The sequence below is a fragment of the Pipistrellus kuhlii genome, unplaced genomic scaffold, assembly GCF_014108245.1.
Source record: "Pipistrellus kuhlii isolate mPipKuh1 unplaced genomic scaffold, mPipKuh1.p scaffold_m20_p_57, whole genome shotgun sequence".
Lineage (NCBI taxonomy): Eukaryota > Metazoa > Chordata > Mammalia > Chiroptera > Vespertilionidae > Pipistrellus > Pipistrellus kuhlii.
Window position 1 is genome coordinate 643,825 of NW_023425559.1, and position 62,256 is coordinate 706,080.

General features: G+C 71.8%; 7 protein-coding genes and 1 non-coding gene across 21 annotated transcripts in view; 6 read left to right on the top strand and 2 right to left on the bottom strand.

Annotated features, from left to right (window-relative positions):
- Positions 1-4,227, bottom strand: part of PMPCA (peptidase, mitochondrial processing subunit alpha) — a 6,645-nt gene extending 2,418 nt beyond the window's left edge. Inside the window, exons 1-11 of one of the 2 annotated variants that reach the window (XM_036416863.2) lie at positions 4,076-4,227; positions 3,012-3,214; positions 2,649-2,728; positions 2,364-2,446; positions 1,897-1,991; positions 1,277-1,377; positions 816-1,079; positions 525-617; positions 325-443; positions 134-224; positions 1-34 (exon numbers count right to left, since the gene is read on the bottom strand). The exon at positions 1-34 is cut by the window's left edge and continues 29 nt beyond it. In XM_036416863.2, coding sequence (XP_036272756.1) covers positions 1-34; positions 134-224; positions 325-443; positions 525-617; positions 816-1,079; positions 1,277-1,377; positions 1,897-1,991; positions 2,364-2,446; positions 2,649-2,728; positions 3,012-3,214; positions 4,076-4,146 — 1,234 coding nt within the window. In that variant the 5' untranslated portion in view covers positions 4,147-4,227. The remainder of the gene's footprint in view (positions 35-133; positions 225-324; positions 444-524; positions 618-815; positions 1,080-1,276; positions 1,378-1,896; positions 1,992-2,363; positions 2,447-2,648; positions 2,729-3,011; positions 3,215-4,075) is intronic. The other variant, XM_036416864.2, reaches the window with a different exon arrangement.
- INPP5E (inositol polyphosphate-5-phosphatase E) overlaps positions 1-10,255 on the top strand; it is a 19,544-nt gene extending 9,289 nt beyond the window's left edge. Inside the window, exon 11 of the transcript XR_006740200.1 lies at positions 10,234-10,255. The gene's annotated coding sequence lies outside the window, so the exon portion shown is untranslated. The remainder of the gene's footprint in view (positions 1-10,233) is intronic.
- ENTR1 (endosome associated trafficking regulator 1) lies at positions 4,260-9,627 on the top strand. Of its 8 annotated transcripts, none has more exons than XM_036416906.2 (10): positions 4,260-4,469; positions 4,602-4,751; positions 5,212-5,280; positions 5,960-6,075; positions 6,261-6,662; positions 7,099-7,172; positions 7,450-7,571; positions 7,737-7,799; positions 8,086-8,225; positions 8,690-9,627. In XM_036416906.2, the coding sequence occupies exons 1-10, from the start codon at positions 4,400-4,402 to the stop codon at positions 8,729-8,731; spliced, it is 1,248 nt and encodes a 415-aa protein (XP_036272799.1). In that variant the 5' UTR covers positions 4,260-4,399; the 3' UTR covers positions 8,732-9,627. The 8 variants fall into 8 exon arrangements, with proteins under 8 accessions (XP_036272799.1, XP_036272798.1, XP_045429855.1 ...); XM_036416905.2 differs by having other exon boundaries at positions 7,450-7,561; XM_036416914.2 differs by having other exon boundaries at positions 4,329-4,469; positions 5,212-5,293; positions 7,450-7,561.
- Positions 10,256-10,363: 108 nt separating the features above from the next.
- On the top strand, positions 10,364-10,469 carry LOC118707114. Its single transcript, XR_004984189.1, has one exon. It is a non-coding gene; the product is annotated as a U6 spliceosomal RNA (small nuclear RNA).
- A 422-nt stretch (positions 10,470-10,891) lies between these two features.
- SNAPC4 (small nuclear RNA activating complex polypeptide 4) lies at positions 10,892-23,912 on the top strand. Of its 2 annotated transcripts, XM_045573859.1 has the most exons (24): positions 10,892-10,938; positions 11,394-11,519; positions 12,127-12,179; positions 12,748-12,888; positions 12,966-13,091; positions 13,532-13,610; positions 13,832-13,913; positions 14,453-14,557; positions 14,626-14,698; positions 14,932-15,096; positions 15,384-15,531; positions 15,787-15,893; positions 16,003-16,097; positions 17,204-17,298; positions 17,625-17,704; positions 17,882-18,337; positions 18,958-19,041; positions 19,256-19,469; positions 19,793-19,863; positions 20,136-20,222; positions 20,914-20,938; positions 21,237-22,615; positions 23,081-23,200; positions 23,397-23,912. In XM_045573859.1, the coding sequence occupies exons 2-23, from the start codon at positions 11,399-11,401 to the stop codon at positions 23,195-23,197; spliced, it is 3,903 nt and encodes a 1,300-aa protein (XP_045429815.1). In that variant the 5' UTR covers positions 10,892-10,938; positions 11,394-11,398; the 3' UTR covers positions 23,198-23,200; positions 23,397-23,912. The 2 variants fall into 2 exon arrangements, with proteins under 2 accessions (XP_045429815.1, XP_045429816.1); XM_045573860.1 differs by lacking the exon at positions 10,892-10,938 and having other exon boundaries at positions 11,274-11,519; positions 19,259-19,469.
- A 2,845-nt stretch (positions 23,913-26,757) lies between these two features.
- CARD9 (caspase recruitment domain family member 9) lies at positions 26,758-33,303 on the top strand. Of its 2 annotated transcripts, XM_036416892.2 has the most exons (12): positions 26,758-27,046; positions 27,228-27,365; positions 28,047-28,351; positions 28,546-28,722; positions 28,771-28,917; positions 29,064-29,189; positions 30,332-30,523; positions 30,862-30,903; positions 31,228-31,276; positions 32,236-32,312; positions 32,657-32,733; positions 33,035-33,303. In XM_036416892.2, exons 1-12 carry the CDS (start codon positions 26,863-26,865, stop codon positions 33,132-33,134), a joined length of 1,614 nt encoding a protein of 537 aa, XP_036272785.1. In that variant the 5' UTR covers positions 26,758-26,862; the 3' UTR covers positions 33,135-33,303. The 2 variants fall into 2 exon arrangements, with proteins under 2 accessions (XP_036272785.1, XP_036272784.1); XM_036416891.2 differs by having other exon boundaries at positions 28,546-28,917.
- A 77-nt stretch (positions 33,304-33,380) lies between these two features.
- On the top strand, positions 33,381-35,228 carry DNLZ (DNL-type zinc finger). Its single transcript, XM_036416962.2, has 3 exons — positions 33,381-33,645; positions 34,177-34,316; positions 34,959-35,228. The coding sequence occupies exons 1-3, from the start codon at positions 33,445-33,447 to the stop codon at positions 35,125-35,127; spliced, it is 510 nt and encodes a 169-aa protein (XP_036272855.1). The 5' UTR covers positions 33,381-33,444; the 3' UTR covers positions 35,128-35,228.
- GPSM1 (G protein signaling modulator 1) lies at positions 33,572-58,556 on the bottom strand. Of its 4 annotated transcripts, XM_036416843.2 has the most exons (16): positions 58,406-58,556; positions 52,689-52,910; positions 51,703-51,838; positions 51,386-51,528; positions 50,612-50,735; positions 50,275-50,390; positions 49,518-49,673; positions 48,856-48,964; positions 47,935-48,058; positions 44,412-44,482; positions 43,735-43,914; positions 39,822-39,978; positions 39,275-39,483; positions 37,497-38,538; positions 36,420-36,422; positions 33,572-33,587 (listed from the first exon to the last, which is right to left on the bottom strand). In XM_036416843.2, exons 1-14 carry the CDS (start codon positions 58,468-58,470, stop codon positions 38,332-38,334), a joined length of 2,019 nt encoding a protein of 672 aa, XP_036272736.1. In that variant the 5' UTR covers positions 58,471-58,556; the 3' UTR covers positions 33,572-33,587; positions 36,420-36,422; positions 37,497-38,331. The 4 variants fall into 4 exon arrangements, with proteins under 4 accessions (XP_036272736.1, XP_036272737.1, XP_045429838.1 ...); XM_036416844.2 differs by lacking the exon at positions 43,735-43,914; XM_045573882.1 differs by lacking the exons at positions 47,935-48,058; positions 48,856-48,964; positions 49,518-49,673; ... (4 more) ...; positions 52,689-52,910; positions 58,406-58,556 and adding an exon at positions 45,210-45,228.
- Positions 58,557-62,256: the final 3,700 nt, after the last annotated feature.

Consider the following 62,256-nt stretch of genomic DNA (forward strand, 5'->3'; position numbering starts at 1 on the left):
ACTCCTTGGTGATGATCTCCACCATTTCTCTAACCTGCGCGGGAGGCGGGAGGCTCTGAGCGCTGTTCACAGCTAGCCTGGGACGCCCCGCAGCCCCGCCTCACCGGCCCGGCTCACCTGTCGGGGGGCTCACCTGTCTGGGGTCGGCGCTGGCGTGGATGCACAGGAGCCCCGTGTCCTCATAGCTGTGGTGGTAGGCGGTGGCGTTGTACATCCAGTGGTGCCTGGCGGACGGAGAGGCCCGAAGGTGGCAGGTGGCCCGCGGCCGCTTAGCGGGCCTGGGGCCGGGGAGGCGGGGGCAGGGGCAGGGGCAGGGGCACTCACCGGTTGAGCACGTTGAGGTAGAGCCGCGTGAACATGCCCTTGCCGGGCCCGCCGGCCGAGAAGGAGCCTCCACCGCCCATCATCATGTTGAGCACGGCGAAAGGGATGAAGTCGGCCTCCTGCGGGGAGGGGGCGGAGCTCGCAGGGCGCACTGGGCGTGCCAGGCCAGGGGCGCGGGGCGGCGGGGCCTGCAGACTCACCAGGAAGGAGCAGCTCTCCAGCCCAATCATGATGTGCGTGAGCTCGGGGAACGGGGCGGGGCCCAGGCTGACCTTGGACATGTCTCTCTCCAGCTGTGACCGGAAGAACGAAGTGGCCCAGGCTTCGCCGTCTCCTCGGCCACATCTACCCACAGCCCACCCCCCGCCCCGAAGCTGCCGCCACCCAGGCGCTCTGTGGGCTAGGGGGCGGTGGAGGCACAGCCACGAGGGCGGCTCCCTGAACTCCGGAGGTCACAGACCACAGCCCAGGCCGCGGCCTCCGGCCCGCACCTTGACAACGCCCCCGGTGTACTGCGCGACGGAGCGGTCCACGTCCACGGCGGCCCCGCTCCCCCAGGCCGGCCGGGCGCCCAGGAGGTACTTGCGGGCGCACTCCACCAGGTGCTCGTGCTCGATGCCCACGCCTGCCAGCACCATGCGGTCCGGAGTGTAGTAGTTCCGCAGGTAGGAGTGCAGCACGGCCCGGTCCATCTTCGCGATGTTCTCCGGGGGGCAGAAGCGGTGGAGGCCGACCGTGTTCTCCCTGTAAGCGGCCTGCGGAAGCGGGGAGCACGCGTGACGGAGCGGGCCCCAGGCTCCGAGCCTGGCCCCCGCACCCCCCTCCGCTGGCCCGGCCACAGGACGCCCCCTGTGAGTGAGACCCTCCTCCAGGACAGTCACCCGGACACACAGGCTCCCTCGGTGGAGGGGAGCCTGGTCCTGCGGGGGCGGGCGGCCTGGAGCTCCCTCACCTCGTGGATCATCTCGGTGAGGAGAGGCTCCGGGTCCGGCCGCATGTTGAGGTCCTCCAGCTCAAACTGGACAGCCAGCCGCGCCATCTCTATCTCCTCCTCTGCGGAGGCACGAGACCAGGCTCAGCCCCCAGGCCCGCAGCCTGGGCCAGCGTCCTCCCTCCGCTTCCTCTGGGGCAGGCCCGGGGACATGTGAGCGAGGAGAGCGCCCCAGCTGCCACCTGGCCCTGCTCCGAGCCGGCCCTCCGCGCGAGGCACGGACCCCGCGCCTGCCCCAGCGGGTGAGGAGGTGGGACAGTGGGCGGCGGTGCTGAGGGGACAGGCCAGAGCCCCGAGCGGAATGCAGCTGTCAGACCAGCTGTGACGGCGCTGTGGCTGCCCTGCGCCCGCAGGGAGCCAGTCGGCCACTCTCGGGCTGAGGAAGGGGCCGGGCCAGGCGGTGAAAGGCATCCGCCCGAAGGAACCTGTTTGCGAGCGCGTGAAGGGTGCCGGCCGGTGTCTCGGAGCATCAGCACTTCCAGTAACACTGCGCCAACTCAGGGCAGGTGAGAGACCTCCGAGGACACATGCGTGTCCCATGGGCAGGGCTCCCGCACCCCGTGTCCCGGCTGGACACCCACCTGTGAGCCGGGGGTGCAGGACCACTTCAGCCAGCAAGCCCACCACCGTGTCCAGGCCTTTGGAGTCGGCGGACACCGCGTACATGGTGGTGTCCCTGCGAAACACCAACACCGGCCCTGAGGGCAGGAGGCACCGGCCTCTCCCGTCGCGGGCAGACCGCGGGCAGCGGCAGTGCACAGCCTGCGCCGCGTCGAGCCCCTTTCCGTGTCTGCGTCTCCCGCGTGAACCGACTGGCCAACGTGAGAACCAGCCGTGTCAGGCTTCCTGGCATTCCTTCCCTGAGCCAGACCCGGTCAGCTGCCGGCCCCACACCCCACGCCCTTGGCTCCTGTGCCATGGCCTCGAGCCTCCAGGGACAGGGCTCCCCTGGGGAACCACCTGCCCTCTGAGTGTTTCCCCCCTCTGCCCAGCCGGCGGTCACTCAGCGCAGCCCGCCGGCCTCTCTGAGGCCGTGCGGGAGCCTGACCTGGACGCCTGGCAGTCGCAGATGCCGCCGTGCCTCTCCAGGGTGTGCAGGATGCCGTCCTTGCTGTCGAAGCGGGCTGTGGACTGGGGAGACAGGGAAGGACCAACAACCCTCAAACACAGCTCCTAGCACGTTTACTTCCGCTTTCAAAGCGACACCACGTTAAGTGACGTCTTATTACCGTTAACTCAGCAACTTAACCACTAATGTGTAACCGCTGTAAAAAAGCAAAACTACGTAAGTTCTCCCCAACTACAACTCAAAATTCACAAACTGGACACTGACCGAAAAGGCCAACTTTTCCAAGAAGTGAGCGATTCCACTCAGGTATTTTGCTTCATATCTTGATCCTGAGTTAATAAGAACTGGAAAGGAAGTTGACAGGTCAGATCACTTTTCAAAACGACGGCTCGCACAAAAGACGTTTTCCGTGAAAACTGTGAACGTGACTGGACAGGGGTCACCCGGGTGTGAGGGTCCGCTCTCGGCTAGCCGGTGAGTCTGCGCTTACGAGCCGCTGACTCCGGTTACCGAACGGGAGGAAGGGGGGAGCCGCCCGAAGGGCCCGGCGGGCACTGCGGTGCCTCGGTCTCCTGACTCTCCAGGGCTTTCACTCGGAAGGACCCTGCGCCACCCCAGGGCACTCACTTCCCACCGTGCAGAACTGCCCGAACTTGTTCTGGGAGGCCACGCGCAGCCCGTTCTCCAGCGTGGTGACTTTGGTCTCAAACTTCTCCTGGCTGTCGACGGTGGCAAAAACGGGCGTGGGCACCCCGGGCAAGGGGGCAGAGAGCGGGATGTTGGGGTAGGCGCCCCCACTGCTGAACTGTCTGTACCCAGGGGCCCCAAACCTGAAAAGGAGAGGTCGCCCAGTGAGGGGTGGAACCCGTGGGGCCACGTGGGCAGCGTTGTGTCTGCTCTGACCGGCAGCGCCCCCTGTGGAGAGGGTCTGTGCTGCCCGCCCCGGGGGCCCCGGGGGCGCGGCAGGTCCTCCTCTCTCCCAGGGTCGCCCCGCGCCTCGGTGAGGGTCAGCGCGGGTCACAGCAGCCCCTCGGGAGCGCGGCCGGCCCGGCCTGGCAGGACCTGGGCTCCAGGTCCGTCCGCCGACCCCCTCCCGCCCCAGGCCGGTCACAGTGGCGGGCCGGCCGCTCCACGCACACACGCGGCCACAGCCCCAAAGCTCCCGGGTCGCCAGCCCGTCCGCACGGCCGCCCTGTCCTCGCCCCCTCTCCCCGCTGAAACGTCCCCTCCGAGAGAAGCCGCCTCCGCCCGAGCCAGGCTCCACGCCATCGCGGCTGGCTCCGCACACGCGGGCCGCAGGCGCCCGCCGCGCCGGGAGCGGGACCAGGGCGGCCGCCTGCCGCCGCCGAATGGACGTGCCGGGCGGCCGGGCGGCCGCGGGCGCGGGCTCCGAGGGGCGCGCGCGGCAGGAAGGGGCCGGCGGGGACGACGCGGACCGGGAGCGGACGGCGGGAGCCGACCCCGCCGCCGGGACGGAGCGGCGGATGGAGCTCGGGGCGCGGGTCCGCAGCGCCGGGCAGGGAGGCGCCCCCGGGGCCAGGCCGGGGCCCCGCTACCCGAGCCCGCCCGCCCGGCGCCGCGTCTGGGCGTCCGGGGACCAGAGGCCGCGGGCCCCGAGGGACGCCGGCCACCGCGGGCCCCGGCCGAGCCCCAGGGGCCCCCCGGACCGCCCCGGCCGGCCCTCGCCTCACCGCAGCCGCGAGCGGCCCCAGGCGCGCGAGCCCCGCAGCAGCCGCGTCGCCGCCAGCACCACCGCCGCCATCTTGGGTCTCCGCCCCTCGCTTCTGGCGTCACTTCCGACTCCGCCCTCCGCGCCCCGCCCCCCCGACGCCGGCCGCTGCCGTTCGGGCGCCCGCTTCCGGTGCGCGGAGCGGAAGCCGCGGCGAGAGGCTGGGAGCGGCGGCCGAGCGGCGGGCGACGGGGGCGGGGAACTCGCGCCGCGGCCGGGGCGGAGCCGGAGCCATGGAGCCGCCGCTGCCGGGCTAGGGAGGGCCGGCGCCGCCGGGCCCGCGGCCATGTCGGGCTATGCGCGCCGCCCGGGCCTGTCCCCGCTGTCCCGGGCCCGCAGCCTCGTCATTCCGGACGGTGAGCGGCGGGCGGCCGGCGGCCGGCGGGCGGGCGGGCGGGGAGGGCGGCCGCGCGGACCCCGGGCTCCGGCCCCGCCGAGGTCCCGGGAGCGGGCGCGGCGCGGCCACGTCGCTCTCATTGTTGTTGCAGCGGCGGCGTTCTCCGAGCGCCGGGCCGGGCTCCCCCAGCTAGACTGTGAGCGCCCCCGCGGCGGGGACCCGGACCCCCGCCTCTTCGGCTTTCGGCCGACGTTTATGTGCTATGTGCCCAGCCCGGTGCTCGCCTCCGTGGGAGACACAGGTGAGAGACGGCCCTCCAGGCTGGGGCGGCCCCGCGGAGCCCGCACTCACCCCGGGCCCAGCGGTGAGCACCGGGGAGGCGAAGGTGGAGAGTCCTGCCGCTGGGAGCTCACAGTCTGGTCTTGGGGAGACCCTCCCCCCAAAAAACAGACAGTTCCGATGTAGGATGGCAAGTGCGGGAGCCGGGGGAGGAGGGCGGCACTCGTTCACCCATTGTCCCCCGCAGCTGCCCCGCCTGCGGCGAGCGGGCGGTCACAGGGGCGGAGAGGCTGGGGCACGCCGGGCCTTGGGACAGGGCGCAGGCAGGAGGGCATGTGCACCCCGCTGCTCCAGGACCTCGGGGAGCTTTCGCAGCACCCCGGGCAGGTTCCCCCGGGTGAGAAGCGCCACGCTGAGGCCGTGTGGGGACGCGGGGTCGCCTCGGGTCCCTGTGACCACAGGGTGACGGGGTGTCTCTGCAGATTTTATCTACGGAAAGGGGAAGGGCACTAAGCCAGGCCCACCAGGAGCCCAGCAGATACACTTTGGAGGTAGAGTACTTCGGTAATCCCTCCTTCCTCTCTCTGCCCGAGAGAGAACCTGGAGGTCTAGGTCCACGCCAGGGGCAGGGCTGTCCAGGCAGCAGCCCCACCTGCCTAGTGCACCGTAGCGGCCACAGCAGGCGGGGTGGCACCCCCGGGTTGGATCCTGGCTCTGGGGTAGAAGAAAGCAGGGTACCACCCGAGGCCTGAGGGATGGCAGGCAGGTGGGAGTCACGCCTGGGAGCCTGAGAGGCCCCGGGGCTGGAATCAGGGTGCCAGCGCCACACAGGGTGGCACCGGGGCTTGGGTGGTGGGTAGACTGAAAGGGCCACCGTGTGGCAACAGGTGGTGGGACAGGGAGAAGCAGGGAGAGGAGAAGGAAAAGGAGTGGGTGAGTCGGGGAAGGGCGAAGGGGGCGGGAATTCTCAGCTTGGGGGAGGAGGGTGGCCTTTGGAGCTGGGCACAGCCTCACCCACGCGGTCACTGCGCCAGAGGTGTGCGAACACGGGTGGGGTGGGGTGGGGTGGGGTGGAGAGGAAGCAGAGCCGTGTCTTGGGCCGGCGCTGAGCTCTGGGGCAGCGACTCGAGTGGCTTCTCCACTTCAGGGGCGTGTGTCCGGGAAGAGAAGGGAACGGGGTCCCTCGGACAACCTCAGGGGACTTCACACGGAGGGTTTGTCCTGTTTCAGATGAGAAGCTTGCGGACCTGGAGGAGGCAAACCCATTCTCCTTTAAAGAGTTCCTGAAAACCAAGAACCTCAGCCTGCTGAAGGAGGACACGGCCAACAGCAGGCTCCACACACAGGTACCGCCTCCCGCCTCCCGGCAGCGCGGCCGGCTCCGATCGTGCTCCTGGGAGAGGGCGTGCGGCGGGGGGAGTGGGAGGCGGGGGGCACCTTCCTGGCTGGACGATGCCCCCCCCCCCAGCGCCTGTGGACGGCGGCAGGGCCTGCGCCTGCTCCTGGCTGAGGCCCCCCGCCTGCCCCTCAGGAAGCCACGAGGCACTCGCTGGGCCTGGACTGCGGCTCTCCGCCCTCCCAGGCCATGGGCTTCGGCCTGGAGTTCCAGCAGCCGTTCTTTGAGGACCCGACGGGGGCTGGCGACCTCCTGGACGAGGACGAGGACGAGGACGGCTGGCATGGCGCCTACCTGCCGTCCGCCATGGAGCAGACCCACGCGAGGGGCCCGGCCAGTGCGTCGCCCAGCAGCACGTACATCTCCTTCTTCTCCAGCCCCTCGGAGCTGGCCGGGCCCGAGTCCCTGCCCCCGTGGACGCTGAGCGACTCCGACTCCCGCCTCTCCCCTGCAGCGAGTCCCGGGGCAGACTTCGCCGGCCACGGAGAGTGCCTGGGGGACAGGCACCTTCGGACGCTGCAGATGAGCTACGAAGCAGTAAGTGAGGCTGCGGGCCGGCCCCGGGAGCCGCTGTGTCTGGCTCGGATTCTGGCTCCAGGACAAGACAGCCTGGCGCAGTACCGGCATCTCCAGGGAGCTCGCTGCTGGGCTGCCGGTGCCCGGGGACAGCGGGGTGCGGCTGACAGGATGGGACCGAGCGGAGCTGGGACCTTCGGGGCTGCCCACAGGGGTCGGCTTGAGCGCCTTGCCAAGTGTTCTGAGTCGAGGAAAGTCTTGGAGACTTTAAAACAGCCTAAAAGCCGGCTGTGTGAGTAGAGCAGGAGTCTGACCTTGGCCCTGGTGGTGCCCTTTCTCTGCCAGTGTCTGGGGTCGGCTCCAGGGCATTCCTGATGTCCGAGCAGTTCCCAGGCCACAGCGTGCGCGCCGTGAGGGAGACACGCCGAGGGCCTCATGGGATTCCCTCTCTCCGCAGCTGAAGGACGAGAACGCGAAGCTCAGGAGGAAGCTGACGGAGGTGCAGAGCTTCTCGGAGACGCAAACTGAGATGTAAGCCTTCGGTTAGGGCCGGGCCAGGTGGTGGACGGGAGCCTCGAGGGGCTGGGTTCTGTTCTGTCGGGCCTTGGCAACAGACGTTTCCCCTGCTGTGTCCGTGTATTTCAAACGTCCTGGTGAGGCGGCAGACTGTCAGACCCCTGAGGGCCCATGGCTGGTGCTCACTCTGACCCGCTGAGGGTGTCACCGCCCTGCACCTCGCTGACACGGCTCGTTCCAAACAGCGGGCACGGGTGCCATTGCCGAGTGGCCACGCGGTGCTCTCTGACAGGGTGAGGACGCTGGAGCGGAAGCTGGAAGCCAAAATGATCAAGGAGGAGAGTGACTACCACGACCTGGAGTCTGTGGTCCAGCAGGTGGAGCAGAACCTGGAGCTGATGACCGTACGCACGGGTGGGCAGGCCTTGAGGCGGCGGCGTGTCATTGGTCACCGCAGCCGCAGGGAGCGGGGCGGGCGTCTGGGAGGTCCCCGCATGGCTGCGAGGCATCGGGCGGAGCGCTGGGCGAGGCCGATGCCATCCGCCTGCCGCTGAGGCGCTGCTTGTCTCCTGGTGACAGAAACGGGCGGTGAAGGCAGAGGGTCATGTCATGAAACTGAAACAAGACATAAGCTTGCTTCAGGTAACCGGGGGCCCAGTGTCCATCTGTGGGTTCGAGCGACTCCTCTGGTGGGCTCTTCCCTCCCCACGGACGGGGCAGACTCCCCCGTGCAGATGGAGGCCGCGGCTCGGTCTTCCCGCCCGCCCTGCTCCCTGGGCCGGTGCCAGGACAGACGGAGCAGGGCACGTGGGAGCCAGGAGGAAGGGCCTGTGGGGGCCGGGCCCCCCTCCCGAGGTGCCTGTCGCGTTAGGCGGACAGCGCGGGGCTGCTCCCTGTTCACCGTAAACTTCCCGCCGCTCCCGCCCAGGCGCAGGTCTCCAACTTCCGGAGGGAGAACGAGGCCCTGCGCTCGGGCCAGGGCGCCAGCCTGACGGTGGTGAAGCAGAACACGGACGTGGCCCTGCAGAACCTGCGCATGGTCATGAGCAACGCGCACACCTCCATCAAGTGAGCGGCGGGGGCGGGGCGGGCTCTGCCATCTCAGAGTGAGCACGCCCACCGCGCACAGTGCAGCTCGGGGCTTGGATGGGGTGTGCTTGACGGCCCGTGGACCCAGGTCACAGCGTGTGCGCGCCAGCAGGCTCCCCCGTCCTGCGTGGCGATGGCTGTTCCATGTGAGAGGCGTGGGTGTTAAGGCGAATCCCGCCCCGTGTCTCCCCTCCCCCCGAATTGCTCCGTGAGCTCCTAGGAGACAGCAGCGGGGTCTCTAACAGTCCTCACTTTCCTCCCACTGGCTGAGCTGCTGGCAGCCAGCCGGGTGACAGCGCGGGTGCTCCAGTGGGTGGCGCCTGATGCTCTTGGGGGAGAGCCTCCGCCTCGGGGACCTGCGCTGGTCTCCGCTGTCTGCTGGGTCCCTCGGGTTATGCTGCCGAGTGTAGCCGCAGCCCCTGATGCCGGTGTTCTCCTTGCAGGCAGCTGGTTTCCGGAGCCGAAACGCTGAACCTTGTTGCTGAGATCCTTAAGTCCATAGACAGAATCTCTGAGATCAAGGAGGTCGGGGAGGAGGAGTCTTGAGAAGCTTCTAGTTCACAGCTCTGTTTACATCCTGCAGTCACCGCTCCCTGGATGTGAAACGCCATTGTGTCCTTAAACACGCAGTCTTCCCAGTAAAGCTGTTTATTGCGAGATGCTCCTTTCCTGACTGAGAACAGTATTATTAGCTCCGAGGGAGGAGCGGTGGAGCAGTGAGCGTCCCCGAGGTCTGTCCCTGCGGCCCCTGCTCCGGGGGACCCCTGCAGTGAGACGTGACCCCCTGGAAGACGCGTCTGTAAAAGCCACCGCTGGTTCTCAGGGCTGAGCACGGAGACAGCCACTCTGTGCTACAAGTCTTCCATCCTTGTTCCAGAACACTGTAAGATACGTTCGATCGATTGTCTTTGATTTCACCAGTAAATGAAACACTAAATGAGCCGAAATCAAACGATTGCCATGGACAGGGCCTCGTGCCTTTCCGCCTTCGCTCGGCAGCCTCGGGGGCGGCCCTGTGGCTGGCGGCCCGAGTGTGCGCGCCCCTGGTTGGATGCTGCTTTCCTGTAGGGACCAAGGTTGGCACGGATTCTACACTGTGAAGCCATCGGAGCGCACCTCGGAGGGGGCCTCGGGCTGGAAAACGTGGATGGAGGGTTTTGATACACGATCCAAGCAGCCTTTTGTAATGAAGTCGAATCCCGAGGACGCGCAGAGCCGCCTGGTAGCACAGTCTCCCGCTGCCGTTCCAGGCACTTCTGACTGGGGGAGGCGCGCCCTGCGCTCAGTGCCTTGTGGCTGTTTCCTGCAGATGTTATTTTTTAAAATAAATGTTCCCTCCTGTTCAGATTGACAGCTTTCTTAATAAATTCTAAAATGCACACGCTTCGGCCCCTTTTCCTGCCTCAGTCAGCTCTTCATGCTTGAGAACCGTGCCTCCCGCACCCCAGGGGGCACCTCCCGCACCCCAAGGGGCATCGTGTCCCTGTCCTGGGGGGTCTGCGGCCTGGGGAGCTCGGACTCGTTGGTTCTGGAATTGGAGCCTTCTTGGAGATCATGTAGTTGAATTTTCAAAAGATGATTAAACTGATAGACTTTATGATCTTGGCTGCAGGGAAGAGCCTTCCAGAAGTCAGGGTGAACCACCCTCAGCTCACTGCCCGCCTCGGGCTCCAGCCGGCGGTGCAGAGTGGGTGCTGCCAGCTCAGTGTCCTCTGTACACACAGCAGCGCTGGGAAACCACAAAGGCAGGGCCGCCTCGGGGGGGCCCCCCGCGGGAGAGGCACAGCATTTTATGGGGGCGGGTGATACACAGCAGAACACTAGCCGGGTGCCCCAGCCCAGAGTGCTGCGGTGCAGAGGGCAGGATGAACACAGGCTCTCCTACCCCATCTTCTCTGTATCCTGTGAAGTGTTCCCCAGGAGAAGCCATGAACATACAGGTCACATGACCAAGTTGTTGACCCTCAGCCGCTGGGTCGCTGCCAGGGGGCTGCCTGGGCGGCAGGTCTGCTGCTGTAGGAGCCGCTCTTGGCTCTGCCCTTCCAGGGCTCACCTTGAGCGCAGGCTGATCCACTGCCTCACGGGGAGACCAGCTCCCCTCCCCTCCCAAGACCCTAGTGTTAGCTGCCCCAGCACATACACTAAGATTGGCCCATATAGAGAAGATTAGCGTGGCCTCTGTGTAAGGAAAACCCGAAAGTCCGTGAAGCATTCCTAATTAAAAAGGAGATAAGACTTGTCCCGCCCACGCAGTCCTGCCCTGCCCTGGGCCTGACACCCTCTGACCTCTAGGTGTGCAGACCCAGCTTGGCCTGGGCCACCCCAGACTTGGCAGGTTTCCTCACTGGTCACTGTGGCTCATCCAGAATCCTAGGCCCAACTCAGAGGAACGGAGCCAGGCGGTACCGCCTGGGTCCCGCGCAGCCCCTGTGGGCTGCGGACCAGGTCCCCCTCCACAGCCCGCCCACCCGCCCCGCTGGGCGGCCTGCGCACGCGGGCAGTGCCGGAGGCGGCCGCATGGGGCAGCACCGGCCCGCCGCCGCCCAGGGCCCCTCCCGGCGTCCCGCGCGCCTGGAGCGAGGCCTCGGAGGCGGGACTTCCGGCCCGCGGTGTCCGAGTCGCGCGGCTGCCGGAAGCGCGGCGGCGGCGGGTGCGGGCCGGGCCGCGGAGCGCCGGGTGTCGGCGGGTAACGGTGAGCCGGGCGCCCTGGGCGGCGACGGCTGCCTCCGGCGGGCGGGGCCGACCCCGTTGCTTTCGGCGCTCGGGCTGCCCCGCGCCCTCGGCGTCGCCCCCGCCGGTGCGGGTTCCCCGCCGCCTCCCGCTCCGGCTCCGGGCCGGTGCCTGTCCCCACAGGCGTCCGCTCCGAGCGGCCCCCGCGGGTTCCGGCCGCGGGGACCGGGCCCGGCCGCCTGCTCTCCTCCTCCCCGGCCCCGGCGCCCGCGGCTGCTGTGGGGACCGGCGGGCACTGGGTGCTGTGGTGCCCGCCACGCCCCCGCCACGTGCAGCCGCGGCCCCGGAGCGGCGGGCCCTGCAGGCGGGGCCGGGGAGGGCGCCGGTCCAGCTCCGCCGCCCCTGCAGGCGCGCGGTCCGGAGCAGCGGGGTCCCCACTCCTCGCCTCTGACGTCGGCGCGTGTCCTTTGGAGGCAGGCCCCATGGACATGGACGCCCAGACAGAGAAGATCTCGCAGGAGATCCAGGCGCTGGAACGGATGTTGGGTTTGGACGAGGAGGCCTCCGAGTCCAGCCTCGGGTCCGATCCGGACTCCGACACAGGTGCGCCCCCGGGACGCGCCGCCTCTGCCCGGGCTCCTGTGGGCCTCACGGTGCTGCCGGGGCTAACGGTCCTCACGGTCACCAGACTCTGCTCCCGCCAAGGACAGTCTCTCCCTGTCCCTGTGCTCCAGCCCCTGGCCCTGCCCGGGTGCCCCCCCCCCCCCGCCTGTGTGGGCACCTGCGTCAGGCTGTGCTGGGAGAGCCCCGGGTCTGAACAGCCACCGCAGCTGAGCACCCCGTCCCCTGGCCCCCTATCCCATGGGTGCCCTGGGGCCGGTGCCCTCACGGCTCCTGCCAGAGGCCTGCCTTCCGCAGCCCCAGGGCCTCTGCTCCCTGTGGCCCCGTATCCCTGGCCTCTGTCTCTGCCTCACTGACTGGCCCGGTCCAGTCCCTGCCTCCTGGCCAGCGAATATGGCGCAGCTCCAGGTGCGGGCGGGGAGGGAAGGTCCAGCAGCCCAAGTCTCACCCTGAGGTCCCTCAGCCCTGCCCTGGTCGCCGGCAGCTGGGGGGGGGGGGGCAGTGCCACGCCGGCGGGTGGGCGCCTGTGGGGGCCCCTTGCCAGCCCATCTGTCCACGGTGGCCGCACAGTGTGCTTGTGTCCCCACAGGTTCGCTGACCCGCGAGGACTCCGCCTCCGCCTCCGCCGGTCCCCCGAGCTCGGTAACTCCCCCTGAGCCAGTGCTGGGTGGGCTTCCAGCGACACTGTCCTCCACACGGAACTCGTTACTGGGCTGGCGTGTGTCCCTCTGGCTCTCCTGACGCCGGGCACGGAGGGGGGCCGCGGGCCTCGGTCTCCCCGTCTGTGTGGGGGGGCGCCCACAACAGCATCCGGCAGGGCCTCACTCAGCCTGGCCACTGTTGGCTCTCCTTCGGGAGTTTTCTGTGATTTGGGGAAATTCGCCGTTTGCTTGTTTCTTCACCTCAAGAGCGGCGCTGCCTCCTGTCCGTCCGGCGGGCAGGCCCCTGAGGCCCCGCGTGGGCCCCGCCGCTGGCAGACTCACTGCCTTCCCACCTCCCGGCTCCGCGAGCGCCGCCACCGCCACTGCCGCCCCCGGTGATGGACCTCACACGGGCGTCCCCGGGGCCACATTTAGCAGAAACACTGTAGAACTGACCCCTTCCTCACACCCCCTTCCTAGAGACGGGAACGAGTTGTCGGGGGGCGGGGTCTCGGCCGGAGGGCGGGCGCCGGGGCCCCGCCTCCTCAGCCGGTCTCCGTGGTGACCAGGAGGAAGAGAGGTGGGATGGAGCCAGCGACGACGAGGAGGACCCGGAGACCTGCCTGCAGCTGAACATGGTCTACCAGCTGGTGCTCCAGGAGAAGCTGTCGGAGGTCCGCAAGCTGCTGGCCCAGAACCGGGAGCAGCAGGTAGGGGCGGTCCGGACCGCGCACCCGCCAGGCCTCAGGGAGCGGGCGGTTCTCCCACGGGCCCCTCGTGTCCGCAGGAGGAAGTCATGTGGGACCTGGCAGGGTCCAAAGGCCCCAGGGTGAAGGACGGCAAGAGCCTGCCCATGAACCTGTACATCGGGCACTTCCTGAAGCCCTACTTCAAGGACAAGGTCACCGGAGTGGTGAGTCAGTCCCAGCATCGGCTCTGAGGGGAGGGCATCCCACAGCCTGTCCCGAATTCCCATGTCTTCAGGGTGATGGTCTCCCACGTCCTAGCACCCTCCGGGCCCAGGGCAGAAAGTCGGGGCCTCCTCCTGGGAGGGGGCCGGCTAGCTGCTCCGGGGATCAGCCCAGGGGTGGCGGGGGAACAGCTCGGCAGGGCTGCCCGGTCCTGGCGGTGCGGGGCCCGGCATTGCTCGTGGCAGCCTTCCCCTCTTCGCCGCCCTCAGCAGTCCCTAAGCCCACCCTCTGCCCGTCGGGTGGTGCCTGGTGCCCAGGGAGGCAGCTGCTCCGGGGCCTGGCTGCTGGGGGAGGCGGAGGAGAAGGGTCCGGAGTCCGCACTGGGCCCCGTGGGAGCACACCCGATCGTGACGCCCGCACCTGACGGCCTGCTCTCGGACAGGGGCCCCCTGCCAACGAGGACACGCGGGAGAAGGCCGGCCAGGGCATCAAGACCTTCGAGGAGCTGCTGGTGGCTAAGTGTGAGGCCGTGCTCAGCACTGCGGCCCCCGCCCTCTCCTCACTCCCTCCTGGCCAGACACGGCCGGGCCAGGCTGAGCGGGGTCCTTGTGGGGACACCTCACAGTGGGCCCAGATTGGGGGGGCTGTCCTCGGCTTCCTCTGCCTGTACATGGGAGTCGGAGCTAACGGGTCAGGTCCTGGGAGGCCGCCCCGGCGGCCGCTGAGCTGTGTCTCCCCGCAGGGAAGAGCTGGGAGAAGGCCCTGCTCAGGAAGGCGGTGGTGAGCGACCGCCTGCAGCGCCTGCTCCAGCCCAAGTCACTGAAGTGAGTCTCCGCCTCTGCCAGGCCTCCTGCTGGTCCCCGGCTGCGGGGGACGCCAAGCCCACGGTTCTGGCTGACTCAGGCAGTGTCTCTGGTCTGGGCCTCGGTTTCCCCCTGTGAAAGTGGGGACCGTTCACGAGACCTGCTTTACCTGTGCGCTGATGGGGGGGCGTCACGTGACCATAGCACGGCACCTGTGGTCCGGCCAGGAGGTCCCAGGAGCCTCTGTTGCCTCACGCCTTGACGTGGCTCAGGGTCACCCGTGGTGGCAGTCACGTCCCTCGGCTGCGGGAGGCGGGCTTTCTCCCTGAGCTGTCCTGGCGCGGCTTGTGCGTGCGGGCTGTGACCACCCCAGGGTGCTGGCGAGGGCTCCGGGGGTGGGGCGGCCGCGGTGACCACCCCGCGGCTTCTGTGACAGCCCAGGGTGGCGCCGCGCTCTCCTCGGGCGTTCTCTGCGGCAGGAGCCGTGCCGCTTGGGGAGGGGAGCTAGCCAGCGGTTCGAACGCGGTGCCCTGCCCGGTGACCCCTCTGCCTGCCCGCAGGCTCGAGTACCTGCAGCAGAAGCTGAGCAAGGCCACGAGCGAGGAGGAGCGGCAGGCCCTGGAGAAGCAGAGCAGCAAGGCCGAGAGGGAGATCCACGCCATCCAGTGAGTGAGGTGCCGGGCGGCGTGGGCGGGGCGAGGGGCTGGCCTGACCAGAGCCCTCGCTTCTGCAGACAGCTCCCGGAGGAGGCCCTGCTGGGCAGCAGGCTGGACAGCCACGACTGGGAGAAGATTTCCAACATCAACGTAAGTTGGAGCATGCTCCACGGCCACCATCAGACCCAGCAGGAGCCGTGGCCAGTGCGTGGCCAGCACTGGGGCAGCTCTCGCCCCCACGCCCTCCCGTGCGAGCTCTGCTGAGGGGGGCGGGGCGAGTAGCTGCATTTAGAGCCCAGTCTGCGGTTTGGCTGCACTTGGCCGGCGCCGGATGGAGGCTGCCCCGCACGGCCGCCACCGCTGACGCTCCGCGGCGTCTGCAGTTCGAAGGCAGCCGCAGCGCGGAGGAGATCCGGAAGTTCTGGCAGAACTGGGAGCACCCCAGCATCAACAAGCAGGAGTGGACCCGGCCGGAGCTGGACCAGCTGAAGGCCGTGGCAGCCAAGCACGGCCACCTGCATTGGCAGAAGATCGCCGAGGAGCTGGGGGTGAGGACCTCCCAGGCCCGGGGGCGTGGGGGCCCAGGGGGCCGCGTGGGCACCGAGCTGAGGCGCAGAGCGTGGTTTGGGTGCCACCCCCACAGCGTCACCGTGACTCTCCTGAGGTGTTTTCTCTCCGAGAACGTCTGCTTGCTCTGTCGGCTGCGGGGGGTGGGTGGGGGGCATTGTGGGTTGTTGGTGCCCAGGAGCCCTCACCCATGGGCGCCTCCACTCGGCTGTGCCGGACGCCCGTGCACACGTGAGCCTGTAACCGCCTGCTTGGTGTGGCCGTGCAGACCCGCCGCAGCGCCTTCCAGTGCCTGCAGCAGTTCCAGCAGCACAACAAGGACCTGAAGCGCAGGGCGTGGACAGAGGCGGAGGACCGCGTGCTCACCCAGCTGGTGCAGGAGATGCGCGTGGGCAACCACATCCCCTACCGCCGCAGTGAGCGCGCCCGCCGCCCGCCGCCCGGGGGGGGGGAGGGAGGACCCCTGGAGGGAGGAGGGAGGAGGGAGGACCCCTGGAGGGAGGAGGGAGGAGGGAGGACCCCTGGAGGGAGGAGGGAAGGGGAAGGATGGAGGCCCCCTTGAAGGGAGGAGGGAGGTGCTCGTGGAGGGAGGAGGGTGGGTCCTGCTCCGTGGTGAGGGCTGCTCCCCACGGGTGACCTGGCGGGCAGGCTCAGAGGCCCCTCTCCCCCAGTTGTCTACTACATGGAGGGGAGGGACTCGGTGCAGCTCATCTATCGGTGGACCAAGAACCTGGACCCCCGCCTCAGGAAGGGGCTCTGGACCCCTGAGGAAGACACGGTAGGTGTGGGGCGGGGCCATCTCCTCGGAGGGCCACCCGGACGCTGTGGTGGCCCTGGTGGGCTGGTGGTTGTGATTACAGGCCCGTCTGTCTGTGTCCTTCCTGCAGAAGCTGCTTCAAGCCGTGGCCAAATATGGGGAGCACGACTGGTGTAAAGTCCGGGAGGAGGTGCCGGGGAGGAGTGACACCCAGTGCCGAGAAAGGTGCGGACGACCTGCGGGCGCAGGCATGGTGGGCCTGGCGGGTGAGGAGATGGGCGGCCTGGGGATTTGTAGCCCACAAACCCCCTGCTCACCCGCTGCCACGTGGCCCGCAAACCCCACCCTGCTCGCCTGCTGCCACGTGGCCCACAAACCCCCCCTGCTCACCCGCTGCCACGTGGCCCACAAACCCCACCCTGCTCGCCTGCTGCCACGTGGCCCACAAACTCCCCCTGCTCACCCGCTGCCACGTGGCCCGCAAACCCCCCGGCACGCCCGCTGCCACGTGGCCCGCAAACCCCCCTGCACGCCCGCTGCCACGTGGCCCGCAAACCCCCTGCATGCCCACTGCCATGTGGCCCCAAACCCCCCCCCCCCCCACAACACCCAGAAGATGTGAACACAGACTCAGACACTGGTTGGTACACTGTGCTCACAGCAGCGCCATCCAGTGTCCAGAAGGGGACACGTCATGTGCATGGCATCAGCGGGGACATGTTTCGTTCCTGGCGTCTGGGAGGGCACACAGAGTGCCCTGGACAGAGGATGGGAGGACAGTTGGCAGTGTCTGGGCGTTAGCCGTTGTCAGTCTGAGAAATGGGGGAGGGGGGCGGGTGTGCCTCGTGCCGCGACGTGCCTGAGCCGGGAGGGGACCAGGTGAGCGAGGTGCTGTGCACTCAATGTCCTCGTTTCTCAGACACACCTGGTCCCACGGTGATGCTGGCTTAACCTGGGGACCCGCCAGACAACCCTCCACAGGGGCTGCCCCCACACTCTGTCCCCCTGCTGCCTGCCAAGCCCAGTCTCCACGGCCTGGCCGGCACACACTGCTGTTCTGAGGGCATCTGCCTGGTGCCGCTGTGCCCTGGTGTGGGCCGGCCTGTGCCCCGCCCCACGTTCCCCGGTCCCTGTCTGGGGTCACCGGCGCGGAGAGGCCTGGTAAGCTCCAGGAAGCGCCATGGGGAGGCGTCTCCCTTCTCGAGGGGAAGCCGTGCGTTCCCTCTGACGGAGCCCGTTCCCTGTGGTTCGGGCACAGGCTCCGGTCTGTGGCTCACTCGATGTCCAGGGCAGGCCATCCTGCCCCAACGTGCGTGTTCTCGTCGCCCTAGGTATATACGGAGGCTGCACTTCAGTGTCAAAAAGGGGCGCTGGAGCCCCAAGGAGGAGGAGAAGCTGCTGGAGCTCATAGAGAAGCATGGCGTGGGTGAGACTGGGGCGCGGCCATGGCTGGGCTCCCTCGCTGGGCGGACAAGGCGGGGGCACAGGGCCCGCCACTCAGACCAGGCCACAGTCCTGGGGAAACTGAGGCGGAGGTGAGCTGGAAGGGAAGTGAGGTCCTCCTCGCCGGTTCTAACTCCTGGGCCCTCGAGCAGCTGCTTTCCTGGGAAAGGCCGTCTCCCACCTCATGGCTCCGCCCCTGCCGTGCCAGCTGCTTGGCTGGCGGCGAGGCTTCTGAGCGGGAAGGGCAGCAGGAGCCCATCCGAGGACGGCGGCATCCGAGGGGCCATGTCCTCAGGCGCGTCCTTGCAGGTCGCTGGGAGAAAATTGCCTCGGAGCTGCCCCACCGGACAGGCCCCCAGTGCCTGAGCAAGTGGAAGATCATCGTCCGGGTGAGGGTCCTGCTCCTGCTGCCCGTCTGGGCCGCGCCCTGCGCTGCGGGCTGGCTGCCTGGGCAGGGGGGGCGGAGAGGGCTCTGGTGTGGCCCAGGCACAGGGAGACGGACCTGGTGGGCAGCGCCCTCGCTGGGAGCCGAGGCCGAGGCCTCACACAGCCCTTCCCCACGGAAGCGGAGGAGCCGGGGCAGGCGGCGGCGGCGGCGGCGGCACCTTCCCAGCGTGCGGTGGAGCTCCAGCAGCGAGGCCAGCGGCAGCGGGGACAGCGGCAGCGGGGACAGCAGAGACTCCGAGTCGGAGCCAGAGTCAGAGCCGGAGCCGGAGCCAGCCCGGGGCCCCCAGGGAGGTGGCCAGTCTCGGCCGCCAGCACAGCACACCGTGCCGGACGTGGACCTGTGGGTTCCCGCCAGGCGGAGCGCCCACTCACCGGGGCCCGGGGGCTGCCCAGGAGGCTCAGCCGCCGCCCCCAGCCGGCCCCGGGCCTGCAGTGCCGCTCCTGGAGGCAGCAGGGATGCGGAGGAGGCGGGCGGACGGGCCCCCTCCGGGACACACGGCACCAGCGGGGGAAGCATCGGGTCCCCGCCCTGCGCCGACACTCATCCCAGGAGCTCCGAGGGGCCGGCCGACAAGGTGGGCATGGCCCTGGGTGCCAGCCTCGGGGGACTGGGTGCTGCCACGAGGCTGGTGCTCAGGGCAGTGGGCCAGCCAGATCTCCTGTCAGCCGTGCCCCCAAGTGTGGGCAGCACCCCTCCTTGCTCTGATGAGGTTTACTCCTGCCCCTTGTCAGAACTGGGCCCGGCTCCCTTGCTGTGACAGCCACGCAGGAGGCTTGGGGCACGCAGCCGGAGCCCTTCCTGAAGCGTCAGTGGCGAGGAGGGGCGCCTTCTCCCGGCCCGGGCTCTGGTCCCGTGGCTGCCCGGTCCCGTGGCACAGCCCGGTCCCGTGGCACAGCCCGGTCCTGTGACACAGCCCGGTCCCGTGGCACTGCCCGGTCCCATGGCACTGCCCGGTCCCGTGGCACAGCCCGGTCCCGTGGCACAGCCTGGTCCCGTGGCACAGCCCGGTCCCGTGGCACAGCCCGGTCCTGTGACACAGCCCGGTCCCGTGGCACTGCCCGGTCCCATGGCTGCCTGGCGTGTGCCTGTCTCGGGGGAGGTCTGCCCAGGCGCCCGGGCTTCAGAACATGTTTCTCACCAAAGTGGTGCCGCTTGGGGTCTGGGCGAGGAGTTAGCGTGCTCTCTGTCTGTCAGGGCGCGAGACAGCCGCTGAAGGTGTCTCTGGAGACCCTGAGGTGCATCCTCAAGACCAACATGGCCAACCGGGGCCGGGCTCGGGTAAGGGCCTGCCCACCTCATCCACCACTGCACCCTCTGCCTGCTGAGTGCATGCGTGTGCACGTATTACCACAGCCCGCCCCCACCTGTGTGTACACGTTGCCACAGTCCCGCCCTGCTGTGCACCTGTGTGTACATGTTACCACAGCCCCGCCCCCCTCGGGTGCAGGGCTTTGGAGGGCAGTGAGGGCAGCGCTCAGGTGCCTTCCCCCCACAGGGGCCGTGCCTGTTCCGCTCAGCCCAGGGGACCACGCCGGGCGGCAGCGTGGTGGCCAGGCCCCACGTGGGGCAGCTGTGGCGGCAGCACCGGAGGCACGCCCTGCAGCAGAAGCGCCTCGGGCGCCAGCTGCTGATGGCCGTGAGCCCGTGGGTGGGCGACATCACTGTGCCCTGTGCTCCCAGGAGGCGCACTGCGGCACCCACACGAGGTACTGCCCTGGGGCCCTGGGAGCCTGCGGGGGGGGGGGGGAATAGCCCGTGGAGGGCGCAGGATTTAGCCTCTGTGGTCCTGCCGAGGGCCAGGAAGTGGCTGCCATTCAGGCCTCGGCAGGAGCGTGTGTCTGTGGGCATGGCCTGTGGGCCCAGAGCAGCCTGGGGGTCTGAGTGTCTCTCCTGTGACACTCACACTCGGAGTGCCTGGCCCCTGCCCTCCCTGGTCAGGAGGGGTGGCAGCTGGCTTTGGGGTTCCTCGGGGCTCCTTGCCTGGCACCAGGCTCCGGGGCCACTTTGTACAAGTGCCCGTGTCCCCCAGCCGACGGCATCAGGGCGCAGCTGCAGGACGCCCGCCTGGCCAGCACCCCGGTGTTCACCCTCTTCATGCAGGTGAGCCCCGCAGAGCGCCCCCGTTGTGCCTGGCTGTGGGGGTGCCGTTTCCTAAAGCCGTGGGTCCTGAGAGCAGTGCCAGCCCCTGCCATGTCCTCCAGCCAGTACCAGAGGGGAGGCTGTGCTGGGAGCACTGTCCCCCGGGCTCGGATCAGGCCCCGCTGCAGACCCTCCGTGCCTTGGCCCTTGGGCTGTGGGGCAGCCTCAGGGCAGGCCAGGACCTCCCGCCACACGTGTGACACGTGTGTGCTCTATGTGCCCCGTGTCCTCAGCTGTTCCACATCGACACTGCCGGCTGCATGGAGGTCATTCGAGAGAGGAAGACCCGGCTGCCCGCCCTGCCCCAGGCTGGGGCTCAGGTGAGAAGTGGGGGTGCGGCGTGGCTCCCTGGCTCCTGCCCTCGCCCCCTCGTCCCCAGGCAGTGCTGGGTGGGAACGGCATTGGCCCAGCAGGAAGGAAGGGATGCCACCGTTTTCTAGGGACAAAGGTGTCTGGGGTCCCCCGGGCTGGGCTCGGGGAGGGCCTGGAGCCCCGAAGACTCCCCACCGTCCGGGAGGAGAGACGGGGCTCACACACAGGCCCGCCGGCTCCCAGCTTCACTCTCACCCACTATCCTGCTGGTGGCTCGCCTGGTGCAGGTGGCCAAGCCCCGGGGTCCGTCAGGGAAAGGTTGTGCCCTGAGCCTGGCCACGAGACCACAAAACAGTCCAAGGACAAGTGTGGCCGTGGCCCCATCCTAGCCGCAGGCCCGTGTCCTCCTGTCCCATAGCCGGCCTGCCCCTCCTGCTGCCCAGCCCAGCCGCCTGGATGAGCTCTGCCGAGGCTGGGGTGGAGCTGCATCAGGAGGGAGGCAGGGGCCTGGGGAGGGGCCGGCTGGTGGGGGGGCGGCCGTGTCCCCCTCTACGGGCAAGTGAGCCGTGGGCTTGGTGGGGCGCAACCGGTTAGGGGGAGGAGTCGGGTGAGCAGGGGGGGGCCACGTGAAAAAGGAAAAAGAAGGAAAAGGGGTCCAGCCTGGATTCCGCGCGGGCTGAGTCTCCCCCTCTTTTCCAGGCGCCGAGTGCCCAGAGCGCCCCAGGTACTGCTCTCCCTTTCTCTGGGCTGTTCTGTCCCCGGGAGTTGCCTGGACAAGACCGATGAGGGTTTTGTTTGAAGGGCGTGAGCCTAGCCGGCCCGGGGGGAGGGGAGGGCCTGGGTGCAGCGGGTAAGCCCTGAGGCCGCCCCAGCCGCCCGGGGAGGCAGGAAAGACGTTCCAGATGTGGGGGCGAGCAGCCCCTGGGCTCCTGCTCCCCGCTTCCAGCAGCTGCCAGGAGACCTGCGGGGCGGGTGAGGCGGTCTGCACGGCACCTGGACCCCATGGTGTTCTCTCCTCCCAGGCCACCTCCTGGACCAGCTGACAGCCCGAGGCGCTGCGGTGAGGAGACTCAGGGGCGCCGGGCGCAGGGGGCTGCAGGCCTGCCCTCCCCAGGCAGCCTCCCCGGCACCCCCGCCGGCCGCCGGCCGCCCACCACACAAACTGAAGACCGTGTTCCAGCTGCTGCGAGAGAAGCGGCTGCGGGAGGCCCAGGCCTGCAAGGCCGCCCAGGGCCCTGTGGTCCTCCCGCCCCAGCTGCTGGTCCCCTCGCCCGTGATCCTCCAGCCCCCGCTGGCGCTGGCCTCCCATGGCCCCCCAGCCACAGGGCCCGGCGTCTCCGAGTCCGCACCGGCTGGGCCAGGGGCCCCCGCAGCGGCCGGTCCAAGCACTCCAGGCTCCGGGGCCTCAACCACGAACACGAGGCCTCTGGCCCTGCAGGCCTTGGCCTTGGCTCCCGTCTCCACGGTGGCCTTGCAGGTCCCTGTGAGCTGCCAGCTGGACCGTCTCGGACAGTCTCAGGCCCCAGCCTTTCTCCCTGCGGCCCCCAGCCCCGCTCAGCCGCTCGTCCAGCCCCTCGGGCTGGTGCCAGCTCCAGGCACCCCTCTGCCTGCCAGCAGCGTGCTCACAGCCCCGGGGCTGCTCCCCGTGCCATTGCCGGCCGTGGTGGGCCTCCCCAGGCCAGCTGCGGCCCCTGACCCCCAAGCGCTGGCGGTGACTCTGTTGCCCTCATTGACGGAGACTCCAGTGGGCCAGGGCCTGGCCAATGGGGATGGAGAGCCAGGCCCTGCCCCGCCCCCCCAGATCCCTGCAGAAGTGCTGCCTCTGCCCCCGGGTGCTGGCCCGGGAAGGACACTGCTGTCCCCAACTGAACCTGGGGGGCCGCCCCCGCCCCTGCGGGGGCCTGAGAAGGATGCCCTGGACCTCAGCCTGCTCTCCCAGGAGAGCGAGCCAGCCGTGCAGGAGTGGCTCCGGGGGCAGCGGGGGGTGTGTGTGCCCCCGCTGGGGAGCAGGCTGCCCTACCAGCCCCCTGCCCTGGGCAGCCTGCGGGCGCTGGCGGGCCTCCTGCTCCACAAGGAGGCCTTGGAGCACCGGGCCGCAGCCCTGGCGCCCGGCCGGACCGCAGACGCCCTGCAGGCCGCCCAGCAGCGGGTGCGGGAGCAGCTGCGGGACAGCCCGGCCTACCTGCTGCTGAAGGCCCGCTTCCTGGCCGCCTTCACCCTGCCCGCGCTGCTGGCCACCCTGCCCCCTCCCGGCGTCCGCACCACCTTGTCCGCCACGAGGCCCGCCTCCGGGAGCGAGGACGAGGACCTGGAGGAGCTGGCGCGCTCTGATGGCGGCGGGCAGCCGGGCCAGGCGAGCGGCAGTGCCCAGGCAGGGCCCACAGCCACGACCCCGGCACAGGTGGGTGGTTTCGGGCACAGCCCTGTGCCCCACACTGCCCCGCCCACCCGAGTGGCTGCCCAGGGGTGGTGGGCGGGGGAGGCTGGTGTGGAGGGGGCATGGCTGCGTGCGGACTGTGCAGAGGCACCCCCCTTGGGCCGCTGGCTGTGGGGAGGAAGGAGCCTCTGACCCAGGAGCCCTCGGCCCGCAGCCTCCCTGGGTGCCTGTGGCTGCCGGGCTTCCCCTCCCCGGGCTCCCTCCAGCCTGGGCTGCTGGGACTGCACCTCCCTCCCAGGGCCTTGCCTAGGGGTCCCAGGGCTGATCTGGGCTGATGAGCCCTGGACACCTGGCTGGACCCAGATGTTAAGGGAAGAGCCCCCGCCCCATTGGGTGGGGTGTCCACAGCGCCCTCGGCCCACCCCTCGCTGCTCCTGCTGCCCGTTTCGTCTGTCCTGGCTGACGGGCACTGCTGTCCCCTTGCCTCAGGGAGCCCCAGAGCCTGGCCAGGGCGCTGCCCCCTCCGGCCCGGACGATCTCGATGACTTGGATGTGCTCCGGACCCGGCGTGGCCGGCACGCCCGGAAGAGGAAGCGGCTGCTGTGAGCGGTGAGTCCGGGCGCCATGGCCGCATGTGGCCTAGCGGGGCCTGCCTCGAGCTCTCAGCAGGCGGGTGTGTGGGGCAGGGGTCCGGGGGCTGCAGGGGCCCAGCTGCCACAGCCCAAGTGTAGGCGCTCCTTCCTGCAACCTCCCCCGTCTGCTCAGTGCAGCTCCTCAGAGACTCCCTCTCTGACCGCTCTCCTAGGAGCCGTCTGCCCGTGTCCGTCTGTCCTGAGGCACTCGCTCCCCAGCTGTGGCCGTGGTTTCCCCACCTCTTCCCTGTGAATGTGAGCCGAGGGCAGGCTGCGGCTTCTGTGGCTGGGTCCCCGCGTCCAGACCAGCCCCAGGGGCCTCGTCACAGGCAGGAGCAGCTCCTGGGCAGGGGCCCAGGCTCCGGGGAGCGAGCACCTCGGAGGAGCCAGCCATTGAGCCTCCTCCCCCCTCCCCCCATGGACCCCGCCCTTCCCTTGCCAGGCGCGGTGCCTCCGGGCGCCCCCACCACAGCGTCCTTGTGTTCCAGGACTGCTCCGCCCCATGCCCACGGCCACACCCCCAGGGCTGGGCCCACAAGCCCCCCGGCGGAAGGAGACGGTGGCTGGGCCCTGGGAGGCGCTGCCAGGAGTAACCGCTGGCGGCAGGGGCTCGGCCGCTCCCATGTGCAAACAGAATGTTGAAGGAGTTAATAAAGGTTCTATTTTTTCATTAAAAAGCAGCCAGAGGCTCCTGGGTCAGATACGGGGCGGTGAGTGGCGGGCTGGGCCTCCTGCACCTGCTGGGAGCAGCAGGCTGGGCCCTGGGCGGCAGAGCCTGCCCGGGCCTCTGTGGGCGGGAACAGGGAAGCAGAGGCGGGCAGCCCTCGGTGCCACCTCAGGGACCAGGGCACCCACTTCCCCTGCCGTCCAGACCACACGCCGGCCCAGCGGCCCATGGGCCTCCTTCCTCCGTGCGGCGTTCCCTGCAGGACGGTTCGGTTCATGGCTCCGGCCCCGCCTGTCCAGGGGCCGCCTGCACCTGAGCTGGTGGTGCGGCTCCAACCTGTGGGCGCCGTGCCTGCTGCCACCACTTCCTGGCCCGTGTCCTGGCCCCGGCACCTGCTCCTGCCACACGTCACGCGTCACCCCTGCCAGGGCCACGCCACTCGGGCGCGTGGACGGCGCTGCTTGCACTCCACTGGTTCCCGGTCTCCGACCCCCTGGGCCCACGGCTTCTCGAGTTGATTCCACTCCAGCCTGGCCGGCGGGCTCGGTGGTGGCCAGCTCCATCCCTGTGGGCCGTGCAGGAGGCAGTGATCAGCGATTCTCTCTCATCGTTGATGTTCCTATCGCTCCCTCCCTCTCGGAAATCCATACAAATATATTTTTAAAAAACACATTTTCCAAGTACGCAGAGGTTGCTGGGTATTTTCCGCTCCCGTTCGTAGCTCAGTCCCCATGTACCTATTATCTAACGCCCCCGCACAGCCTCACTCTACAAAGTGGGGAGACAAGGTGGGGACCTCCAGGCTGGCCGCCTGCGGGATGCCAGCCGTACCCCTGGGTGTGAGCCCCAGGTCAGCTCCCCCAAGCGTAACGGCGGGCCCCGTCCCCTGGGTGGACCCTGCCACTGTACTCAGACTGGGCAGCCCCCAGCTGTGCCAGGGCCCCCGAGGTGAGCCCACAGCCGGACCGCCATGGCTGAGCAGACTAGTCAGGGCTGAGGATGGGCCCCCCTGCCCCCGGAAGGGAGCGAGCGGCAGGGGAGGCTGCACCTGGGGGCGGGGCCGGAGCAGGGCAGGGCCCGTCCTGCTCATCCTGCTGGTCCTGTAGCTGTCACCTCCCCAGGCAGCAGCCTGGGGTTCCCACGCCCATGGGGAGGTGTCATGGTTCCAGGTGGAAAGGGGGCGCTCAGGAGGGGGGAGGGGTGCTGGTGCGGTGCTGGCTGGTGGCCACGTGGGGGGGCGTGGCTGGGCCCATGCCTGCAGCTGCCCCAGCCCTGCCCTCAGACACCACGCTGCATCCCTGTGACGGATGTGTGTGCCGGGCTGGCCGTGGGGGGGCCCAGAGTCGGGCCGGTCCCTCAGGCCCCTGGCTGCTGGACGTCGAAGCTGCTGACGGTGGACGGCTGGGCACAGAGCACCCCTGCCCGGAAGCCCCCAGCAGCCTGTGTGGCTCCTGGGGGGCCGGGCCCCAGCAGCTCTCCTAGAGCCCTGACCACTTCCACTTCCCTGGACCGGCCTCCCAGGCCTCCCGGCCGGGCCAATCAGAAGGCAGCCACCTGGGGCTGTCCCCTTCAGGAAGTTCAGGCTCCCTCCCTCCGGGCCCTCTCCCTCCCGGACGGCCGGGCTGCCTGCCTGCAGCACCTCCTGTCCCCCATCAAATCCACGGCGCTGGCTGAGGGCACCGGCTGGCAGGCGCCCCTCCAGGACCCTGAGGTAGGTCCCCCTTCTGAAGGCGCTGGGAGGGCACCAGACTCTGCTCTGGACGCTGCAGGAACAGGTCCCCGAGGCCCGGGACCCTCCCCGCCTGGCCCTGTAGGGCATCTCGGAACCAGCAGCAGCGGCAGGGCGGGGCGGGGCTGCCGCGTGGCGCTGTGTTCCCCTCCGTGCCCCATGCCCGATGCCGGGGCCCGATGCCGGCTGTTGCCAGGCTGGGACACACCCCCAGGCCCAGCAGGCGGCAGGAACGCCACCACTGCCCAGGCCGCCGCCTCCAGGCTCCACCGCCAGGCCTCCAGGTGCGGGCGGGCTCCCAGATGGCGTGGCCTTTCCCACGTGGGCCCACGGCTCTGTCACGGGCTGGGTCCCGGCCTCTGTCCCCACTGGCCAGCGGTCAACCGCACGGCTGCCCCCGCCTGGGCCTGTCCCGGCTGAGGTCCCATGTCCGAGAGCCGAGGTGGCAGCCCTGAGAGGCCTGAGCAGGCGCCCAGGAGGCAGGAGAGGCCTGGGGCGGGCACCAGAGCCACCTTTCGGGCTGCCCTGGCTCCCCTGGGGCGTCCGGCCACCCTCCCAAGCGGCAGGGTTGCCGAGCCTGACCGGAGCCGCCAGCCCGGGCAGCCGCCGGGTGGCAGTTGCATCACCAGCCGGTCGGGTTGGCCCGGAAGGAAAGGAGGGGATGGGACTGGGATGTGCGGTGCTGAGTGGGCGAATGAGGAAGTTGTGGGGCCGGGAAGGTGGGAGGGTCCCTGGCCCACACGCTCTGGCTCCAGCCTGGGCCCCGCCGGGCTGCCTCCCTGCCCGCACCTGCCTCCCCACACCTGCCTGGGCGGCACCAGCACAAGCAGCTCCTGTGCCGCTCGGCTCCATGGCAGAGGCAGCTGTCTGGCTCCGTGGCACGGGGTGCCCAGGTGCAGGGCAGGGACGGGAGCCCGTGTTCCTTAGACTCCCCCTCTGACGGCACCTCCCCCCCCCCCACGTAGAGGGGCCCCGGGAGAGGCCAGGGGGCCAGCAGGCGGGGACAGGGCCCGGGCACAGCTTGGGCGCCCACAGAGCACTGACAGCCGGTCGCCGTGCCGCAGGCACGCCCTCTGTGGTCGCCACGATGGGTGAGGCCGCCCGCTCCCTAGCCAGCCGGGGCCAGGGAGCCCCTGGCCGCCTCTGCCGGGCTCGGGCCGGCTCCGGGCGCGGCCTGGGTCCCGCGGGGACGGCCGGCTCAGCGCCCGGTGTCGCTCCCAGCGCCCGGGCCCCAGCCCCCGCCATGTCGGACTACGAGAACGAGGACGAGTGCTGGAGCGCCCTGGAGGGCTTCCGCGTGAAGCTCATCGCGGTCATCGACCCCGCGCGCATCACGCCGTACCTGCGGCAGTGCAAGGTGCTGAGCCCCGATGACGAGGAGCAGGTGCTCAGCGACCCCAGCCTGGTCACCCGCAAGCGCAGAGCGGGTCAGTGCCCGCGCCCGCCGCCCGCCGCCCACCGGAGGGCCCCGGGAGGGCGCCGTGGCCACGTGGGCGGGGGAGTCCCGGCCTCCACCCTGTCCCTTTCCCGCGCGTGGCCCCTGTGGGCGGGCAGTGGCGCCGCCAGCCGCTGTGTGGCTGCCGACAGGCGCTCCCTGTGTGGCTGCAGGCGTGCTCCTGGACCTCCTGCAGCGCACCGGCCACAAGGGCTACGTGGCCTTCCTGGAGAGCCTGGAGCTGTACTACCCGCAGCTCTACCGGAAGGTCACGGGCAAGGAGCCGGCCCGCGTCTTCTCCATGATCATCGGTGAGCGCGGGGGCCGGGCGGGGGCCGGGCGGGGGCCGGGCGGGGGGGACAGGCGAGGGGGCCGGGCGGGGGCCGGGCGGGGGCCGGGCGGGGGGGACAGGCGAGGGGGCCGGGCGGGGGCCGGGCGGGGGTCGGGCGGGGGGGACAGGCGCGGGGGCCGGGCGGGGCCGGGCGGGGGGACAGGCGGGGGAGCCGGGCGGTGGGGACAGGCGAGGGGGCCGGGCGGTGGGCCGGGCGGGGAGTCGGGCGGAGGGGGCCGGTCGGGGGCCGGGCGGGGGCCGGGCGGGGGCCGGGCGGGGGGGACAGGCGAGGGGGCCGGGCGGGGGGCCGGGGGGGGGGGCCAGGCGGGGGGGCCAGGCGAGGGGGCCGGGCGGGGGGGACAGGCGCGGGGTCCGGGCGGGGGCCGGGCGGGGGGGACAGGCGAGGGGGCCGGGCGGGGGCCGGGCGGGGGGGACAGGCAAGGGGGCCGGGCGGTGGGCCAGTCGGGGGCCGGGGGGCCGGGGGGGGGGACAGGCGAGGGGGCCGGGCAGGGGGCCGGGCAGGGGCCGGGCAGAGGGGACAGGCGAGGGGGCCTGGCAGGGGGCCGGGCGGGGAGTCGGGCGGAGGGGGCCGGTCGGGGGCCGGGGGGCCGGGGGCGGGGGACAGGCTGCGGCCGGAGCGCTGACCCCCGCCGGCCTGCAGACGCGTCCGGGGAGTCGGGCCTGACGCAGCTGCTGATGAGCGAGGTGACGAAGCTGCAGAAGAAGGTGCAGGACCTGACGGCCCTGCTGAGCTCCAAGGATGACTTCATCAAGGAGCTGCGCATCAAGGACAGCCTGCTGCGCAAGCACCAGGAGCGCGTGCAGCGGCTCAAGGAGGAGTGCGAGGCCTGCGGGCGCGAGCTCAAGCGCTGCAAGGACGAGAACTACGACCTGGCCATGCGGCTGGCGCGCCAGAGCGAGGAGAAGGGCAACGCGCTCATGCGCAGCCGCGACCTGCAGCTGGAGGTGCGCGGCCGGCCGGGCGGGCGGGGCGGGCACGGTGGCGGCCTGTCCAGGGAGGGCGGCGGGCGGGGCGAGCACGGTGGCGGCCTGTCCACGGAGGACGGAGGTGGCGGTGGGGGCAGGGGTGGGGAGAGATAGGGCGGGCACGGTGACGGCCCGTCCAGGGGAGGCGGGGGGCTGACGCTGCGGCCGGGCAGGTGGACCGGCTCAAGCACAGCCTGATGAAGGCGGAGGACGACTGCAAGGTGGAGCGCAAGCACACACTGAAGCTGCGGCACGCCATGGAGCAGCGGCCCAGCCAGGAGCTGCTGTGGGAGCTGCAGCAGGAGAAGGCACTGCTGCAGGCGCGGGTGCAGGAGCTGGAGGCCGGCGCCTGCCCCCGCCCGGCCGCCGCCCTGCCGCCCGGCGCCCTGGGCCGCCCGCAGGAGGGGAGGCCGGACAAGGGCAGCCCCTACATCCAGGTGCTGGAGGAGGACTGGCGGCAGGCGCTGCGGGAGCACCAGGAGCAGGCCAGCGCCCTCTTCGCCCTGCGCAAGGACCTGCGCCAGGCCGAGGCGCTGCGTGCCCGGGTACTCGCGGGGCAGGGCGCGGCCGGGGCCGCCAGGGGGTGGGCGGCAGGTCTGCCCGGGCCCTCCCTCTCAGCCCCACGTCCCGGGCCCCCTCCTGGAGGCACAGGGCCCGCTCCTCACCCCACCACTGGCCCGCTCCCCGGCAGTGCATGGAGGAGAAGGAGGTGTTCGAGCTGCAGTGCCAGGCCCTGCGGAAGGACTCCAAGATGTACAAGGACCGCATCGAGGCCATCCTGCAGCAGCTGGAGGAGGTGGCCATCGAGCGGGACCAGGTAGGGGCCGCGGAGGGCGGGCGCCGAGGGCTGTTCTCCCATCTCAGGGGCTGCTCGAGGGGGTGGGAGGTCGTTATCCGAGTGGTTTTTATTTATTCCTTTTTGCTTTTTTAAAAAAAATATTTTTATTGATTTCAGAGAGGAAGGGAGAGGTAGAGGGAGAGAAAAACATTGATGAGAGACGAGAGAGACACATGGATCAGCTGCCTCCTGCACGCCGCCTCCTGGGCAGCGAGCCCGGAACCCGGGCTTGTGCCCCGACTGGGAATCGAACCTGGGACGATGCTCAACCCACTGAGCCACAGCAGCCAGGCTCCACGTGGCTGCAAAAGGACAGGAGCCATGTGAACGGGCGTGAAGTTAGTACCACCGGCCGCCTCCGCCCGCCGGCTGCAGGAAACCCACCTCCCACCGGCCTTCCCAGGCTTTGTCCACTACATACACTGTATGTCATACAGCTTCGTTTCATTTTGCAAAATCAGAAGCATCTGTCTTGTTCTGCAAATAACTTTTAACCTGGGTTGGCTGCCGCCCTGTGCCGGGGCGGTCCCCCAGACAGCACTGCCCTCGGTGGCTGTGGGCCGTGGGCTGAGCTGGACGTGGTCTGGCTGTGGGCATTTGTCCGCTCGGCTCCGTGGGGGTGGGCGTGGCACCGTGTGACGGGCTCATTTTAAAGAAGGTTCCTCGGCTGTTCACAATCACTGTGGTTAAATAGATTTTATTGGTTTCAGAGAGGGAGGGAGAGAGGGAGAGACAGACAGAAACATCCATGATGAGAGAGAATCATGGATCGGTTGCCTCCTGCACGCCCCGCACAGGGGATCGAGCCCACAACCCAGGCCTGTGCCCTGGCTGGGAATCGAACCCAGGACCCTTCGGCCAACACTCTATCCACTGAGCCACACCGGCTAGGGCTGCACCATGGTGGTTTGATGTGAACCACAGCAGATGCCTGAGCCCATGGGGGGCGGAGTGCTCCTGTCCCAGGGCGCCGGCCGGCGGGCTGGGCGGAGACCTCCCTGTCCTTGCTTCTCGGAACTGCCCTCGCCTCCCGCCAGGAGCCTCCATGGACACGGCGCTCCTGGGCGGGCAGAGGCCGCCGGGCGGGCGGCCGCCCGGTGCCCACCAGGGTCTCCCCGCAGGCCATCGCGTCCCGGGAGCAGCTGCACACGCAGTATGCCCGCAGCCTGCAGGACAAGGACGCGCTGCGCAAGCAGGCCCGGGAGCTGGGCGAGAAGGCGGACGAGCTACAACTGCAGCTGTTCCAGCGCGAGGGCCAGCTGCTGGCGGCCGAGGGCCGGCTCAAGCGGCAGCAGCTGGAGATGCTGGTCCTGGTGCGCCTCCTGGGCATGGGGGCGTGGGGGGCGCTAGGGGAGCCCTGGGGGGGGGGGCCCTGGTGCAGGCATGTCCCCAGGGACCCCAGAGCCCAGAGGGAGCACCGCTGGAGAGCCTCAGTGCTGGTCTGGCCCGGCCACTGCCCGCTGGTGGCCTGGCAGGTCCCGGGCCCTCCTCAACCCCCTGGCCGGTGGCTCTGGGTGCGGGGAGGGCAGAGGGGACTCCCTGGAGAACTGGCCTGGGACCCCTCCCCGCTCCCACCCCCACCCGCCCCCGCCCATCCCCCAGACGGCTCAGCTTCCCCGCGGGCTGCTGACCGCCCCTCCTGTGACCGCAGAGCTCCGACCTGGAGGACAGCTCACCCAGGAACTCTCAGGAGGTGAGTGTGCCCCGGCGGCTCCCGCCTCAGCCCGCACCCGTGTGCGGCCCTGGGCGGTCCCAGGAGCTCGCCGCCTGCCAGCCGCTCCGGGAGCTGGGCCAGCCCCTCTCCCCCGACACGCCGCCGGGCAGAGGACGGGCAGCTGGTGCCCGCGGGGCCGCTGCGTGCTCGGCAGGACGGACCGGGCAGCGCCCCGTGCCCTGGCCGGCTGGGCCGCGGAGCCCCCGGGGGCTTGTGCGGGGGTGGGGGCAGGGAGGGGAGCAGCGGGCGGGGAGGTGGGCCGCGGGGCCCTGTCCTGACCGGCCGCCCGTCTCTCCCCGGAAGCTCTCGATCCCCCGGGACCTGGAGGAGGACGGCCGGCTCTCGGACAGAGGTGAGGAGGGCGAGCTGGTGCCAGCCCTGACCCTCCGCCACGCCCCCCACGTGGCTGGCGCCTGGGGTGCTCTCCCGCCTGTCCTGTGCACTTCACACCTGGGGGCACTGGGAGGGAGAAGTGACCCCTGGAGTCCCCCAGGAGCCAACGAGAGCCCCACTTGAACCCGGGGCCGGCCTGCCGGCTGTGTCCAGCTCCAGTTCCAGCCCCGGACTGAGCGGGGAGCAGCGGGGCAGCAGCCGGCTGGCACCCAGGTGTGCCGCGCTGGAAGCGGGGACAGGGGCTGTGGGGTGGTGGGGAGCTGGGGCTTCGGGTAACGGGCAGGGCTGGCTCTGAAGGTGGGGTCCGGCACTGGGCCAGGGCGGGGGTCGGGGTGTTGGGGCCCCCGCAGAGGCTGGTGTGGGAAGCCAGGCAACACTTCCTCCGCATCAGGCCTGCCCCGCTTCCAGAGGGGCAAAAGCGGAAGAAGGGGCACCGAATAGAGAAGTGGGGGGGCTGGTCTGAGCTGGGGCTCGGAGCCCCACAGGGGGCCCTGGCCCGGGGAGGCGGCTCCTGGGGGGAGGGGGGCTCAGGGTTAGAGGCTCAAGGGGAGGGTCAGCTCCAGGCAGGGACCTGGGCTCGCACTGGTGTCCCTGCCACTCGAACCCAGAGCTCCCCCGCACGGCCAGTTTAGGGGAGCCAGCCCCTCAGGGCACCGAGCCCTGGGCCACCCAGGCCCTGGCCCACGGGGACGGGCCCAGCAGTAGGAACCCTCTGGCCCCGAGGAGGGGTGGCCGTGCTGGCAGGGGGAGCGGAGGTGGAGGTGGGAGCGCCCGGGGCGTCTGTACATTGGGCTCCTTGGGGGGGGTCCGCAGCAGACAGAGCAGGCTGGGCGGGCAGCACCAGGGCGAGGAGGGGTGCCGCCGGCCGGACACGCTGGGTCCTGGCAGGGCGGCACCACAGGCACCGGCTCCTTGCAGGCGGCCAGGCTGACGGCGAGAGCCCGGAGCAGTCCTTGGAGGCTCTGCCGAGGCAGCGGCCCTTGCTGACCCCCAACGTAAGGCTGCCGGGGTGGCCTGGGCTGGGAGGGAGGGGGCACAGGGTCTCTGCCCATGGCTCTTGGGTGCAGCGTTTGGAACCTGAAGCCGAGCCCCTCCTTGCACAAAGCGGTGGGCCCCGGCGGGGGTGGGGGGCTGTCTTCTGTGCGGCCACTCGGCCTTAACGGCCTTAACGGAACCGCTGCCCGGGAGCCCCCGCCCCGCCCGGAGGCATCCGGCCCGGAGCCCCGCCCGCGGGGGCGCCCGGTCTGGCTTGTCCTCCAAGAGGGGCCCCCACCCCGCTCCCCGCCCGGAGCTGGTGCCGCCCCCCGGCCCCCAAGCTCAGCCGAGCCCGTTGCTGCAGGACGCGGGGCTGGGCGGCGGGGAGCCCCCCGAGAAGGAGCGGCGGCGCCTCAAGGAGAGCTTCGAGAACTACCGCCGGTGCGGGCGGGGGCGCGGGGCGCGGGGCGCGGGGCGGGGGCCCGGGCTGGAGGGGGCGGGCGGCGGGCGGGGCGGGGGCCCGGGCTGGAGGGGGCGGGCGGGGGGCGCGGGCCGGGGGCGGGCGGGGCGGGGGCCCGGGGGCGGGCGGGGCGCGGGGCGCGGGGCGCGGGGCGGGGGCCCGGGCTGGAGGGGGCGGGCGGCGGGCGGGGGCGGGGGCCGGGGGGCGGGGCCCGGGCTGGAGGGGGCGGGCGGCGGGCGCGGGCGGCCGGCCTCGGACCCCACACCGGCCTCGCTCCCGCAGGAAGCGCGCGCTCCGCAAGATGCAGCCGGGCCCGCGGCAGGGGGAGGTGGACTGGGAGAACACGACGGGCAGCGACAACACGGACACCGAGGGCTCCTAGCGGCGCCGAGCGGCCGGCGGACCCGGGTCCGGAGCACCGGCCACGTCCCGGGCCGATCCCAGTGCGGGAGGCGCCACCCGGGGCGCTCCCATCCCTGGTGTTTCCGCCTCTCCTCGGCCCTCCTCCGGACATCAATAAAAATGGTTTTTAAAAGAGAAAAGCAGCGCAGCTCCTAAGCCGCCGCCGCCGCAGGGAGCAGAGGGCCCGCCCCGCCCCGCCGGCCGCCAGGGGGCAGCCGCGCCCGGCGCCAGGAGGGCCTTCCGCCGCCGCCAAGATGGCGGGAGCGCGGCGGCGCGGGTAGGCGGGAGGGATGTGGCGGGCGGCGCTGGGCCGCGTGTGGTCGCTGCTGAGCCGCGCGCGGCCCCGGGGGCCCGGCGTGAGGCGGCTGTGCGGGCGCGGGGCCCGCCTGGAGGCCGCGGGGGGAGGCCGGCCCTGGCTCTGCGGCCCGCGGCGCTGGAGCTCCGAGCAGGCGCCCCGGGCGGCGCACTACCAGCTCGTCTACACCTGCAAGGTGGGCGCGGGGCGCGGGGCGACCGCCTGGAGGGGGCGTGCTCTTGGGGGAGGCGGGCCATGCGGAAATGGCGCTGTCCCCGGGGGCGGGGCCTTCCGGGAGAGGGGTGGAGCTATTTCATAGGGGCGTGTCCTCGGAGGGGAGGGGCCTTCTGGGACAGGGGTGGGGCTATTCCATAGGGGCATGTTCTTGGAGGGCGGGGCCTTCCGGGAGAGGGGTGGAGCTATGCCTTAGGGGGCGTGTCCTGGGAGGGAGGGAGCTACCATCAGGGGCGTGAGCTAGGAGGGGCGGGCCTTCTGGGAGAGGGGTGGAGCTATGCCTTAGGGGGCGTGTCCTAGGGGAGGGCTTTCTGGGAGAGGGGTGGAGCTACCACCAGGGGCGTGTCCTGGGAGGGGCGGGCCTTCTGAGAGAGGGGTGGTGCTATCCCTTCGGGGGCGTGTCCTCTGGGAGGGCAGGGGCCGCATGGAGGGGTGGAGCTATCCCCAAGGGCGGGCCCATGGCCTCACCTGCCGTGTCTCCATGCTCCACCAGGTGTGTGGGACCCGGTCCTCCAAGCGGATCTCCAAGCTGGCTTATCACCAGGGAGTGGTCATTGTGACCTGCCCTGGCTGCCAGAACCACCACATCATCGCGGACAACCTGGGCTGGTTCTCCGACCTGGATGGGAAGAGGTGAGGAGGCCACCTGGGCAGGGGTGGGGACAGAGTGCGGGTCAGAGCCCCACCCCGCCTCCCTGGGGCACCCTCACCCTAGTGAGGCTCACAAGCCCTCTTCTCTCACTTATCCGCCCGGAGGCGCAGCGAAATACCAATAACTGAACAAATAAGCCCAGGACCACTTGTCAGGGCCACAGGCCTGGCGGACAGGAGGGCCAGGCAGGGCGGGGCTATTTTATAGGGGCGTGTCCTGGGCTCCTTGCATTTCATGGCTCCTTCCTTCCCCTACGAAGATTCTCGAGGGCCTGCGAGGGGCAGGGAGCCGTCCTCCCTCCACGCCGGCGGGTGCGTGTGCAGCGTGTGGACGAGGCCTGGGCCTGCAGTTGTCTGCGCTCGGAGAGCAGGGGCGGCCGCGGTTGGGAGCTTCGAGCCAGTGGCCCTCGCAGTTCAGATTGGCGTCCGAGTCGCATTCTCCCTGGGAATGGGCGCTCATCCCCCCTGGGGCCGTGAAGCAGGCCCCCGAGGGCAGCGTGCAGTGGCCCGGATGCTACCCAGTGCAGGGACCCATGTTCCGGCTCACGCTTGGCCTCGGTGCCCTCGAGGGCCGCGTGCCGGGCCGGTGAGGGCCGGGGTGTCATGGCGCCCCCTCTCTCACAGGAACGTTGAAGAGATCCTGGCGGCCAGAGGGGAGAAGGTGCGCCGAGTGGCCGGTGATGGGGCTCTGGAGCTGGTGCTAGAGGCTGCGGGGGCCCCCGAATCTACCACTGCGACCGAAGGGGGTGCGGACGAGGATCCCACCCCCCCTGGCAAGACAGAACCCCGCTGACCCCGCCCGCCGCCCCGGGGAGGGCTGCCCCGGCAATAAACAGGCATCCTGGGTTCCGCTGCCGTCCCTGGTGCTGAGTCAGGAACTCCCAGCAACCCCGGCCACCACCGGCGCCCGCTCACCGGAGCTGGCCATGTCCTCTCGGGGCCGGACGTGGAGTCTGAGGCCTCCTGCCTGGCAGTGTGGCCTTGGCGGGGGGTTGGGGGGTGGGTCCCTTTGCCCTGAGGAACCTCTGCCTGCCCCTCTGCAGAGGAGGCTGTGTCCCCGTCAGGGAGGGTGGGAAGAGCAGACGGGGTGCAGGCACAGGGGGGCTCAGCCGGGACCGGTGTTTCTGGGGAGAGGCCTGGGAGGGACGGCCGTGAACCACTGTCCTTCCTGAGGCAGGATCAGCACTCAGGGCCAGATGCAGGGAGGCCCCCAGATCCCTCCCTGCCACCTGCCACCCCCTGGACACAGGCTGCTCACCGCAGCTGCCGGGGGGCTGGGCTGCCATGAAGGGGAGGAGGCGGGGGTGCCCCTCATGGTCCGTTCTCCCCCGCCCCCTGGGGCGTGCGGTTTGTCTCGCAGCCGTGTTTGACGGCCTCCCCAGGATGTTCCTGTGTTTATGAAAGTGTGTTTACTTCCCCGAGTGTTCTGGGCTGTGTGACCTTCAGCATGAATCACAGCCGTCAGATCTCGGCAGGATCTGAGCCCCGAGCGTGCGGCCCCCGAGCCTCGGCTTTGTTCTCCGGCGCCGGCAGCTCCTGCTTTGCCTCGATTACCCCCTGTCCTCTCCCTGGCACACCCCCCTCATTATTCCCGCCAGCGCCTCCCTGCCAGCCACAGGGACGTGTCCTCAGCGCCCCCGCCTGCCCTCTACGGAGCGCCGACCACGCGGGGCCTGGCTGCCCTGGGGCAGGAGCGGGGCCGGGCCCTGGGGCAGGATTCGGGGAGGCCTGGGGAGCTGGCTGGACCTGGCAGGGCTTCCCAGGACCCTCCCTTCACTGCTGGGCTTGTGGCTTAGATGTGTGTGTTGACCGTGTCGATTTTTATTTTCTGATGCTTTGACCTATAAGCCCTGCTGACGCTGGAGGGACTGTCCCCCATCCCCCTCACCCCCAGAGAGGTGACAGATGTCTGCGTGCACCGGGGAGGCACTAGACGCCCAGGGCACCCCCAACTGGGTGTTGGTGCCAGCCAGTCCGGGGCCTGCCAGCCTGTGCATGTCCTCTTCCCTGCCTCTGCCACCCGCAACCTTCCCGTGTGGCCCGTGGCCTGGGGGCCCCTCCCGTGGGACCTGCCACAGGATCCACGGCCTCTCCTCTCAGTGGCCCTTTGCAGCCCGGCTTCTCCGCTTTCTGCCCCCGGCCCCTCAGTCCCCCCCCCCCCCCCCCCCCGGCCAGCCCTCTCCGAGAGGCCAGAGGGCGTGTGTCGGGACATTCAGTCCCCCCCCCGCCAGCCCTCTCCGAGAGGCCAGAGGGCGTGTGTCGGGACATTCAGGGGGCTCGGCAGCGCCCACGACTGCCTGCGGCTGCGGGAAGGGACATGGCGCCGGTGTTGCCACGGAGCGCCCGGACCCAGGGTGCCGGAGCATGAAATGTTGAGAGGGGAAGGCCCGGCTCCATCTCAGGAGCGATGCCACTGTGTGCTCCCGCCTGCGGTCCCTGCCGAGCCACCCTCGCCCCTCGGCGGTCCCGGCCCTGAGGTCGGTGTGGGGTGTGGACAGAGCCGTGGGTCACGGGGAGTGAGGAGAAGGGGCCTCCTGGGCACAGTGCCTTTTGGGGGGTCCCTGTCTGCGGGGCGTCGCCCGCAGGCTGCTCTCTCAGCTGCACCTTCACAGGCCGTTGAGACCCGAAAGGCAGGCACTTCCTGGCATGTGAGTCCAGTTAGGACAGCGGCTGCCCCTGGCAGGGCCAGGCCGAGGGGTGAGGGTAGGGGTGGGGGTGGAGCAGGCACTCCAGGTGGGCAGGCATGTGGGAGCCTGGGGCGTCTGCCGCCGCCTAGCTTACCCCCCACCCCCCTAACACCCACACAAACAGCATTCGCTTGGCCGACTTTATTTCTCCGGAAAAACAGAAGGATAACGTACCCTTGGCTCGGAAAGGACCGTGGACAGCGTGGCCGACACGGAGGGCAATAAATACGCACAGACGTTCAAGTTCCGGGCGGCGAGCAGAGGCCGGAGCCCTGGCGCCTGACCGCACTGCCAGCCCGCCCTCGGCCCCACACCCCTCCGCGCCCCTCCCCTCCGCCCAGGGCCCAGGGCGGCTCCGGAGCAGGACCTGGAAGAGGAGGTGCCATCTGTGTCTTGGGGCAGAGAATCCACCCCAGGCTGGGGGTGGGGGAGGGGCTGTAAGTGGGCCCAGGAACGGGTGTGGGTGAGGGCCAACCTGGGCACCGGGAGGGGCAGAACCCCTCCACACCGGGAGGAGGCAGGACGATGTAGCCCTAGCTGGTGGGGGGAGGGCGGGGCGGGCCTCCCCGCTCTGCTGACCCGCTGCCGCCCCATGGCCGTGTGGCAGCCTCCAGGCCATTGCCCGTCCGGCATGGGCAGGGGGAGGCCTGGCTGGCCCCGGTCCCCGCAGGGCCAGGCCCCATCCCCGGCCCCGGCCGGGCTCCCGAGCGCGGAGCCGAGGAACTGGACGCTCACCCCCCCTCCCCTCGGGCTGCCTGCTGGGGCCCCTGGGGCTGGGGCTCAGGGAGCCTGGGGAGGAGGAAGGGGAGGACAGCGGGGGCCCTCCTGGGGGTGAGGCCGGACTGGGACCAGCTCTGGGAGGACGGATGGACGTCCATGTTGTGGTGGCCCCCGAGGAGGCTGCACAGACCTGGGCGGGGGGCAGCAGGGTTTTCACATTTGGCCGCAGGACAGCGGTGGGCAGGGAGAGGCCCGGGCCTGGACAGCACTGGTCTGGGGCTGACATGCCGCAGGTCCGGGGCAGGGGCAGGGCCGAGGAGGGGCTGGCCGGGCAGGCCTGTGGGGAGCCGTGTACCGCGGGGGATGGGCCCAGGACAGAGAAGGCCTCCCCGATACAGGCCGAGCCTGCCGCCCCGGGGAGGGACCCTGGGGTGGGGGGTGCCCAGTCCGGCTCAGTGGGAAGTTCGGGCGCCCAGCCTGCTCCAGCCACGGCCTGGGAGGATCAGCTTCTCAGAGGCTGCAGGCAGCCTGGACGACAGAGCCGCTCCCCAGGCATCCGGGAGGGGGGCGCTGGCTGTGGGTTCGAGGCCTTAGCTGGTGCCGGGCTGGCACTGCTGCCGAGGCTCGGGGGGCCCGCCCGCCTCCTGCTCCGGGCTCCCGGCGAGGTCCACCCGCTGCTCGTCCATGCGCTTGGCCTGCACCCTCTGGATGAGGCTGAAGAAGTCCTCGTCGGGCATGGTGGGCCCGCGGGGCAGCCCGTCGGGCGGCGGGCAGCGCTGGTCGTCGATTCTGGAGGACTGGGCAGAGCGACACACGGTCAGGCCTCGCCCTCCAGGCCGGCGAGGCCCGTGGACAGCCCCGGGCGAGGGCTGCGGCCAGGCCGGGCCGGCGGCCCCTGGGGGACAGCGCTGGGAGGGGGGGGTGAGCCAGGTGGGAGAGGAGCTGCCCGGGGCCCCCGAGCACCGAGTGTGTGGCAGGAGCCCCTGGGACGGGGCGGGAGGCCGAGGTGGGAGCTGCTCAGGGGCCTCTGGCCGAGCTGGAGGCGGGGGCCGAGCGGGCGCGTGGGCTTCTCCGCAGGGTCTGGAGCAGAAGGGCCAGGAGCCTGTGTGCATGTGGACGGGGGGCGCGGGGGGCTCCCCGGGCTCGCCGAGGCCCGTGCTTTCCTGTCTGTGGAACGAGCGTCACGTCTGCACTCTGCCCGCTCTGCCCGCCCCGCCCCACTCCCACCGCCTGTCCGCCCGGCTCTCCTGGCCCTGGGCCCCGTGCGGGGGGCTCCGGGGGCCGTCTGGCTTTTCTCTGTCCAGAGTGGAAGGCTGAGGGGTCCCCGAAGCCACTGCCTTGGGGGCCTGGGGACTCCCAGCTCTGTATGCACAGCCGACCTGAGGACGTCCAGCGTGGCCTCAGGGCATGTGACCACCTGTGGCCGCTGGGTGACACCTGCTGAGCCGCCCTGTCACGACACCCCCCCCTCTGGCTCCCCCAGACCGGCCTGAGAGGAGGGCAGAGCCGGGGCCGGGCAGCCCGCACGCCCACCTGGCACTTGATGAGCATGTTGAAGAACTCGTCGCCGGGCGCTGGGGGGTCCCGGTCGCCCCGCAGGTGGCCCAGGTTGTTGTGGGTGACGCGCAGCCCGGGGAGGCGGCCCAGGCTGGCCCGCTGGTCGTCCAGCCGGCGGCTCTGCGAGCTGGCGATGAGGTCGAAGAGCTCCTCCGTCTGCGGGGAGGCTGTGAGCGGCGGCGGGGCTGGGGGACAGGGTCCGGGCGGGGGTCAGCCCGGAGGAGGGCGGGCGGCGCTCGAGGTGCCAGCCCGGCCCCGCCCACAGCACCCCGAGGGGGCCCACCCCTGCCTCCAGGGAGCGACAGGAGGGGAGCATCCCCGGCCCCGCCCCCAGACGCGCTCCTGGCACCAGCCTGGAGGGCGGGCGGGCGGGGGGCGGGATGACGCGGCCCGGAGGGAGGCAGCTCTGGGCGGCGGGGGCGGGAATGACAGGGGGCACTTTGCAGCTGGCTGCACCGCCCGCGCCCGCGCCTGCCCTGGAGCCGGGGGCTCGGCACCTTCAAGGTCAGGGAGCCGGGCTCACCCGTCCGCTCCTCCAGGGCGGTTGCGGCCATGGCCTCGGCGGCCCCGGGCTGGCCCTCCTCCAGCGGGCAGCGCTGGTCCTCCATGCGGCTGCTCTGGAACTTGCTCAGCAGGTCGAAGAAGCACTCCTCGTCCGCGGACGGGACCCGCGGGAGGCTCTGGGGGCGGGAAGGGGGGCAGTCGGCACCCCCACAAACACGGCCCGGGGGCTGCCGGGCCTGGGCCAGGGCAGGACTCCCCTCGGCCTCTGCTGGTCCCAGCGGCCCCGCCCTGCCCCCAGCACCGCCGTCCAGCCCGCCCGCCCTCGGCCATGACCGTGCCCACCCCTGGGTTGCAGCTGGACCACCTGGGCCCCGGGAGACGCCGTCCGTGCAGCCTGACCCCAGGGTGACCCAGCTGGGCCAGGCAGGTCCCCCCGGCGGGGCCAGGGCAGGGTGAGGGTCCTTGGAGGGAAGGGACAAGATCCTGGGTCCCGGGCCTGGGGAGGCCCTCCTGGCAGGGTGACTTTGGGCCTCGGTTTACACATCCACAGGAGGGTGGCTGGAAGGTGGGGTCTGTGGGGCCACCCCAAAGGGCAGAGCCAGAGCAGGCCAACCCCCCAGCCTCCCGCCCCGGCCTGGCCTGGGCCTGAGGGATGACAATGACGCTGTTGGCCAAACAGCACCCCGTCACCTCCCCTGCCAGCCCACCGCCCTCTCTCAGCCGTGGCCTCCGGCTCACCCTGAGCTGGGCGTGCAGACACCACCACCTCACAGGGGAGACTGAGGCAGAGGTCACCCCCCACACACACACACACAGGTCACACAGCAGCCGGAGCAGCCCAGCCTGGCCTCCCGCTCGGGGGGTGGCAGCTCCAGGTCAGAGACCCAGGCAGGACCTCCTCCCCCCCCCCCCCCCCCCCCCCGCTGGGCAGGCCCGGAGCCAAGGGTACATAGCTTAACCCCACAGGTCCCTGCTCTCCTGTGTCCCCCAACCTCACAGCTGGCATGAGGGGCCCTGACTGGCCGCCTCCACTGTAGGTCGTGGGCTCTGCTCCCGGCTCAGCCAGGAGTGGGTGAGCACAGCAGCACCCACACAGGGCCAGGGGAGGGGAGCCAGGACAGGTGTGACCCCAACCTCTCCAGCCTCCCCCAGACTGACGCTCAGGAGAGGCTTTGTCCAAGGCCTCTGTAGCCTGTCGGGGCCGGGGTCGGGGCCAGGCAGGCCGGCTTGGGCCTGCACCGCTGGCCAGTGGCTCTGAGCCTCCAGCAGAGCCCACGCCGGGCCGGGCGCCCCCACCCTCTGGGGCACCTGGGAAGGGCTGACGCTCCCCGTGTGACGTGGGGGCTGATACCAGGGCACACGGGAGGGTCTGGACAGCCGGGAGCCCCACAGCCTTGTTCAGGCCCCCCCTGCTCCCACCGGGAGGTGACAGGGCTGTCCCATGCCCCAGCCTCTCCTCTGCCCCAAACTCGGGCTCCGTCCCCCGGGTCTCGGAGCCCCTCGGGTCTCAGCCAGCCCCTCATGGGGAGCACAGCCGCCCCCCGGCCTGGCTGCCCCTCCCAGCCTGCCCACCAGCCCCTGGGGTGATGCCACAGCCCAGTGCTGCCCAGAGCCCAGGGCAGGAGGAGGGCAGGGGGGAGGCCGCGGGGCAGGGAGCACCCTAACTCACCGGGCACGGGGCCCTGGGGTGACGGGTCACCCAGTTCCCAGGGCTGGCTGCACGCCCACCTGCCCCCCCCGCCCCATAGCTCTGCTGGGGCCCAGCTTCTCCCGGACCAGAAGGCCCCCCTCCACCTGTCAGGGCCCCACTCACACGGCGCCCGGAGCTCGCTGGGTCCACCAGGTGCTGGCCACGTGGAGCCAGGCAGGACGCCAGGTGCCCGTGCCACCTCGCCGCTGAGACTCGGGGCCCTGTGAGCTGTGAGCTTAAATAGGACCTGGTGGGGGCCCTCCCGTCCCCGCCCACCAGCTGAAGCTCGCTCCCTCTCTCTCCCTCTCCTCTCTCCCTCTCTTCTCTCTCCCTCCCCCTCTCCCCCTCACGCACACGCACAGGCGCTCCGTAAACACTCGGAAATGGATTTCCCTGAGCACAGCACTGAGCCTGCTGGCTGGGCCCGGGGTCACCCCGGAGGGCCGGGGAGATGGGACCCCACTCCCACCCCAGCCCCGCGTCCTTCCCTCGCTGGGCAGCCCGGAGACACCACCCTTTCCCCAGCCGCTTGGGGGCCAGGGCTGCTGCAGCCCCGGGAGCTGGGCCAGGGCCGTCCCCCTTGGGGCTCGGTCACCCTCTGCACCGGCTGTGTAGCCGGACACCCCCACGGCCCCGCCCCCCACAGCAGCCCCCGCCCCCCCCTGCCCTGGGGCCCTGGGGCCTGGCCTCTGGCTGGCTCGGAGCCTGTCCTGTTACAGCGGCCAGCCGGGCGGGACTCACCCAGAAGCACCTGCCGTGGCTGTGCGCCTGCAGGACTGCGGACAGGATGGGGCCTGGGCCTCCTCCCTGCCCCGTTCCTCCCACAGCAAGCACAGAGCCCGGGGGCGGGGGTCCCCCACAGCCCAGGTTCTGCCCCCTGAGGCTGCCTCCCGTCAGGGAGCTGGGCCAGGTGCCTGGCGGGCAGGGGCTCCCCCTGCCATCGGGGTCCGGGCCTCCAGTGGGGCCGGGCTCAGCACTGCCATAGGAGTCCCCCCACAACACCGGCACCCCAAAGCCCGCTGTTCTCACAGGGCCACGCCTCAGGTGCTGGGCTGACACCCCTGCCCTCTGCCTCAGTTTCCCCTCTAGGGTTTCTGTGAATGAGCTGCACAGGGCAGGCCCGAGTGCCGGCTGCTGTCTGCTCAGAAGAAGGGGTTCCAGGTGGTAGCTACCGGGGTGCCGGGAGCAGCGTGGCGGGGCTGACGGACGGGGGCCGGGGGCACGCTGGCCTGGCTGGACCGGGCCGGCCTGGGCCCTGGGCCTGGGCCCACCTCTGGCCGGAGCGAGGCCTCGGCGTGGAGGTGGGCGCACGTGGGCCCGGCTGCCTCTGCGAAACCTCCGAACGGGCCGCCCGTGGGAGGCCGACGTGGGAGAGGCGTGCGGGAGCCAGAACACGGGTCCCCTTTGTTCTCTCAGGCGTGGGGTTCGGGCTCTGCCCCCGTCTCGATCAGCCCGGGTCACATGACAGCGGGGTGCTGCCGCCTGGGAAGCACGGGGTGGGGAGCCCGGGGACGGGGCCACGGGCAAGGCCGGGCGTCACCCCCTCACAGCCCTGTCGGTCCTGCCTGTGCCACGGCCGCGTGGCTCCGGGGCCTGGGTGTGGGGTCCTCCCCGTCCGGTCCCCTCTGGCTGGGCCGCTCCAGGGCTCCCCCGGGCCCCCTGGGCCTGCCCAGCGCTGTCCCCATGCCCGGTCCCAAGGCCAGTTCCCAGGCCCTCGGACCGCACCGCCCTCCCCTGGGCTGAGGCCCTCTGCCCGGTCCCCAACAGCACAGCCAATCACCGGGGACCAGGGTCCCCTCCTCAGCTCCATGCGCACAGGCCCTGGCCGCTGAGCAGCCCGGGGCCAGATGGGGGCGGCAGAGGGGGAGGGGTGGGAAGCAGAATCCTGCACCCATACCCACAGGCGGGGACGGCGGGACAGCTCGGAGGGAACTGTGTTTAGACCGATTCCAGAGGCTTGGACCAGGGGTTCAGGCTGACCTCTGAACCCTGACCTGCTCCCATGAGCCTGGAGGGGCTTCAGGGCACAGTGGGACACCTGCCAGGCTGTAGGCCATCCCGTCCCCAGGTGGGCTGCCCTGTCCTCGCTGGCACTGCGGCTCTGTCCGCGGGGTCGGCCCGGCTGGGTGCGGCTGACAGCCCCCTGCAGGTCCCGGGCAGCCAGGGCCGTGACCTCTGCCCCCGTCTGGTCCTGGTGGGCGGTGAGGCCCCGAGCCCCCTGCTGGGCCGAGAGGCTGCCTACCGTGTGTGGCATCTGCACCCGGACCTCGGCGCTGTCCAGCGGGGAGTGGCCGCCCTCCCGGGGCCTCCTCTCAGCAGCGTCCGGCCCCTCCTGGTACTTCCTGCTCCTCACCGGGAGGGGCAGCAGGTCCCCGCCCGGCCCCCGCCAGTCCCCCGCGTGGTGGCTGTCTCCATTCTGCTCCTGGGGAGGGCGGGAGGCCAGGCGTGGGCGGGCCACCCGCACCCCAGACCCTGATGGGGCTGGGACGTGGCCAGGCAGGGCCGAGGGGCTGCGGGGTGAGGGTCACGCGGGCAGGGCCCTGATGGAGGGAGGGAGTGGGCGGTGGCACCCCGGGCCTGGGGGCCTCGGACCCGACGGCAGGGGTGATGGACAGAGGTGCAGCTCAGCGGACAGGCAGCGAGCGGCCCCATTAGCCCGCGGCCACGCGCTGGCCTCTGACCTCCTCCGCCCCCGCGTGTCCCCAGCCGCCGGCCCGCCCCCCCCCCCGCCCGCCCGCCCGCCGGCCCGCCCGCCCGCCCGCCCGCCCGCCCGCCCGCCCGCCCGCCCGCCCGCCCGCCCGCCCGCCGGCCCGCCCGCCCGCCCGCCGGCCCGCCCGCCCGCCCGCCCGCCCGCCCGCCCGCCCGCCCGCCCGCCCGCCCGCCCGCCCGCCGGCCCGCCGGCCCGCCCTGGCCGCTCACCCGCTCCAGGGGCAGCCGCAGCAGGTCCCAGGTCTCCGCGCTCAGCCGCTGCGTCCTCTTGGGCCTGGCCCCTGCCAGACAGCGGCGTCAGCCCCGCCGGCCGCCAGGGCGCTGGCGGGGGGCGCTGGGGAGCCGGGCTGGGGGCGGGCGGACCCCGGGCCGGCTCGCCCCTCCCGCCAGGGGAGGCGAAGGCGCGTGCGTGGCCGTGGGGAGGGGAGGCGGGTGCGCCCTGCCGCCCCGGTCCAGTCTGACTCGGGTCCCCCGTGAGGGCCCGTTCCCGAGCTCTGGACCCCGCCCTCGCCCGCCAGGCCCCACGCGGGCCCCCCGGCTGCAGGCCACAGCGGGCGCCCTCAGCCCCAGCCACGCCTCCCGCCCGGACGGTCCGAGGGACGGAGCCACCGGGGTCCAGAGGGGGCTGGAGGGCTGGCTGGGCGGCTGGGCCCTCTCCCCGTCCGGCCCCCGGGCTCTGAGGGCCACACCCGCCCGCTCTCCAGAGGCGGGAATGAGCCGGCCGGCCGGCGGGAGCACAGTGGCCCCGGAGCCGGAGCCGCTGCTGCCCTCCCGCCCCCGAGCCCCCTGGAGGGGGCGGCCCGGCCCAGAGCACGGTCAGGGCCCCGCTCCTCCAGCCCGCGAGGAAGAAGCAGGCCTCGCCCCCCGCCCCCCCCACGGCACTGGGCACTGCCCGCCTCTGCCCTCTGCACCGATGGGAGGAGGGACACCTCGGTCCCAGGGCTGAGGGGCCCCAGGGCCGGACACAGTGGCCCCCCGACCCCCTAAGGGCCCCCTCGGGCCCCCCACCTTGTCTTCCGGTCCCCCTCGGCCGCTCCGACAGGCCTGGCCCTCCGCGGCCCCGGCCCCGGCAGCGGCAGCAGCGTCCGGCTCCGGGCGGTCCCGTGGCCAGCCCGGCGGCCTCGGCCCACTAAATGCGTCCTCTGTGTGCGGAGCCCGGCCTCCGCCTGCCCGCCCGGCGCCCACACCTTGGCTGACTGGGGGCATTCAGGCCGGGCACCGCCGGCCCGCCCGGCCCGCCCCTCCCACCCAAGGGCGAGGCCTGGAAACTTCCCGCGTCCCCCCTCCCCCCCTCCTTCCCTGGTGCTCACGTCTGCCCGCCAGCCACCGACATCCTGTCCCAGCCGACCCCTGGCCGCCTCACCAGGACGGACAGAGTCCCATGCCCCTCTGCCCACCTACCCCCCAACCCGCCTGCCCCCCATCCTATGCCCAAATCCCTCTGCTCAGGCCCCATTAGCTCTCCTTCCTCCCGGCCAGCCCTGCTGCTCCCTCCCCTCCTGCTAGGATGACCACGGGCCCACTTCCCAGATGGGAACACTGAGGCACGTAGCCAGCCAGGACACGGCAGAGCGGGGCCAGAGCCCACAGTGAACGGCCGTGGGCGCCTCCACACGGGTCACCTCCATGGAGCTGTGAGCCCTGACAGGAGGCCGCCCGCCCTGGGCCCCTCTGCTCCGCACCCTGGACTCCGCAGAGGGACCGGAGGAGGGACCCGCAGGGCAGTGCAGCCTGTGGGGCCCGTCAGCCCGGCCCGGGGGGACCGACCGGGGACGCCCCACAGCGCGGCCGGCCGCTGGCGCACTCCGCTCTGCACCCAGGAACAGCCGCCAGGGGTGTCCCCGGCCCTCATCCAGCCCGCCCACTGCCAGGTGCCTTGTGGGAAGGCAGCGGGCACCCAGGACACCTGGACTCTGGGGCCCAGACGCAGTGACAGGACGGCACCCCCCACCCCCACACACACACACACTCGCTGGGGGGAGGCCTCTCTGCTGGGGGGGAGGGGAGGAATGGAGCAATGGAGAGGCTGGGGTCCTCCAGCTGCAGGAGAGGCCCTGATTCCTCCCAGACAAGAAGGCCAGACACCAGCCACGAGCCACGCCCACTGCAGACCACGCCCCCTGCTCTGCTCCCGCCCACCGAATCGCCTGCACCCCCTGGGCCCAGCCAGGGCCTCCTTCCTCACTGAGCGCCCCTGCCCTCCCAGGTCTCCGGTTCCCCTCCACCCCCCACCCCGACGGACAGACTCTGAGTATGAGCCTGCCCCGCCCCCAAGGGAGTTCCCAGTAGGTGCTTGGCTCTGGGACCTGGCGCCCCCCCCCCCCCCCCCCCGCTCAGGAGGCATGGGGGGGGTGAGGAAATGCATGCTGACCGCCTGCAGCAAGCCGTGCGGGGCCCACCTGAGGGGGTGTCCTCCAGGCGCCCCTCCCGCCTCCAGTGGCCCAAAGGCCCATCTCAGAGCCGGAGCCTCCAGGCTGCAGCCCCCAGGCCAGCCCTCCGGCCTGGGCAGTGGCAGGGCCCCGCCCCCAGGATGGCCTGTTCCCAGGGCCCGCCGGCTCCCCCGGCCGCCAGCCTGGGGGGTGCTGCCGGGGGCCTGGCCGGCAGAGGAGCTGGCGGGAGGACAGAAGCCGCCTTGTTCGGCTCAGCGGGCTGCTCACCACCACGGCCCCCTTCCCTGGAGGACGGGCCTTTCCAGGCGCAGCCAGCCCTGCCCCCCCCCCCCCCCCCGCCTCCCGCCCCCGCCTCCCGCCGAGCTCCCGGACGGTGCCCGAGGGCCAGGGCCGCCAGAGCTGCCCATCCTCAGAGACCCTGGCCTGATGCTTCCCGGGACCCCCTCCACCTCGTCTCCTTCAGACACAGCACCCCCAGAGCCGGCAGGCTGCGGCTCCCAGAAGCCTCTGCTCCCTCCCTTCACTCTTCAGCAATCTGAGGTGGGGTGACGGGTACCCCCACCTCCTAGGACAAGCCCAGGTGAGGGGCAGGGGGTGCCCCGGGACACAGCCACCCAGGGCGGGGCCAGACCCCCGAACAGAAAGACCCGCCGGGCGGGGAGGGCAGCCACCTTTCGGCCGGAGGCCACCCAACACCCACGGCCCCCCCCCCCCCCCCCCCCCCCCCCCCCCCCCCCGTCTCCATCTGTTCGCTCCGCGGGAACGCTCTGTCCCCACACATCGCTGACCCGCTCGGGGACGCAGCCGTGAGCGATGAGGTCACACTGGCCGGACGATCAGTGCCGGTCTGCTGACTCAGCCTCCTCCTCCCGCCCCCCATCTGGTCCCCTGGGAGCAGTCAGCGAGGGTGCAGGGGGGCAGCACGGTGGAAGCAGAGGGCCCTCCCACACCCTCCTGCCGGCCGAGGGTGCCCACAGGCTCCTGCTGCCCAGAACCATGAAGAAGGGGCCCGATGCCCACACTGGGCCCCGAGGAGTTCGGAGACACCATCCCACGCTGTTCCAGCCCTGAATGCCTCATCCTATCCCAGCTCCCTGCCCCAACCTGCCCTGGGGAGGCAGGGCCGCCGACTGCCCCAGCACCTGCCCAAACAGCCCATTGAGCCCTCACGCCCACCCCGGGTCAAACGCTGATACCCCCTGGCCCAGGGGCTCCCCTCCCCTGTTTGAGATCAGAGCCCCCCTCTGTGGGCCCCGCACACCCGCCCTGCAGAGCCAGGCCCTCCCAGGCAGCCTCCGGGCACGGCCCCGCCTGCCGAGGCCCCGCCCGCCCAGCGGACTCACCCTGAGCCTCGTAGCCGGCCAGGTCTGGCTTCTCGGCGGCCGCCGGGCTGCTCAGCCGGCCCAGCGCCAGCTGCAGCTGCGCCACGTTCATGCGGGCCGTCAGCTCCCCGTTCCGGTCCCCGATCTGCGGCCAACGGGGCGGTCAGGGGCAGGCCGGCCGGGAGGCCCCGTGGTCTCCAAGGAGGCCGGGCTGCACCTGCCCCGGAGGTGGGGGTCTGTCCCTGGGTGGGGCCTCACGCCCAGGCCGCCTCCCACGCTGACCCGAAGGCTGGGGCCCGAGCAGCCAGGCCCTGTGCCCGAGGGCCCTCCTCGGCACCCTCCATGGGCCTCGCCAGCTCGGCCAGGCTGCCTCCTCCAGGTGCCCGCCGGCTCCGGGCTCCCCCGGCTCCTGCTGGGACAGGCTCCGGAGAAGCTGGGTCAGAGGCCGTGCAGCACCAGGAGCGAACCGCGGGCAGGCAGGTGGGCGGGGGGGCGGGCTTCCGCAGGAGCGCCAGGGCCTGTGCCCAGACGGACAGGGCGGCCCCGGGGCAGGCTCTCCGCCCAGGCCCCCCAGCCCCAGCTCTCCTGCTCCCGCACCTGAGGCCGCACCTGCCCCTGGACCAGGGCCCTGGGGTCCGGCAGGCGCTGGGGCGAGCCAGGGGAGGAGGCAGGGCCCTGCTCTGAAGGGGCTGCTCCTTGGAGGCAGGCGGGGGCAGTGGTGGGGGCAGGGGCGGGGGCAGGGGCTGGGGCAGGGGCGGGGGCAGGGGCAGGGGCGGGGGCGGGGGCAGTGGCTGGGGCAGGGGTGGGGGCAGTGGCTGGGGCAGGGGCGGGGGCAGTGGCTGGGGCAGGGGTGGGGGCAGGGGCGGGGACGGGGGTGGGGGCGGAAGCAGTGGCTGGGGCAGGGGCGGGGCGGGGCGGGGCGGGGCGGGCAGCCGGGCTCACCTCCTGGGAGATCTCCAGGTGCTTCTTGGCGAAGGTCAGGGCCTGGGCCGGGCTCCCCATGGACACGTAGGCGTTCCCCAGACTCCAGCACGCCCGGCCCTCGCCCACTCTGCCAGGGGGGAAGCCGAGTCCACATCTGCACGCCCCCCCAGGCCTGCCGCCCTCCCACCTGCCCAGCCTCTCAGGCCCCCGCGTCCAGGCGGCCAGGCCCAGCCTGCCAGGAGCGGGAGGACAGAGGGGGGTCCGCGGTGGCAGCCACGAGGAGTGGAGTTGGGGGGCTGGACACGCTCCGCTGCCAGGGTTCCCGCGTGGCTTGCTCGCCCCCTAGTGGCCGGCAAGGCTCTCACCCCTCGGGCTCCCTCCACCAGCCCCTTGGGCCATTAAACCAAGCTTTGCCGTCCTAGAGCGCGATTGGGGGCAGTGCGTGCGACCTGTGACCTCTGCCATCGGGCTCCAAACCCTCCCCACGAGGGACAGCGCCCCGGGGCCCCTCCGCTCCCCCACCCGTCCCGGCCACGGCCCACCCCAGACCGAGGGCGCGGCTGTGGCCAGGGACCCCCGGCCTGTCTGTCCACGGAGTGCTCCCTCCGGCTGGCTGTGCCAGGGTCCCTGCCAGGGCCCCGGGGTCGGGCGGAGCGGGCTGCGGAGCCGCGGGCACCCACCGGTCGGCCAGCTCCTGGGCGATGAGCAGGTGGCGCAGGTGGTACTCGGCGGCCCGCTCGCAGTCCTGCAGCAGCGTGTAGGTGTTGCCCAGGCTGTAGCAGGCCTGCGCCTCCACCGCCCGGTCCTTCAGCTGCCGGGACAGCTGCAGCGTCTTCCTGCGGGCGGTCACCCCGGGCGGATCACCCCGAGGCTCCAGCACCCCCTCCCGGGGCAGGTCACCCCAGGCGGGTCACCCCGAGGCTCCAGCACCCCCTCCCGGGGCAGGTCACCCCGGGCTCCAGCACCCCCTCCCGGGGCAGGTCACCCCGGGCTCCAGCACCCCCTCCCCGGGGCAGGTCACCCCGGGCTCCAGCACCCCCTCCCCGGGGCAGGGCCCTGCACAGCCCCCCACCCCTGTCCTGTCTGAGGTGGAGGGTGGGCAATGGGGCGAGCAGTCCCCCCAGGCCTGGCTGGTCCCCTCTCAGGAGGCCACCGCGCTGCCCCCCTTGGTCAGGATGCAGCACCCCCCCAGGCTCTGCCCACACTGGCCAGTCGCCCCCCCCCGGGGCAGTGCGTGTGGACTGGCCTCTGCCCAGGGCCGCCGTGCAGCCCCCCAAACAGGAGGCCAATGGCCTGCGAGTGTCCTGGCCCCGTCAGGGCGCCCAGAGCCAACGGTGCTGAGTGTCCGAGTCCATATGGGCATGGCTGTGCTGGCTCCGGGCCCCCAGTGACCGGCACCGGGAGGCCCTCAGCCGGGCGGCGGGGCCCTCTGCCTACTTGTAGTACTCGGCGGCCACGTCGAAGCGGCCCAGGAAGATGTGGGCGTTCCCCAGGTTGCTGTAGGCCCTCCGCTCGGCGGCCTTGTCTCCGAACTCCTTCGCGATGGCCAGGCGCTGGGGGACGCACCGTGGTCACCCCGCAGCCTTGGTCACCGCGCAGCCGGGACCGAGCCCACGACTGTGCTTCCCGCCCACGGTGGCCGCCCCCGTCTGCGTCCGGAGGGGCAGCCCGGAGCCAGCACTGAGCCCGGCACGGCCTGGGGGGTGTCAGGCCGCCCCCAAGGGGCAGCCCTGCCGCCGTCCACCCCACCATCTGCCCGCCCGGCCGCCCTCACCTCCTTGTGGAAGGTGGTGGCCTCCACGAAGCTCCCCAGCAGGTAGTGGGTGTTGCCCAGGTTGCCGTAGGCCCTGCCCTGGGCCGCCCGGTCGCCCAGCTCCTTCACCAGCGACAGGTTCCTCCTGGGGGCGAGTCCGTCAGAGCCGGCCGCCCGGGGCAGAGGCGGCCCTGGACGCCCCGGCAGCCCCTGAGCCGTCCCTCAGCTCCGGGCCCTCGCTGTGTCCGAGCTGCGGGGCCGGATTGACCCGCCCCAACGGGAAGCCATCTCCGGCCCAGGCGCTCGGCCAGCCTGGCCTGGCCGTGTTTTGGTGATCCTCGTCCGGAGGGAGGAAGAGAAGCAGTGATAGGACAGGCGCCCACGGGCTCCCCTGCACAGCTCAGAACGGGCGGGCTCCGAGCCTGCACCCAGGGACCCGGACCCGGGACCCCCACCCGGCGGCGGTGCCAGCCTGGCCAGGCCACCGATGAGCTTTAAGGGCCACAGGCGCCTGGCGAGCGGTTCCCTCCTCCCCCCCCCCCCCCGGCGGGGGGCGAGCACCCACAGGACCTGCCCTGCCGCCGAGGGAGGCTCCGGAGGGGGCCTGGGGGGAGGGGAAGGCCAGCCCGGCTGCCCCTGTCCGGGCCTCCGGGAAGGGGGGGCTGTGCCTGGCCACGCAGGCAGGCAGGGCGGGCGGAGGGTGTGTGTGTCTCTGTGTGTGTGTGTGTCTCTCTGTGTGTGTGTGTTGAGTGTGTGTGAGATCCGTGCCCCCCTCCTCCCCCCCGCCCCGCTCACTCATAGAACTCGGAGGCTCTGCGCAGCGCCTCGCGGGCGTCGGGGGGCAGGCGCCCGGGGTCCTGGGCGGCGCTCCAGGACAGCTGCTTGCCCTTGGCGTGGAACACGTTCCCCATGTTGTACAGCGCCCGGGCCTCTCCGACCTGCGGGCGGCACGGGGGCCGGAGCCACGTCTGGGGGAGGCGTCGCCCCCGGCAGGCACGTCCCGTCCCGTCCCGTCCCTCCAGGCTGTCCCGGGCCCCAAAGCCAGGACTGGGGAGGGCACCCCCAGGCCACGTGCTGCTGTGGGGGCGGGGAGGGGGCGCTGGCCGGCCCACCTTGTCGCCCTGCTCCTGGGCGATGTCCAGGTGCCGCTGGCAGCAGACCGCAGCCTCGTCAAAGCGGCCGAGGACCTTGAGCGTGTTGCCCAGGTTCCCGCTGGCCTTGGCCTCCCCCATGCGGTCGCCGATGGTCCTGGAGGCGGGGGAGCAGGCGCACACCTCAGGGTGACCGCCCGTGGGCAGGTCTGGGGAGCCGGGCTCAGGGAGGCCCCGGGTCGAGCAGCAGGGCGGGAGGGGGGGGCCTTGAAGTGAGAACTAACGTTCTGACTCGCAGGGAGTTTGACCTGCCTGAGGCGGGGGAGGGGGCGGGGTCTGCTGGGCGCCCGGCGCTGAGGTGGCTGGGGAGGGGCTACTGCAGCCTGCAGAGGGGCCGGAGGGCAGGAGGGGCCGGAGGACAGGAGGGGCAGGAGGGGCCGGAGGACAGGGACACGGGAGGGAGGCTGTGGAGTTGAGGCCGGAGGAGAGCAGGGGCAGGGAGGGTGGACACCCCTCTCCACACAGCCCCGGAGACTGGCACCAACACACGGACACACACATGTGCTCATGCACAGGGGACACTGGGCCTCACCCGTGCTCTCACCCACTGACATAGAGAGACATGCTCACACGTGTCTCAGCTGGGGACACTTCCTGCATGCTGGCCCCCCTCCCAGGCCCCTGTGGACCTGAGAGCTGACCCCCTACCCCCCACCTGGCACTGACAGCCAGGCCCTGAGGGCCTGCACCCTGAGGCTCCCTGCTCCCGTGCCCACACCCCTGCACCCCCGCTCCTGCGCCTGCCCCCGCTCCCCGGGCCCTCCCCCCTCCCCATGCCCCCCTCCCCCCCCTCCCCGGGCCCTCCCCCCTCACCATACCCACCCCCGCTCCCCCCCTGACCACGCCCACCCCCGCTCCCCCCCTCACCGGGCCCGCCCCGCTCACCGGGCCCTCCCCGCTCACCCCCCCCCACCAGGCCGGCCCGCTCACTGAGCCCGCCCCCTCACCGGGCCAGCAGCAGGTCGTGCCGGTGGTAGGCCAGGGCGCGGGCGAACTCCTTGAGGTAGAAGTAGGCGTTGCCCAGCTGGCTGTAGATGGCGCTCAGCGTCCGCAGGTCCTCGGTGCCCACCTGCACGGCCGCCTCGAAGAAGGCCACGCCCGCCTTGAAGTCGCCCGCCTTGCACAGGCGCTCGCCCTCCAGGGCCAGCTCCAGGCATGAGGCCTCCATCCTGCGGGGAGAGGGGGTGAGCCTGCCCGGCGCCCGCACACACCTCCCCCCGCCCGCACAGCCGCCCGCACACACCTCCCCCGACCGGACAGCCGCCCGCACACACCTCCCCCCGACCGCACAGCCGCCCGCACACACCTCCCCCGACCGGACAGCCGCCCGCACACACCTCCCCCCGACCGGACAGCCGCCCGCACACACCTCCCCCCGACCGGACAGCCGCCCGCACACACCTCCCCCGCCCGCACAGCCGCCCGCACACACCTCCCCCCGACCGCACAGCCGCCCTATACACCTCCCCCCGACCGGACAGCCGCCCTATACACCTCCCCCCGACCGCACAGCCGCCCGCACACACCTCCCCCCGACCGGACAGCCGCCCTACACACCTCCCCCCGACCGCACAGCCGCCCGCACACACCTCCCCCCGACCGCACAGCCGCCCGCACACACCTCCCCCCGCCCGCACAGCCGCCCTATACACCTCCCCCCGACCGGACAGCCGCCCTATACACCTCCCCCCGACCGCACAGCCGCCCTTTACACCTCCCCCCGACCGCACAGCCGCCCGCACAGCCGCCCGCACACACCTCCCCCCGCCCGCACAGCCGCCCGCACACACCTCCCCCGCCCGCACAGCCGCCCGCACACACCTCCCCCCGACCGCACAGCCGCCCTATACACCTCCCCCCGCCCGCACAGCCGCCCGCACACACCTCCCCCCGACCGCACAGCCGCCCTATACACCTCCCCCCGCCCGCACAGCCGCCCGCACACACCTCCCCCGACCGGACAGCCGCCCGCACACACCTCCCCCCGACCGCACAGCCGCCCGCACACACCTCCCCCCGACCGCACAGCCGCCCTATACACCTCCCCCCGACCGCACAGCCGCCCTATACACCTCCCCCCGCCCGCACAGCCGCCCGCACACACCTCCCCCCGACCGCACAGCCGCCCTATACACCTCCCCCCGACCGCACAGCCGCCCTATACACCTCCCCCCGCCCGCACAGCCGCCCGCACACACCTCCCCCCGACCGCACAGCCGCCCGCACAGCCGCCCTATACACCTCCCCCCGCCCGCACAGCACATGGTGCCCGGCTCTCAGCACACGGCGCCCTGCACACAGCACATGGTGCCCGGCACACAGCACACGGCGCCCGGCACACAGCACATGGTGCCCGGCTCTCAGCACACGGCGCCCGGCACATAGCACATGGTGCCCGGCTCTCAGCACACGGCACCCGGCACACAGCACATGGTGCCCGGCTCTCAGCACACGGCGCCCGGCTCACAGCACACGGACACGGTGCCCGGCACGCAGCACACGGCGCCCGGCACACAGCACATGGTGCCCGGCTCTCAGCACACGGCGCCCGGCTCACAGCACACGGACACAGTGCCCGGCACACAGCACATGGACACGGTGCCCGGCTCACAGCACACGGACACGGCGCCTGGCTCACAGCACACGGCGCCCGGCACATAGCACACAGACACGGTGCCTGGCACGCAGCACACGGCGCCCGGCTCACGGCACACGGACACGGTGCCCGGCACGCAGCACACGGACACGGTGCCCGGCTCACAGCACACGGCGCCCGGCTCACAGCACACGGACACGGTGCCCGGCTCACAGCACACGGCGCCCGGCTCACAGCACACGGACACGGTGCCCGGCACGCAGCACACGGCGCCCGGCACACAGCACATGGTGCCCGGCTCTCAGCACACGGCGCCCGGCTCACAGCACACGGACACAGTGCCCGGCACACAGCACATGGACACGGTGCCCGGCTCACAGCACACGGACACGGTGCCCGGCACACAGCACACGGACACGGCGCCCGGCTCTCAGCACACGGCGCCCGGCTCACAGCACACGGCGCCCGGCACGCAGCCACGGCGCCCGGCACATAGCACACGGTGCCCAGCACATAGCACACAGACACGGTGCCTGGCACGCAGCACACGGCGCCCGGCTCACGGCACATGGACACGGTGCCCGGCATGCAGCACACGGACACGGTGCCCGGCACACAGCACACGGACACGGTGCCCGGCATGCAGCACACGGACACGGTGCCCGGCACACAGCACACGGACACGGCGCCCGGCACGCAGCACACGGACACGGTGCCCGGCACACAGCACACGGACACGGTGCCCGGCACACAGCACACGGCGCCCGGCTCACAGCACACGGACACGGTGCCCAGCACACAGCACACGGACACGGCGCCCGGCACACAGCACACGGTGCCCGGCTCACAGCACACGGTGCCCGGCTCACAGCACACGGACACGGCGCCCGGCTCTCAGCACACGGTGCCCGGCTCATAGCACACGGACACGGTGCCTGGCACACAGCACACGGACACGGCGCCCGGCTCTCAGCACACGGACACGGCGCCCGGCTCGCAGCACACGGACACGGCGCCCGGCTCTCAGCACACGGACACGGCGCCCGGCTCTCAGCACACGGACACGGCTCCCGGCTCTCAGCACACGGCGCCCGGCTCACGGCACACGGACACGGCGCCCGGCTCGCAGCACACGGCGCCCGGCACGCAGCACACGGCGCCCGGCTCTCAGCACACGGTGCCCGGCTCGCAGCCACAGCCACGGCGCCCGGCTCCCAGCAGGCCCACAGACGGGAGCCCCAAATCAGGTCATCCTGCTGGTGCCTCCCACCCTCCGGGGCTGTAGGGTTCCCTGCCCTGAGCCCCAAGAGGAGCTCCAGGTCCCCGGTGAGGGCCGGGGAGGCTCCCGGCGGGGGACACTCCCCCCAGCTCCTTTCTGAACTGTGCCAGCCCCTCGGCGCGGCCGTGAGGGGGCGGGTGAGGACCTCCCCGCAGAGGGAGGAGCGGGGAGGAGCGGGGTGGGAGGCGCAGAGCTGGCCAGCAGGGAGCCGCATGGGGGCCGGGCAGGTGTCTCCGGGGCCTCCCCTCCCGCCGTCCTGGTGCTGCCCCTCCCAGAAGCCCCTGGGCCCTCCCAGAGTTCCCTCTGCCCCCTCGTGGGCACCCTTCCTGCCAGTCCCACGCCTTCTCCGTGGTGGGCCCTGGGGTGGGGGGTTCCCCAAGGCTGAGCAGCCGGGAACCGCAGAGTGGGGGGAGGTCAGCGAGGGGTGAGGGGCTTGGAGGCAGGGTGGGCTCCACCACACGGCGGGGCCAGCACGAGGGGGCTGCAGGTCCGGCCCACGTGAGGGTGGGGTCCAGAGGGCAGAGCCCTGGGAGGACCTGGGCAGTGCATGCCGAGTGGGGGGCCAGGCCCCCGCCCACACCAGATGCTGCTCCCAAGGGTGTCCGGCCGGGCACCCCCCACCTGCCCTGAGGCCACCATCCGCCCCCAGGATAGCTCAGCCGATAGGACGGGGCCTAGATCATCTCTTCCGTTCCCAGCCCCTGCTGAGGAGCTGAACCCCCAAACCCTGCAGGCTCGCACCACCCCCAGGCCCCGATCCAGCCCCCAAGGCTGCTGCCTGGCACATGCCCTGCAGGCCACCACTCGGGGCCCTGTGAGGCCGCCCAGCACCGCCAGGCCTGTGGGTGTCTGCCCCCACCTGGCGAGGTGCCCCCGTGCCCGGTCAGCCCTCCTGCCGGCTGCCGGATCCCCACCCTGAAGGCTGCAGGGCCTCCGCGAGGCCTGTGCACCCATGGGCTGCCAGGGCGCCCACTCTCGGGGCAGGAGTCAGGCCCGGCCGGCCAGGGGTCCCTGGTCCCTGGGCTGTGGTCGTAGCCGCCCCCCGACTCACCGCCCAAAGCCCAGTGGCTGCTCTCAGCACGCCTGACCGCGCGCCTCTCCTCGCCGGGGGCCGGCGGCGGCTTTCCCAGCAGCCAGACCGCAGTGGCGGCGGCTGGCGTCTGCCAAGCTCCCGCCGCCGCTGGTCCCGGCGATGAGTGGCTATGGCTCCCCAGTGGCCAGCCTTCCTGCCCGCTCGCCATATCACCGGGGCTTCCCCTCCTCCCGACACGCAGGCGTCCAGGCACACGGCCCACCCCAGGATGCAGGCCGGGACCAGGCCTCTCCCGCGTCCCCTCCGCTGTCTCCGGGCCGGAGTCCCGTCTGGTCCCCCCGCTGGGCTCGGCACCACCCGCACCTCGCTCCCATCGCAAGCCGGGGGTGACCAGGAGGCTGTGGGCCTCCAGCTGTGCGTGGTCTCCCAGCCTCTGCTGGTCTCTCTCTCTCACACATACACACACTCTCACACGTACACACTCCCATACATGCACGCACACACATGCACGCACACACTCACACATGCATGCACACACACCGGACTGCACACAGCCGGTGCAGCAGGGTGGACTCCTGCGGCTCTTTGGGACCGAACACCGGCTCTCCGTCAAGCAGGACCCGGGGCCATTGCTGCCTGCACAGCCCTCCCTCCTGGGGCCTGGAGGGGTCCTTCAGGGCGGCCTCCTGCTGCAGCTGCCAGCAAGCCCACCCACACCCCCCCAGCGAGGGGCCCAGGAGCCACCGGCCCAGCCCGCGCCCGGAGCCACACAATGGGGCTGTGTCTCCTCAGCAGCAGGGAGGCGGCAGGCAGGGCCTTTCCCGCCGCCGCGCCCTCACTCTGCCCTCACTCTGCCCTGGGCGCCGGCAGAGGCTCCCGCTGCTGGGCTGCCCGAGGCCGGGTCTTAGGGCGGCCGGGGAGCTGGGGTGACCATGTCCTTTCAGGTCAGGGCCAGGAAGGTGCTGTCAGGCTCACCCCCGGGCGCTGCCGAGAGCCGCGCTGCCCGCTCGCACACCTGCCCGCTGGTCTGGACACTGGCCCAGGGCATCCCCCTGTGGCACACCCTGCACAGGCCTGGAGTCAGCAGGCAGGCACGCCGCCCTGGGCAGGGCCACCCTGCCGTCCCTGCCGGGCACGGGGCCGAGCCCAGGCCGTGCCATCGCGGTGCGTCCGCCCGGAGGCAGGTGTCTTTGGAGGCGGCACACACCCACCTGGTGGCTGGCACTGCAGCCTCTCCCAGGGCCACCCGCTAGGCCGGGCTGGGGCGGGGGGCGGGCAGAGGCCGTGCGGGGGGATGCCAGGCTGAGCCGGAGTGGCTGGCAGCCCCCGCCCCCTCCGGCCGTGCCAGGCGGTCCACGCGGGGAGGAGCGGCCAGTTTCCAGTCTGGGAGGGGGTCCCGGGCATCCCAGCCGCCCCCTGCCCGCCCCTCTGCGGGCCTTTGGGGTCCCCAGCTCTCCGGGCGGGCCCTGCACCCCCACACCCGCTTTTCGGGGGCCCCCCTCCCCTCCCGCATCCCCGCTCCTCACCGGGCGCCCCCCAGCCCTGCGCCCCGGAGGGGAGGCGCGTCCTCGCCACGTTGCGCGCCCGCCGCTGCCGCCACCGCCGCTGCCGCTGCCTTTGTTCGGGTCGCCGGCCTCCCCTCCGGCCCCGCGTTCCCCCGCGCCCCCCGGTCCCCCGGCCCAGCGCCCCCCGCGCCCCCGGCCCCGCGCCCCCCGCGTCCCCCGGGTCCCCGGCTCCGCGCCCCCCGCGCCCCCACCTGGAGCCCAGGCGCCGCGCCGCGCCGGGCAGCTCCTCCGCGGCGGGCGGGGCCGGGCTGGCCATGGGCCGGGGTCGCCGAGGGCCGGGCCCTCCTCGCGCCGCGCCCGCGGGTCCCCGCGCGCCTCCGCCGCCGCCGGTCCGCTGTCTGTCTGTCCGTCCGTCCGCCCGCGGCCCGGCCGGGCGCCGAGGAAGTGATGTGCCGGCGCCGCCCTCCTCCCCGCGGCCGTGATGTCACGTCCCTCCTCCCCGCGGGGAGGGGAGGGCACGGCGGCGGCGGCGGCGGCGGGCCCGCGGCGGGACCTCCTGCGCCCGGCACCCGGCGGCGCTGGGGCTCCCGGACCCGGATCCAGGGCCCCACCGCGGAGCCCGCTGGCCGCCCCCGCCCCGCCTGCCGCCCCACGTGGGCGGCTGGAGGCCCGCCGCCTTTGTTCGCACCCGCCCCCTGGTGACCCTCTGCCCCCTCCGGCCCAGGCCCCTGCCCCCCTTACCTGGGGGCGTGGGCATCGGGAGCCCTGGTTAGACCTGGGGGTGCGGATCGCACACAGCAGCGCTGCCCGGTGACCCCGGCCCGGGAGGAGGGAGGAGGAGGAGGGTGTGGAGGGCCTGGGCCTGGCCAGACGCAGTGGACAGAGGCAGCCCGGGCCCTGCTTTCCTCACCACCAGGCCGGAGCCTGCAGCGCCACGTTCCCTCCTGCCCTGGGCCTTCCCTGCGGGGAGGGAGGTGCATGGGGCTGGGAGGATGCGGGGAGGGCTGCCTCTGAGCGGCCGGCCGGTGTGGGCGCCGAGCCGCCTCCTGCTCTGAATCCCCAGCGCCCCGAAGGCCAGACTGTGAGATGGGGCCTCAGCCGCCTGCCCTGGCCCTGGCTCTGCCCGCTCAGGGCGTCCTCCCCTCCAGTCGGGGCAGGGCCAGCTCCCGGGCACAGCGGGCACACGCGGGTCGCACCCCCTGACCCTTCCTGGTGCAGCCAGGAGACCCCAAGCCCCGGAGAGTCCTGGGACCCAGCGGGATGCAGACGGTCCAGGGGCGGGAAGTGGGCTGCTCCCCCTCAGCCCCCTCCTCCCCCCCGCCCAGCCCCTCCCGGAGAGGCCGGTCAGAGAGACGCCGCAGCCTCCCAGCCAGACCGCGGGCAGACGCAGCCCACAGGCCCGTCAGGCCCAGGCAGCGGAGAGGGGACGTGAACCCGAGATAACGCGGGCGGCGGGCGGCGGGCGGCCTGTTTTTCTGAGGAAGAGGAGGCGGCAATGAGAACCATCTGTGCCGCCGGCGCCCCGGGCTGCCCCACGGCCCTCCCCCATAACCGCAGGAGCTGGGCACGGCCTTGCCACTGGCCTTGGCCTCGGCTGCCGCCGCCAACTGGCCCTGCGGTGGGTGGCACAGCGGGCGGGGGGCTCCCCCGGTCTGTGACAGCCCAGGCCTGCCTCTTGGCAAGGGCAGCACAGAGCCGGGCCCACCCCGGCCAGGCCCCTCGGCGGCTCCTGCAGGGACCCTGCGTGTGGCCGGGGCCTGGCTGGGAAGGCCCCAAGTGCTGAGCCATGGATGGCAGACTGAGGGGCGCCTGGTGGCCCCGCAGCTGTCACCGCAGGGAGAGGGTATCTTTTCTTCCTTCCCCGAGGCAGGGAGCGAGGGCGCTGGGGTCCCTGGGCTAGGAGAGCCGGGCTCTCGGGGGCTGGGGGGAGGGGGCGCGCGGCCGTGCGTGAGCCGGTGGGGGCTTGGACCCTGAGGCAGGCCGAGCAGCACGCAGGCCGCCCATCCCCACTGCTGTGCGGCCAGCGCACGTTTCCCTCTCTGAGCTCGGCCCTGCCGCCTGTAACAGGGCTCCACAGCCCGTCTGGCAGGGGCTGCGAAGGGTCCCGGGTCAGGGCGGCACTGAGCCCGGCGCACAGCAGGAGCTCGGATGCTGGCTGCTGGCCCAGCTGCCCCGCAATGGCCCGGCCCCTGGGCCCCGCTGGCAGCTCCAGCTGGACCGGACGCCCCGCCCACGGCACCGATGTCTCTCCTCGTATCAGGAGAGCTGCCTCAGCAAGACACCCCCAAGGAAGGTGGGTCGGGGTGGGGGCCCCGGGGACGTGGCACTGCCTCCGTGGCCGCCCCGGTGAGCCAGATCGCAGCTCTGTCCACGGAGGGTGGGGCTCCTGGTGACACCTGGCAGAGGGGGCGCGCCTGGGCACAAGCCCTCCATCACTGCTGCCTGGCGCGGCCCCCCAGGAGCCCCCATTTACTCTGCTCCCCCTCCCGCTGCGCCACCCCAGCCTGAGGCCTGCACACCCCTGGACCCTCACATTCCCCTTGTAAACCGCCCCGAGCTTCCTGCCCCAGCCCGGCAGAGCGCCCCCTGGGAACGGGTCCTGGAGCGGTAGTGAGACCCTCACTGCCCTCATCCCAGAGGAGCCTTAGGGAGGACCCGGCCCGGCCCGGGAGCCGGAGGAGGGGGTGCAGCTGGTGACACGGCCTCCTGGAGGCAGCGCCTCCCTGTCCGCCCGCACCATCCGAGTGCCAACGGGCGGTGTCAGCACTGGGACCTGCTCCGGGGACGCGTCAGCCAGGCCACCTGCCGGAGGGCACCGCGTGCCTGCGCCTCGCCCAGCGCCCGCTGCCCGCCTCAGCACCCGGGCGCCGGGCTTCACCTCCCGCCTGACCCCGGAGCCGGGCAGGGGTGGAGCGGCCAGGCCAGGGCATCGAAGGGGGCCTGGGAAGGGGCCTGGGCGACGAAAGAGACGTGGGCCCCAGGCGGGTGTGGGCCTTGGACGGGGACCTGGCCAGGCAAGGTGGCTGCCCCCTGAGGTCACCGCAGGGCGGAGAGCGGGCCCTCAGGCTGCAGCCAGGGCTGCGGGGGCGGGGCGGTCCCCTGCCTGTGCCGCGGCTCCGGCTCCGAGCCCACTCCTCCCCGTCCGGCCTTCCTCCTGCACCCACCTTCCTGGAGCCCCTCCCGCAGGCCCAGTGGCTGCTAGGACCCCCCCCCACCCAGGCGGCACCAGGACCTGAGGGGTCCCAGACTGGGGAGGAAAGAGGTGGACAGGGAGGAGGGGGAGAGGGAGGAAGAGGAGAGGCAGGAAGGAGGGGAGGGGGAGGGGAGGGGGAGAAGGAGATGGGGGGAGAGGAGGGAGTAGGAGGGGATGGAGGGGAGAAGGGGGAAAGGGGAGGGGGAGGGGGGAGGCACACACAAATGCATGGGCTGAAGCAGACGGAGCTCTCAGGGTCAGCCCCGTTTCCAATAAGCTCGTTTTCCTGAGAAAGACTTCTTGGCACAGTTCGGGGCGCATGTGCCCCCTGTGGTCCCGAGGCCCCCTGGGCCTCCCACAGGCAGTTCCTCTCCTCGGGGGCCTCCACGTCGCTGGAAGGGGGGGTGCAGGGACCGGCAGGTCCACGGCGTGGGCTGCGGGCGCCCAAGGGTACGGCTTAGCCCTCCAGGAGGTGCCGCCCAGGAAATAGCTGGAGGCTGCAGAGGCCTCGGAGCCGTGCCGCCCTGCCACCTGGCCGCCTGGCCCGCAGCATTCCTGGGCACTGCTGCAGCGGCCACCTCACCCGGGGGCTGTCCCTGGGGCTGAGGGAGGCGGCAGGACGCACACGAACCGTCCTTGCTGCTCCGCCCTGGCAAAGTGGTCTGTGGGCTGGTCCTGGCCTGAGTGACCAGATCCCGCCGCCCGCCCTCTGTGCCCCAGGCCTGGCAGACTGCACCAGTGTGAGCCCTAGAGAGGCAGAGACAGAGACAGATTGGGGAGAGACAGAGGGGGGAGAGACAGAGGGGGGGAGAGACAGAGGGGGGGAGAGACAGGGAGGGGGGAGAGACAGAGGGAGGAGAGATAGAGAGGGGGGAGAGACAGGGAGGGGGAGAGACGGAGGGGGAGAGA

Bases quoted from the DNA above. Each gene is read 5' to 3' on its own strand.
- ENTR1 (XM_036416905.2), top strand. From the start codon at position 4,400: ATGTCGGGCTATGCGCGCCGCCCGGGCCTGTCCCCGCTGTCCCGGGCC. The intron at 5,281-5,959 runs GTAGAGTACTTC...GTCCTGTTTCAG, and splicing joins CCAGCAGATACACTTTGGAG to ATGAGAAGCTTGCGGACCTG. The intron at 7,800-8,085 runs GTAACCGGGGGC...GCTCCCGCCCAG, and splicing joins AAGACATAAGCTTGCTTCAG to GCGCAGGTCTCCAACTTCCG.
- SNAPC4 (XM_045573859.1), top strand. From the start codon at position 11,399: ATGGACATGGACGCCCAGACAGAGAAGATCTCGCAGGAGATCCAGGCG. The intron at 12,180-12,747 runs GTAACTCCCCCT...CGTGGTGACCAG, and splicing joins CCGCCGGTCCCCCGAGCTCG to GAGGAAGAGAGGTGGGATGG. The intron at 18,338-18,957 runs GTGGGCATGGCC...TCTGTCTGTCAG, and splicing joins CCGAGGGGCCGGCCGACAAG to GGCGCGAGACAGCCGCTGAA.
- CARD9 (XM_036416891.2), top strand. From the start codon at position 26,863: ATGTCGGACTACGAGAACGAGGACGAGTGCTGGAGCGCCCTGGAGGGC. The intron at 29,190-30,331 runs GTAGGGGCCGCG...GTCTCCCCGCAG, and splicing joins TGGCCATCGAGCGGGACCAG to GCCATCGCGTCCCGGGAGCA. The intron at 31,277-32,235 runs GTGAGGAGGGCG...GGCTCCTTGCAG, and splicing joins CGGCCGGCTCTCGGACAGAG to GCGGCCAGGCTGACGGCGAG.
- DNLZ (XM_036416962.2), top strand. From the start codon at position 33,445: ATGTGGCGGGCGGCGCTGGGCCGCGTGTGGTCGCTGCTGAGCCGCGCG. The intron at 33,646-34,176 runs GTGGGCGCGGGG...ATGCTCCACCAG, and splicing joins AGCTCGTCTACACCTGCAAG to GTGTGTGGGACCCGGTCCTC. The intron at 34,317-34,958 runs GTGAGGAGGCCA...CCTCTCTCACAG, and splicing joins TCCGACCTGGATGGGAAGAG to GAACGTTGAAGAGATCCTGG.
- GPSM1 (XM_036416843.2), bottom strand. From the start codon at position 58,470: ATGGCCAGCCCGGCCCCGCCCGCCGCGGAGGAGCTGCCCGGCGCGGCG. The intron at 50,391-50,611 runs GTGAGGGCGGCC...TGCGTCCCCCAG, and splicing joins CCACCACCTTCCACAAGGAG to CGCCTGGCCATCGCGAAGGA. The intron at 48,965-49,517 runs GTGGGTGCCCGC...CCCCCCTGGCAG, and splicing joins GCCCAGGAGCTGGCCGACCG to AGTGGGCGAGGGCCGGGCGT.